Source organism: Mugil cephalus, chromosome 20 (genome assembly GCF_022458985.1).
Source record: "Mugil cephalus isolate CIBA_MC_2020 chromosome 20, CIBA_Mcephalus_1.1, whole genome shotgun sequence".
Lineage (NCBI taxonomy): Eukaryota > Metazoa > Chordata > Actinopteri > Mugiliformes > Mugilidae > Mugil > Mugil cephalus.
Window position 1 is genome coordinate 6,197,010 of NC_061789.1, and position 72,089 is coordinate 6,269,098.

At 42.4% G+C, this 72,089-nt stretch overlaps 1 protein-coding gene across 4 annotated transcripts; it reads right to left on the reverse strand.

The window, feature by feature from the left end:
* Positions 1-1,867: 1,867 nt before the first annotated feature.
* Positions 1,868-50,230, reverse strand: plppr2a (phospholipid phosphatase related 2a). 4 transcript variants are annotated; one of them, XM_047572422.1, is made up of 8 exons: positions 49,745-50,230; positions 43,929-44,056; positions 25,061-25,249; positions 11,033-11,153; positions 10,218-10,468; positions 9,013-9,189; positions 7,747-7,874; positions 1,868-5,677 (listed from the first exon to the last, which is right to left on the reverse strand). In XM_047572422.1, the coding sequence occupies exons 2-8, from the start codon at positions 43,995-43,997 to the stop codon at positions 5,569-5,571; spliced, it is 1,044 nt and encodes a 347-aa protein (XP_047428378.1). In that variant the 5' UTR covers positions 43,998-44,056; positions 49,745-50,230; the 3' UTR covers positions 1,868-5,568. The 4 variants fall into 4 exon arrangements, with proteins under 4 accessions (XP_047428378.1, XP_047428379.1, XP_047428381.1 ...); XM_047572423.1 differs by having other exon boundaries at positions 1,868-5,973; positions 7,731-7,874; positions 49,745-50,229; XM_047572425.1 differs by having other exon boundaries at positions 7,731-7,874; positions 49,745-50,226.
* Positions 50,231-72,089: the final 21,859 nt, after the last annotated feature.

Sequence of the window (72,089 nt, forward strand, 5' to 3'; positions counted from 1 at the left end):
TAGTTGGGGCTGGATTTGTGTCTCTCTGCTCCTCAACACATGCACACCGCCATCGTGTGGACCAAACCTGCAAATGCACGATCTCGCCAGCAACACCAGTCGAGTGTCACAGTGTTTGTTTGTGTAAGAAGACACAAAGTCACGTGTTTTATTTTTAATTTCATGCAAAAAAAAAAATAAAATAAATAATAATCCTTATCGACTCATCATTCAGCTATTTTTTTAAAAATCTGATGGAGGTGGCCCCATAATTATTTTTATCCTAAATTATTAAGTAAATAAATAAATCTATTTATTTTATTGCCTTATGGATCAAAGTCGAGATTCAGACCGGAGGAAAGTAAGCGGTGGCTAAGAACACTTTGCACCACACGGTGGCAGCACTGAGCTAATGAGTGCTGAGGCAGCAAATGAAGAGAGATGGAGGAGAGACTGAGCCCAGTTATGCCAACAACAAGTAAAAGAAAAGTGTTTTCAAAGTTTGAGCCCTAAAAGAAGGGGTAAAGTGAAAATATGTCACAAGTTTGATATATAAACCTACTTTCAAAGCTGCAAATGCGATACTGCAGATGCGATAAGACAGTGGAGTCGTGGACAGTAAGAAATTTACTTTTCTGGCAGAATTGTTTCTACTTTACTAACTGCAATTTGCTTTCACCACTACTTTCACCACTTCTTTGTTTTTTTTTTCAATTAGAAATGTGTAACGAAATAAGATTTATCAAATAATATGATGAGTTTATAGAGCACAATGTAACAGTTTTCTGTACTTTCTACCCGTAACATATAAGATTACAGCCAAAGTCTACAAATCAAAAGTAAGTTTTGTGAAGCAGAACATTGTTTTCTTTTTCTTTCTCTGTAATAATCTAGTTATGACCTCAACCAGCTACTATAAGAAAACAGTAGCGTGATAACAACATAACGATATACTGTGTAAAAATCACATCATGTGAAATGTCAGTCATAACTCATAATACTTTTTATATCGTTGACTTAAAGTACTTTTTCCTCCTGCAGGATTTTTGGCAGCATCTTTTGAGGTGATGATTCCCTACATATGTTGAAGCGCTTTCTCATTGTAATGCTGAAAACTGTAGTGTTTTTAATCAATACACCCAATTTGTCCTGTGTAAAAAGCATCGTTATCGGCGATACCAGACCTGTATTTATTCAGTATCGGATCGATACCAAAATTCCCCTACACTGTAGAGAACTAGTAGTGGACTATATAGTAAATGAGGCCACTACCTCAATATACTTACTTAAATAAATTACTCTGATGTCTTGTATTCTTTATGAAGCTATGATTTGAATTATACTCTTTTTTTAGGTTTATCAGACATATTAGAGTGTAGGTCTCTGTATCTGGTCGGTTTCGCTGATACCAGCCTGAATTTTATTCAGTATCGGATTGGAAAGAAAACCTGTGGTATCGTACACCACTAATTACTAGACCTTTAGCTGCAGTACACAGAAAAGGCTTCTGGGAAATACTGCATATTTTTCAATTAATGGTGGTGAGTTGCAGCTTGTTTTTATACAGGCTATACATACCTGCAGCACACAGTATGGAGCGCACGAGCTGTCTGTTCTCAGCGTATGTATTCAGGTCAAATATATACTGTAAGCTCAAGAAGACACAGATTAGTACAAAACTTTGATGCTAGACCTGAGAGCCGGATTAATCCACCTGTATTCTGATGTGACAGAAAAAAAAAGCGACTATAAGGTTTCCAGTTTAAAAGAACAAAAACAGAAACATACCACACACTGTCTACACCTGTGCACACACAGACACAAATCACACCAGCTCACTCTGTGATCACAGCAGGAGAAACAAACAGTGCAGACTGACACAGACGTCTTTTCTTATTGCAATATCCATTTATTGTTCGCATCACACAAATCTTTACAAAACAGAGGGTTTTCTGCAGCGGGATGAAAGGAAACGAGTTCCTCCCTCAGAGCTGCAGATCTGAAGGAGACCTTCAGTGCTTTTTATTCACATGTCAGTCAACCGCGCTGTGTTAGTTCTTTGATTTAAAACGCGAGTCTCTAAAGACTTGACAGGAAAGTAAAGCTGTGGAGTTGAACCAGAGGAGAATCTGCCTCTTCACGTAGGATTTTTTTAACCCCCTCCTTTTTCATTCGCTCGTATCTCATCCGCGAATTCCTCGCGAACACCGACTGAGTTAGTGAGATTTTTGCACAAATGAGAAGCCTGCACTCGCACTCAGATTCACAGGCTGCTTTAATTTATTACGTTAAGATTGCGTTAAGGCATTTCTGCTTCATCGGAAGGATGGTATGGACTGGAAAGAAATGAGGAAAAACAAGAAACAAAGAGGCGTCATGCAGCAAAGGTCAAAGGTTAGAACGTCACATCTGTGCCGGTGGTGCAGTTGGTATCTCTGGTTCTCTCAAAGCCACCAATACTTCACACTTTTTATGGTTTTCTTCTGCTCACACGGTGTAAACTAAAAAAATATTCAGTAAATCTGAGATGACAGCAAACGGATTAACATGTAAGGGTAATATTATTCCTCGTATTCATAAAGCACATGGCTTGATAGAAAGTGCACTGACTCATGCTGTGGATATTCACGGAGTCCCCAAAGATGATGAATGTTTTATGGTGTGGGTTTTTAGAATGAAAGGGAATAAAAATTTCTCCCGTCTCGTCGGCAAATTTACAGTTTTATGAGAGCTGACTCGGCCAAATTAAACTGTACTGGTCAATGGTAGAAGGAGGATATGAAAGGACCATTACGTGCTTTTTTTTCTCTTTAAGTGTGCCATGCAACTTGCATTTTGAGCGTAGCTTTAGAAGATTGTTAGGTAAACAGAAAATTAACTAATCTTGTGAGCTCAAGCATTATAAAGAATCTTTTCCAACAAACAGTTTTAGTTCCCAATATCTTAAAGTTGCACTAATTCAAATGTTTATATCAAGGAAACCAAGAGCTACCACTCGACTCTTTAGTCATTCCGGTGTTTTGGAGCCTTGTAACACGGTTTCTGTGATTGTTTTTGGTTTTTGATGCTACGTTAAAACATGAAATTTTTGCCAAAGTTTCAGTCAGTGCGTTTACATGCACATCTTAATCGAAATTTGACTTTCTGAATGCGGTCTTTGTCCCAGTTTACATGCAATGGAGAAAATTGAATAACTGACGGGAACTTGTTCTCCTCCTCCACACTAGGTGGCGATATGCGTCTTGTCAGCAGGTTAATGTGGCCCCCTTTCTGGTTGACCTAATATGTCATATGATGAACAGCCGGAGTCATTCGTGCGGCAGACCGACATTTCAAACAACAACAAGATAGATAATAATTCAGCTTTTTAATCTCAACGTAGTGTGTGCGCTACTTATGGTGCTGACAAGATGGCGCTATCCCTCAGGTGGTTCTTCTGCCCTGTCTGTTTACCTTCATTTTCTTTGACTGGCTTTCTTTCCAGTTAAAGTCTGATTGAGCCGTATACATGCCAGAGAAAATCAATTTCCAATCGCATTATCTGGGTGTCTTTATTGGATAAGGAGAATGTGTTTACATGCGTTTAAGTTGTCCAGTTAAAGTCAGATTAAGGTAATAAATTGTAGTAATTAGTTTTTTTTCACGTGCATGTAAACGTACTGACTGATTGCATTTGTGAATGTGGCAAGATGCTAACTTAGCCACTTTAGCAACTAGCTGGTGAACATGGTGGAATGTCTAGCAGCTGAAGCTAGCTAACAATAACAGTTATATTCACGTTATGGCTCGAGACTAACTCTAAATGGATCTATGAAGCAGGACAGCGACAAATGGAAACCTGATGATCTCTGTATTAGCATCCAGGTGGTTAGCTTGACGTATGCTAGCATTACCAATGTGTCAGTAAACCAAGAACAGAAGAGGAAAAAAAAACAGGAGGGAAATTGTACAACTTGCAATTCATGATAAGATGAGTAACTGAAACCCCCTCAAATTCATAAACCTTTTCCAGTCCAGTGGGCAGATACAGTAGTTTGATGCAAAGAATTTTTCCAGCGTCATTCAGCATCCTCATAATAAATACAAGATTTTGTCCCCCCCAGGTCTCTACAGTGAGTGTTGGTGACACTTGTGTAAAAATCACACTCTCAATACAAAATAATATGTACAATATCATACAGTTTCGGTGTTAGAAAGTGGCTCAGGGGAAGGAATGTAGAGTAACAAGAAGGTGACGGGATGTAAGAGTGACGGTGTGTGTGCTTCTGATATGTTTGACTATGTGCTTTGTAAAAATTTTACTCGTGTGTGTTCTGTGCGTGTGTGTGTGTTTGCGTCGTCCAGCAGAGGGAAACATTTCACAGCACAGTGTCGGTATTATAGCCAAGATACGACAGAGAACATCGCGAAATAAAAATTGTGCGATTGTGAAGGAGGAAAAGGGGAGAGGGATATAATAATAATAATAATAATAATAATGATAATAAAAAACGTGGATTGAAAGGCGTGTGCAAATCAAAATCAGCAAAACTGTCCTCACGGCAACCACGCCGTGTACATTTCAACGTATAAACCCGTTCATCTCAAATCTCAGAGAGGAATAATTACACCAGTTTGCAGCAAAAAAAAAAATACAAAAAAGATACTGAGCGAAACAGGACACAAAAAAGTCAATTGGCACCACATGGAGAGTTTTGTATGAAGGCTCCTCATCTCAAAAGATACAAAAAAAAAAAAACAAGCAACAAAAAACTAATATTTGCTCCCGAATGCGACGTCTCGCTGTTGTGCCACCTGCAACTGGGCTTTGTCTCATCCTGCGTTTCATTTCACGTTGGCAAACATTTTTGGCATCTGAGAGTAATTGAAAAAGCAAAAAAAAAAAAAAAAAAACATGAAGAAGAAGAAGAAGAAGAAGCTAGCCAACTGGAGATGTCTGCACTTTCATCCTGTTTGCTTTAGTTCTGCAGAGAGATATGAGACGGATCCTTTGATCTGAGCAAACATCATCCGGAGCCGACTAGGGCGCCGCTACTCAAGACTACAGTTTGTGACATTGTGCGTGCATGAGATGCGTTTAGGTGTGTATGGCTTGCTAAAAGGATGTGTTTCTTTCTTTCTTTCTCTCTTTCTTAAAGGTAAATCTCAGCTTGTTTCCTTCCGCGGGCTTCTTTGGTCCAACATGGCAACCTCCGGACATTTACGCAAGTTACGCGCCTCCTTCCTCATTGAGTTGCAGAAAAAATAAATAAAGAAAACAAAATCTGTGGACATTCTCAGTGGTCACAGTTTCTCCGTACGCAGCACACCACTGAAGTTCATACAAAAAAAAAAAAAAAATAGTTAATAGAAGTACCTGACTGTACTGTAGTGTTCAGAGTTTTGCTTTACTGGACGTCCAGCAAAGAGAAAGTCTTTAAAGCCTATCGGTTCCCCAGGGGTTGAGAGGGCAAAAGGGTTTTTTTTTGTGTGTGTGTGTGCTTAATATATTAAGTGAGGCCTAGACCTGCGTGGAATAGGAGCGGTGCAGCGTTGCGTACCGCCCGGCCGGATGGGCGGCGCAGTGCGGCGAGTGCTGCTCCGGCTGGTCTAGACTTCGCTGGAAATGGAGCGAGACGGTATGAGGACATCGGGGGTGGCGGGGAACCGATAGGGCTGATGGTCATGTGATGTCGGTGAACGGAGATCCGCGCGGAGTCTGCAGGGGGAAGAGAGGAGTGAGAAAAGAGAGGAGGAGGAGAAGAAGAAGAAGGAAGAGAAAGAGAGGACGGGGGGAAAAAAAGGGGAAGGGGGGGCGGAGCAGAGAGAAAAGTGAAGAAAAGAATAATCAAGAGCAATGCAAGGAATGAGGTGGGGGGAACGGAAAACAGAAATAGTTTACGGAGATAGGCGGGGGAAGTGGCGATGGCGGGAGGGGAGGGGGGGGGTCAGAGTCGGTTAGAATGGTTGGACGTAGGCGTTGTAAGGTGGGGAGGAGGAGGTGAGTGCAGGATGCTGGAGGAGGGTGAGGGACAAGGGAGCAGATTGAGAGGAGAGTTGGGGAGACAGAGGAAAAGAGGCAGTCAGGTGAGGGTTAGTGACAGGGACAGACCACACAGGACGCAAGACAACTTCCAAAATACGTCACCGCTGAGAGAATCTCTTTAGGACGAGCTGCACTTTAAGGGACAAAGGGACACCTCTACCTCTTTATTGTATTCCATTTGTATTCTTTCCTCCAGTTTTGCATTAAATCAGAATTGGACAATTGCAGGGGTTTTCAAAGTGTGGGATAGTGAGCCCCCCTCCCCTCAGTTATTATTACTATTATTACTGTTATTGTTGATGCTCTGTATGTGCCACGCGCACTTGGTCTTTAAACTTTGGTGCTTAGTCGTTAACTAGCACCTCTTTGCTAATAACACTCAGTACGTTTACATGCATGTGAAGAAAGCGAATTATTGCCTTAAACGACTTACTTACTCCAACTAATATCAGAGTTCTCCTTATCCAAGTAACACAGATAACGCAATTGGAAATCGATTTTCTCCGGCATGTATGCACCTTCATCGGACTAGACAACGCGTGTGCACATGCTCCACAGCCGGTCGCAGAAGAAGAAGAAGGTAAACAGAGCCGGTAGAGGAACCACCTGAGAGAAAGCGCCATCTTGTCTGCACCAGAAGTTGCGCGCACATTAAAAATCTGAACTATTATCCATCTGGTTGTTGTTAGAAATGCTGGTCTGCCTCATGTACGACTCTATGTTTATCATATGACGTGAAAGGTCAACCGGAACGGGGGCCGTATTAACTCACTGAAAAGACACATGTTGCCACCTAGTGTGGAGGAGGAGGACAACTTCCCATCAGTTATTTGATTCTCTCTGTTGCATGTTAACTGTCCCCATTTTACACGTGAAAAAAAGTAATTATTGCCTTAATACAACTTTAACTGGACAACTTCAGGGCATGTAAATGCGTTACTCTGGCTAATATCAGAGTTCTCCTTATCCAACTAAGACAAATAATGCAATTGGAAATTGATTTCTCCGGCATGTATACGCCTTAATCGGAGTTTAACTAGACAACGCGTGTGCACATGCTCCACAATCGCCATCCATTGTCAGGACCAATAAATAATCAGAGTCAAACTTCCTCCATTTTGTGCTCGCCCCAGACTGTGTCCTCTCTCACTTTCACTTGATTTACCATACTAAAAATCGATCCATTTTGCCCCTCGCATACACTGTAGTTAGCTAACCGTTTTATTTATTTATTTTTTTTTTTCAGGTTTATTTTTTCTCCTCTGGCGCCCCCCAGGGGAGGCGCGCCTCACACTTTGAAAACCGCTGGTATATTGCATCTCAGCAGTGTCAGTCTGACTCAGAGTCAAAGCTACAAGTGACACTCTACATCCCTGATAACAAGAGAATGTGTAACACTGCAGACTTCTGCAGAGAGGTAGAGCCTCTTTGGGAGGCAAACACTAGACTATTACTCATTTCACACCACTGCAACAAATCTCACCTGCGTTCTTATCAGGCTACAAGCAGGCTTTGGTGCCCAGAGATTTAAAGGATTCACTTGGGTGTGTTTGCTGGGACATGGGGTTCACGTGGGGCTCGGATCATGCACGTTTGGCGATTTTATTTCTTTTTTCGGGAAGGGGAGGAGGAGGAACAAGAGGAGGATTCAGTTAAGAGACAAGGGGTGTGTATCTCGGTCCTTTGGGGAGCACGGTCGTGCCTCACACCCACCCTCGCCCCTTACCTGAGGGCCACTTAACTTTTCGAGTGGACTCTCCACACAGGGCAGCGTCACCATCGGCATGCCCAGGACCGACTCGGGGCGCTGGGGTCGCGGTGGAGGAGGAGTGGGCTGCAGCTGCTGGAAGTTGTTTATCACACAAGCCACCTGGAGACAGACCGGGAGGAAAGAATAGAAGAAGATCAGGAGATTGGAACCTGCAGCTTTTTCTCTGAATCGTACTTTTAAAAAGAGCGGGCTGTAACTCAGAATTTGAAGGAAGTTGCAAGTCATGATAAAAAATATGTAAGTATCTGCTCTAATGTGAGCTGCAAACATTAGCATGCCTGGATTACTAGCTACCTATCTACCTACACCAGGTTCATTTATTACCTCTTAAATTACCTCATACCTTTTGTGTGATCGTCAAGAAGATGTTCCTCATACTGGGAATTTTGTAAATTCAGGGCTAGTATCGCCGATACTTTTTTTTTTTCCGATACGAAATGTCACGATCTTTGTGATTTAAACCATAACAAACTAATAATAAATATAAAAATTGCTCACAACAACTCTTGAGGAGTAATTCGTTGGATGTATAGAAAAGAAACTGTGACAAAAGTATCGGTTCCATCACGCTAGTATCGATCCGATACCGATACTGGCCTTGGTATTAAGATTGATACGCCCAGCTCCACTCCACATATGAGCTCTTAAAGGGCAGCTTTTCCTTCCCAACGTTGAGTTACATTCGAATGCTAAGGCTACGCTAACGCTAGTGGGAATAGAGCAACCTGCTTTAAAACATTTCCAATGAAAGCAGCTGATATGAAGCCCTGATGCGTTACTTAAGTTTTTAAAACCCAGCGATGTCATCGACAATATCAAGAAGCGCTTCAGCAGCATTTCATGACAACAAGGCGACGCCATAAGCGCGTCGTAGCTTTTGTCGCTCGGTCTGAACTCAGGGCGAGACTGACTAACTTTACAGATCAGGCCACGCTCCTTGCCGTCGTGCTTTCACAAGTTATGACTCATGTTACCACTTGAACGCCAAGCATCATTGTAAAAAGTGCCATGGGGGTAAATGAGCACTGCTCAGAAAATGGCCAATTACCAACTTTCTTTACTTATCGTTAAAAGAGAGAGGTTTGAAGAAGCGATCAAAAAAAATTAAGCATCGCTTAAATCATAGCATGAGTCAAGTATCCAGTTCTCACCAATACATTTCCTTCCATATGCAGATTATTTTCCAAGTGTGGACATGAAAAATAAATGTGATTTCCTTTCAGATTTCTCATCTCACCAAAAACACGGCGATGGCTCCCCCGGTGAAGAATCCAGCCAGGACGTCGGACCAGTGGTTGCGGTACTCGGCCACCCTGATCACGCCGACCAGCATGGCCAGGCAGAGCAAGGTGAGGCTGATGGTGGGCTTGGTGAGCCGCGTGCCTTTGGTCCTAAACACCAGTGTCACGTACATCTGCAGGAAGCCACAGCCAGTGCAACAAACAGAGGAAACCACAAAGAGCATGCAAGCAGTAAGCTGTCAGGGTCACAATGCATCTTTATTTTAAGATGGGTTCAGACTGAACATAGAATAGGCCATAAAGAGCAGGTGTCAAACACACGGTCCGTGGGCTAAAAGTGGTCCCCCAGAGCGGCTAATTTGGCTGCAGCATGAATTTGCAAAGTGAAAAAAATTACATAGAAAACTGCATTTTTTCAATTAAAAATAACTGCTATCTCCAATTTGTCCACTGACAAATGTGGCCAAAATGTTAATATTTTTCTTTAAAATATTCTTTTTTTAAAGGATAGTTTACTAAATGTAGACATTCTCCTAATTTATTTGGAGAAAACAAATGGAAAAAGCCTGGAGTTGTTGTTACTTATAGGCTATTTTTCTTTTACGTTACTGATCCGGCCCGGTTGAGATCAAATTGTGCCGCATGTGGCCCCCAAACTAAAATGAGTTTGACACTATTGCCATAAAGGAAACACCCCGGCCCTTCAGGTGGACATCGTGGGACTTGAATTCTGAAAAAATATAGTCAACGTCAGATCATATGTGCAGTTTATCAAGGTTAAAAAAACGCTGGTCAATTTTTCCTGAAATCTGGTCCCATGATGGATCCACCAGAACGGGTAGGACTTCCCTATTTTACAGTTGGTGAAAGTACAACACAGACAAAAGTGCATTTGATTTAGAGGCTTGTGCTTCAAAATTAGCCAATACTCCATGAGTCTAGTCAGATAGAAAAGGACAAGTTTACAGAAATGTGGGATGATTGGTTCTTAGATCAGTTTTGAGCCCTTGCCTTCAGTGCTCAGGGCAGGAAAGCTTTCTGGCAGAAAGGCTTTAGGAAGTCAGATGAGGTATCAGGATTTCTGTCAGAAAATCTTCTCTGGTGAGAACATGGTAAGAGTGAAGAGAAAAGTTCCCAACTGCTTGCAGAACGTGGTCAAAACTGAAAAAAGCTGTGTCACCTCCAGCATGCTGTGACCTACCACTGTGTACACCGCAGAGTAGACGCTGAGCGCTGCGTCCTTCGACGGGAAGGATTTGCGAGCGGACATGACGATCAGCGGGTTGCCCGTACAGGCGCGGCGCTCTGTGATGTACTGCATGGTGGACTGGCAGCCCAGCGCGGTGTAGTTGGGTCGACAGGCCGACAGGAAGTGAGGCGTCTGGTTTCCTGTCACCACCTGCCCGGCGTTGGCGAAAATGCTGGTGGTGAACAGGCCAAAGGCATAGACCCCTGGGGTAGGAGACAGGTTTGAGGAAGAGTTTTGACAGGGAAGCGGGAAAGTTGGTGGAAAACGTGATAAAGAAACGGCATACTTTTACAAACAGGCAGAAAAAAAAGAAAAGCATTAGATAGTTATCTGAGAGTGAGATCAAAACACTTTGAGATAAAACGTCTGATAATATGTTTTTCCTCCTTAAAATAGCCCCGGCACATTATTATCAGCTGAGGTGTGAAATTGCAACAGAATCCTTCACCTCAGCTGATTCAGCTCAAGATGCTGTTTAATATTCATGAGCGTCCTCCTGCTAGGATCGTGAACATTCTGCCTCAAAGATTTCACCACGTTTTATCATCCAATTAACAGTTACATGCACGAGCTCTGGTTGACAAACTGAGGTGTAGCAGGTCACGTTTCGACAATTGAACCTCTTCTCTCATCGGGTTTTGATCTTTTTTTGTTCTCGCCGCTTTGCCGCTCTTCACCGGCAAAGTCGCACATACCGGCTATAAAAGTGACATTTCACAGGCCTATAAAGAGCAGAGGGCCTGTGTAGTACAAAACGCCTGGCTTACCTAGGAAGCGTATTATGCGTCTCAGCAGGGGGTTGAAGTAGCAGCAGTCTGCAGTGACAATGGTTTTCTCTTGGGTTCCCTCTGCCTTGGTGAAGAAGGCACACAACTCTCCAACGAGAATCTGGGAAAACAGAGCGGTTGGTGGAAAATGGTCAGCGCAATATTGAGGGTCACTGTTGGTGAGACACAACAAATCAGCCAGTGAGGCAGCTTCACATTCTGTGTTTTAATCAAAGATGCTCAAATGAAAGCTGCGCTAATGTTATAAAAAACAAACATACTTCCTGTTTCCTAAGTGTTGTGAATACTGTGTGGATAAATGAAAGATAGAAGAACAGAACAGAATTTATTCGTATAGCCAAAAATTGTTAGGTCGGATATTTGTGGTTGTTAGCTGACATTAGCTAACTAGTAATGCTTTGCCATGCTAAGATAATGTGTGCGGGATTGAAATAATTTGAAATAAGTAGAAAATCAGAAGCACACATTCAGTAACATTTTAGCAGTGTTATTTCATTCATATTAGTTTTTTTCTTTTCTTTTTTTTTGTCAGCTCTTACGAGAACATGCCGCTGCTTGAAACTAATTTTCTCCTGTTTGAAAAAATTGTCACAATATTTTTGGAAGGTACATGAACTGTTCAAAATGGGTCAAGAATTTAATTCCAATGACTATAGGTCGAATTAATCTGGTGGTCAGGTGCAAGTCTCCTGTAGGTGTGAATGAACTAGCTAACAGCTAATCCATTCAAGCTAAAATGGAGGAAAAGTAATTTCTATTCATCTGGTAGTTTGGTTTAGGACCAAGCAAATGTTACCATGCTAAAATGCTAAACAAAGATGGTGACCATAGTATATATTACTTTCTAAATGTGCCATTAGGGTTAGGGAGCCTTGTTTTACAATATTCACAACCTCATGGTTTTGTCGGTATACATACAGCATATATATATGCAGCAATTTAATCCTATTTCCTTTGTGATTGTACAGTATGTCTGAGGAAAATGTCGATATTCCCAACAGCCTGACCAGTCTTTGCATTTCCTAGGCTAAGGTACGTCATGGACTGCTTGATAAACTGTTAGCCTTAAACTGTTAGTTACTTACAGTTAGTTACCACTTGCACGCCAAGAGTTTTGTGTACATGATTTCCCATTGCATAACCATAATCTTGTGAGTTCTATTTGAAGGCAGCATTTGACTCTTAGTCTAGTTTGCTAATGTCAGATATTTATGTACATGCCTCTAAATAGAGGATCATTTGGTCAGAACACACTGTGCAAAAAAACACCAAATGAACAACCTTCATTAATTGTCACAGATGCAAACACACTACAGCGTGAAAGCGTCTGTTATCAGAAATGGCAGTTGCAGAGCGCCCACAGTTTCACTGCTGGCTGCGTGATGAGCATCAGGCTCAGACTCTGGTCAGGTGACTGTGTTTCAATTTGTTCCCTGCGAGTCTGAACAGCGGTGCCTCTCCAGACTGATGATCCTTAATGGGCTGCAACTGTGAGACTCATCTGTATGAGAGCCTGCAGCACTCAAAAACACTAGCACACGCTAAAAGCTCCAGCGCCGTCTGTGAACAGCTATCCATGACAAAGATAAGATTCATCTTAAATAATCCTGACACACAGACACATCAACCACCCTTCTGTTTTCCACACTTGTGCCTCACAGCGGCAAAAGTCTGAAGCGCTGCTGACTAAACCGAAAGAACTAGCGATGCAGAGGGAGACAGAAAGGCGAGAGATGAGGAGAACGATCGGTTTCAGCCAAGTCCCGAGCTTACAAGCTTTTCCAAGAGTGTCCAGCCAAGTCAAAGGAGCTAATTGCATGCGGCAGTGCTGTGAAGTGCATGCCCAGCCGAGTGATTTCTTCCATTAGCGAGACCAAACCCTACTGGGTGTCCCATGGCAACCCTCAAAACGCTAATATGAGCATGAAATCAAACTGAAGGGGGTTAATCGGAAGCTTTAAATCAGGAATGTTGGGGGCAATTAAAAGGAAAACATAGTGGCTGTTTCCATGGGGACCGCATGTCTGCAGAGCCTACGTACAGCACGATACGCGAGATAAGAGTGGGCTGTCACTGGCAGACAAAGGGGGTTCAAGAGGGACAAGGGCTCTTGAACATTTTACCAAGGACAAAGCTGGAAAGGAGTGGGCGGCAAGCCTTTTTGGAAGCAGAGTTGTACCACTACCCCATTAAGCATTCGCAGAGAGGGCGTAATCTGTGTATCCATGATAGGACGCTTTACACAGTCAGTTATGCACACTGGACTCAGCAGTTTCAGGCTGATTTCACGATTTGTTCAACCAGCGAAATCGAGACGAGAGGAGGTCTGGGCTGACAATGCTTATATAGACGTAGCACTCTTGATCTCATTGTATTTTCTTGTACGATAGCAATATGTTTTTTTAATTAATAATTTCTCGTACCACTATCTCTTCTCGTGGTAAACTCTTCCGTTCTGGTGTGGACGACCCTGTAGCCCCTGGCTGCCCAATCTGAGGCCCAAGGACCAAACTTGGGTTGGAAAAGGATTATCTTTTTACCAAGGTTGATTCCACCGCAGTGTAAGCTTGCTTGCCAATTGATTAGGTACAGCTGCTTGTTAACCAGCTAATCAGCCAATCACATGGCTGCAGTTCTATGCATTTAGGCATGTAGACAACTTGCTGAAGTTCAAACAGAGCATCAGAACGTAGAAGAAAGGGGATTTAAGTGACTTTGAATGTGACAGAGTAAAGGAAAGGTTGTCATTGTTTTGAGGATAAGGAAAAATGAGGTTCAGATATACTGAAAGGAAAAAGTTAATGGGGTCACGGGAATGACGTCTCCACGTGTGGGTTGCGTCCGTGTGAATCGTGTGTTGCGTTATTTCAACCAACACTCCCGCATCGTGTCTGTGGAACGGGCCCCTGCTCCTTCAAGGAGTCACGGTTCACTATGACGAGGCCGTCAATGCAGTTTAGAGACAACAGGATTATAATGCCTTGAAATGAAACTGCCCATCGAATCTATACAACAAGCCAGCGAGTATTACATGCACACTCAGATGCATCATTCAGAAGCAGAACAAGAGGAGAGGAGTAAAGGGATGAAACATTAATGCAGACATGATTAAGTCTCTGAGCGTTCACGATTTTTTTTTTTTTTTTTGTCCGTGCAAGGCAGTCGGAGGATCCTGCTCTGTGTGTGTGTGTGTGTGTGTGTTTAAGTAATAAGATCTCGATTTGTGTCACTGGGTATTAGTCAAATGCGAGCGGGGCTTTTTATGAATACTATTAGGAAGTGATAAGCTGGGATGTTTTATTCTGAGATGAATGTAGAGGATTGTGGAGCAGGACGTGAGTAATGTTAGAGGAACATTTTTGGATAAATGTGGTTTATATTTACATTTCCAAAAGTAATTTTATAACTAAACCCGAATATGCACAATATTCAGAAAGCTGAGGAAATTTGCAGGATGTACGCACATTCACCACAAGCTGCTTTATAAGTTACGGTGAATGCGTAAGATTTAATTACCGTGTGTTTCCCTCACTTGGGGATTAGATTGAGGATGCAGGAGACAAACAGGCACGTCATGTGGAATGATGTCAATAAAGCTGCGAGGGAACAAATCGGGCATCTCGGAATCAGCCTGCGTCTAAGGATGCAGATTGCTTTCATTAATATTCTCGATTCCCGTCCGCAAATAGCATTAGACACTGTTCAGTCTGTGTTAGCGATAAAATGAGGTGGTAAAAAAAAAAAACATATGGAGAGGAAAGACAGTTGCAAATGTAATTTATTCTAGGCCTTGAGCAGGTAAATAAATAAAAAAAAACAACAATTTCTGCAAGAAGCACTGAGAGTTTTGATAAAGTTTTTATCGTCAATTCTAAGTTTATGTTTGACTTAATGTGGAAAGTCTTAGAGTGGAGCCCCTGAAAACACGATTTAAAAATTTGCATGAGCAAATATGCAGCAATCAAAGCTCAGTTTAGGGGGAAAACCTTACAGTTCATTTATGAGGAATTTAAAAACCAGAATATCCAGTGTGTAAATGCCTGGTGTGGTTTGATTAGATTTGACTGGCATCATTTGCAAAGCCCTCGCTAACACTAAAGGCTCGTCAGCGTGTGAGTTGATTCCAAATTACCAAACTGCTTGTAGTCGCTCTTTTTGCACAATAACCTTCTTGTGTGCTCCAAATGTTTCCAAGTGAAGCAAGTAGCACATAGAGATATTACTAAAGCACAGACAGAGCTGGCTATTTGGTGATAGGAACCAAAAGATGTGGACGGTTTTTTTCCTCCTCAGGAGAATTTGTGCTGGCATCCAGAGCCAGATCTGGTCATTTTGACGCCCTAGGATTCTGAAAGCACCACGAGGGCTTGGACAGCTTTTTCGTGATGACAGGATCTCGGCCGTTGCCTCAAAGTTTGCCTGTCACCGCTATAACTCGCTGAATCACATTGACAATCATGGTCTCTTGTCGCCAAATCCCTGCTACTCTCTTTCTTTGTCTACGCCCCTTACGAAAGAAATCAAGAAATAAGTTCTAAGGGTCTTTGACTACTCTCAAGAAAGTCACGAAAGCCTTCCCCAGCTGACGTCACCAGCATGCTTCCATCTTCTTTAAGCCAGCGTTTTGATGAAAGATTCACTTTAGTCTAGAAAATATTTGAACAGATCTGAGGCAGAAGATCTTTACTGTAACTTATTTTACTTATTCCCAGTGATTTCATCCTAGCCCTAGCCATTAGACTGCTGAACATTTGCTAGAGGTGCTAGACCTTAGATTTTATCTACACAGCTTCCCATGTGTATGTCACATTATCCGTAGCATTCGACATTTTCATAAAACCAGATGTAACAAAAAAATCTGAATGGGATTGTTTTTACTATTAAAACTGAATTTTAATTTGATGCAACAGAGAGGAGTGGTGCATTTGCTCGCCATTCAGCCAAAACTAGTTCATCGTGTGTCTGCCACTGTCAGAATTAGTGTGTAGATTTTTTTCCCTCTCATTCAGATGCTTTATATTTGACATGAACTATTTGTGTGCTCATCTTCAATGAGTACTGTTTTTGCTGAGACGTTGCCATGCAACAAGCGGGATAATTTAGGTACGCCTATAAATAAAGCAAACAACATGTAGTCTAATGTGTTAATTAGTGAGCTTTAGAGGTGATGGAAGTCGATTTTATTACTTATGAAGTGCTGCTTCTTCTCATGTTTGGTCTTTACACCGAGCTGACCTGTTGGTGACCCGTATTTGAGAGGTTTGGCTCAAGACCTTTAAGAGTTTTGTTGTTAAAAGTTTTAGATAATTCTTCCTGTAATAAAAGTCCGTAGCTTCTGCGTAAAGTTCTTCAACAATCGAGTGTGGATAAACTCCAAATGGCAAGAAATGCAATCAATCATTTGTAAATTATTAATCAAAAAACATTTTCAGTCTTTCTCTGAGTCTAATCTAACGAAGGCATGCAGCTCTTGTTCTGCACAGACCCATTGGAGATCCACTTCAGTGAAGCGCAACTCTGCAGCCATAAGAACTAATGCCTCTGACAAGATTGGGAAACGTACTCATGTGTGAAGTACGAAGAGATGCCTAGCTGTCACTGGCATCCCATTATCTCTCATCATCTAGGGCGAACTCAATCTCCGCGATGCATTGTATACATGAGGTTTGGGCTAATGGATGAGACGAAAGACACTGCACTTGTCTGAGTGCATCAGGATCAGCCCCACCTTTACTCGCATGTGGTTCTCAGCGGGGTTTTGACAATAAACAGCGAAAAAGAGTGGAGCCAGGACGTGTCCAATAAGACGCAGAAGTTTATTAAGGATATGACATGAAAGGGAAAGATGATTGAGGTGAAAAGGTGATCTTTTTTTCCCGGATGAATGGACTTAAACTTGATAATGAACAACACAATTGAATACACAGAGCAGCAGCTACAAAAAATTGCCCACCCACTCATGCACATCCACAGCGAAGCCCTTCAATCGAGCACATGTAGCCATTGTTAGTCTGCTGAGAATCTGCCCAGATATCCAAACATTTATTTGCGGCATCTCATCTCTTTATCACCATTTAGCAGCAACCCCCCCTCTTCCCATTCAGTCTTTCATGTTCCTCCTTTACCTTCGATTGTTTTCCACACTGGCAGGAAAAGTAGGTTATATATATATATCTATCTATATATATATATATATATATATATATATATATATATATATATTATATATTTTATATATTATATCTATCTATATATATATATATATATATATATATATATATATATATTCTTTGTCTTTTTCCTTATGTTTTTATCCAGTTCGATTTTACGCCAAAGCCCCCCTTCCCCGAGCTCTGTTACATCCTCTAAAAATAACCATCAATGGGATGTATAGCTGTTTATACTCTCTCTCTCTCTCTCTCTGAAGAATTGTACATTATTTATTTACAATGGACCATTGTGTGATGTTTGGGTCACAGAGTTGAGGTAAGATAGATGCCAGCTAACCACGCTTGAGCAGACGTTTCTTGGACTTTTTTATTTTATTTTATTTTATTTTATCCTGTATGGTTAGGGATAAACCAGGTAATACTGGAAATCTGATATACATCATAGATGAAACTTCATTACCATTCAGAAAGCCATTCAAGAAGTTAATGCTCTGTAATTACCTTTCCCCAAAGATCTCATTTGTAACATCAATCTGGGCATTAGTATTCCAATAATAATCCAAATCAGAATAACAAGTAACGTTTTATGTGTCCAACTTAATCAGAGCAGGCAGGTCTGATTTACAAAAAAGATTGAGAAGGGTGAAAGATCTGAAATCTCTCCACCAATGAGGCGGTGGACAGAGGAGCAACACAGTCATGTGCGTCATTTAAGTGCCGTGGAGTTGAATTTATTTACAACAAAACATCTCTGATTGGTTTTAGGACTATCCAAGAGTGTGTACAGGTATTATTTTCGGTTCAAATCAAATTCACAGACTCATATTTGGACAAGAGTTTAGTGTGTCTATGCCTGGTGAGCACGTTTTATCTGATCTTTCTGGTTGGAAAAAATCAATTCTTTCTGAGCACAGTTGCCCCAAATGGGATAAGATGAGTATCCGGGGGGAACAAAAACATGGAGATAGAAAAACAACCGGTTGTTGGACTCCTGGTGTAATCAGACATGCAATCTCCAAATCATTAAAAAAACATATTGAACAATGTATCCCTGTTGTAGAAAAAAACAAGCTCTTAGGCAACAACAACATAAACAAGATGATAAAATCGGTTAGGGTTAGTCCTAGGGTTAGGGTTAGGGTTAGACCTAGGGTTCGGCAAAATATGCTCTGAAACAACAATTTCATTTTTTATGATCAATCATCAGTAGGTTTGTGTTTAACTTTATATTTAATTCAGAAGAAACAGAAAAATGTTCTTGGAAACTAGGTACATACAGTATCCTCCAGGGGTAAACCCTTCAATCCAAGACAAGAGAGTTCAACCGAACAACCTTTACACCCATTTATTCATCTGTTTCATCACTTTGATTCCTTCCAGAGCTTCTGCCTCCTCCTGCTTTGCTGCCTTTCATCTTGGCCTGATCATTTTCTAGGCCGAAACACTCACAGTGTCACAGAAAGACGCCGATTTGGACCAGTGTCCCCGCGGTAAGAAGTAAGAATAGAGCTGGAGATGCACCCCTGTTGCGAATGCAGATTGGGGCTTTGGCGTTTGTCAGAGATCTCTGAGGTGCTGAGTGATGCATGGCAGTCCACCAGACTCCCAGGACCCCTGAGGTGTCTCTCCTCTGTGCATGAGTCAGAAGCGGATCAAAGCTAAGCAGCAGAAATGACAGCCGCTGCTCGGTCTAATCTCATTTCACAGGAATGGAGTGACTCCTGCCGAAACCACTAGTTAGGCAGGAGGACGGCATAAACTCTATCCCGGTCGCACCATTTGCTGCTTTGCCAATCAGGTTGATGCAATACCCAGGTGAGAGAGAGGAACTGGTTGAGGTAACAGAGAAAAGAGAAGGTGGCAGCAGGGACAGGGAGATTGGAGGTGATATGAGTGTCAAAATGGTTTGCAATCCTCTGCTGGCTTGGGTTGGGTGATTACCATCGTGAGCAGTTAGATGAACGCAGTTACTGTGTTCCAGGCAGAGTGGGAACTGTGCAGACTGTGGCAAATTATCCTTCTGTATGGATATCGGCACCATGCTTAGATAGAACAGATAGAGCCCCTTTAATGTGCAGCCAAGAAAACAACACAAACCTCTTCTTTCCATGAACAGAGATTTTTTTTTTGCACTGATTTTCTTTAACACACTCAATAACATCACCTCCTCTTGTATTATATTTTCTCATCATTGCCCTGCCCTGCCCTCGCCGTGGTAGGATCAGCAACAGAAGTCGAAGGGGCAGAAGCCAGAAAGCTTTCACCCGGACACATATGCTCCCAATGGCAGCCGGTGTCACAGCCACCACCTCTATAACGGAGCCCACCCTGCCATCTGCTGTCATTAACCAAGGTTAGCAACATACAGTCAACGACTGCGTTGTGGACATGAAATAAGGTAAAGACGGCCGGTTGGGAAGACCAAAGAACTAAAAGAAAACAGAGTGACTGATGAGAAACCATTGATCTGGTCTGTGCAACTGTGCGTGAATGTGAGAGTTTTCTTTTAGGGCTGGTGTGAGGTCATGGTTCGTGCGGGTGAGGCATAGAGTAGTTTAATGCCAGTCCACTGACATCACAGCTGAGGGGGAGAGGTCGTCGACAGGACACCTCTGAAAAACTGTCAGTATTCACAAGGCTGAGTGCACTTTGGCAATATGAGGCCAACTGGACGGGATTGTCTTGGTAAATTACTGACTACAAATACACTCTAAAAAATGAAATGTTGTACTTAATCTATTAATGGCAACCTGGTCCTCCCAAACCATGGTAGTTTAAATCTGAAATATAATATGCGATCAATCATAACAACATAATCCAAGTTTAAATCTAATCAAAGTGTGTTAAGCAAATGCTACACTATGTAGAATTACAATGAATTAACACAACATTTTGTAATTGAATTTGCTAATGACTAGTTGAACCAATTCCACATCACTACACCACTACACCACAGCTATTAAGTAACAGCAGTAATTTCACCAGTGGGTCGGGAGGAGTCCCACAGATACTTGATCAGTTTGGGATCTAGTGAATCTGGAGGTCAGGTCAACACCTTCATGTTTTTGTTCCTAAACAGTTTTTGTGGTTGCATCCTGCTGGCGATGGCTGCTGCCATCAAGGAGTGTCATTGCCATGAGGTAGGGGATTGATTGTGTGATTGGTCTGGTCTAGGTGGGTGCTACATGTCTAAGTAATATCACAACTAATGCCAGATCCAAACGTTTCCCAGCAGAACACTGATTGTCACAAGATGGTCGTTGTTATTCACTTTTCCTGTCAGTGGTTTTATTGATGTGGCTGATCGGTGTATGTAGCATCCACCTTGTTGGAAGGTATCAATTACTTTCAAGTAGAAAGGACCAAGTTCAAATGAAGTCAAAAGTCACTGTCAACTCCAACATGAATCTTTTTCAAAACATAGGTCCACACATCTAGTAGTGGCTGATTTATTAAAGATTTAGAAGATGTTTATTGCAACGTGCAAACCCTTTGTAACGGGTGTCCTGTTAGAATCACTTTATTTTTAGTCAAATGTATAAATAAGAAAAGGTGAGTGCAGGTACATGTTGGAATGCTGCAACGTAATAATAGATGGAGCATCTGTGGCCTGCCTAAGCTGAGCATCTTAAAAATAGAAACATGGATGTTGAACCTCACTTTGAATTCAAAAGGGATGAATCAGAACAGAAAAGAGCTGTAAGGTGGCGTTTTTTTTATTTTTTATTATTACTTATAAAGCTATATATGTTTCCTTTACCTCCATTTGACTTGGGTCGGAGAAACGAGGAATTCATTATTTCTTTCCTTTGGGATATATATCATTATCACTCCAGCCACAGATTGTTAAGTAAACAAGGTGACAAGACTCATCGGCTCAAAGGTGACAACTTGTTAATTGGCAGGTTAGAGAAAATAGGTGTGAGGAGGAACCAGAAAAGGGCAAGGAACTGTTACATACAACCTCGGAGAACCCAGGAAAGCGCGTTGAAAAGAGGAACTTTTCCGAATAAAGGAAAAGACGAAACAGAGACGTTTAAGTTACACAAGGAGGAGAGCGATGGTAATGAACGGAACATGAAGGCAAAAAAGGTCAATGTGGATGAGACGTAGTCGGATGAGAAATGGGCTCTGGGTTATGGAGAATGGAAAGGCAACAGAGCGAGAGAAAGAAAAAAAATAAAAGTGATCAAAGGAAGGATTTCGCAAAATGAACACACACTTGCACACTCACTGTCAGACCGAATCTTTGCTAGATAAGTTAATTCATCCTAGGCTTAACTGGATTACAAGCTCCATTAGGCAAACTTTCAAGATGCCCTTAAAATGAACCAATGAATTTTCAACGTTGTTGCAGATGCAGCAGTTGCCTTGGGATAAAATCTGGCAGCGAGCTACCAGAAATATCAAAAGTCGCTGGTTTGCTTCTCTAAATAAATGAATTATTATGTTGCATATATTTTGCCTGTTTTGACTGTCCTTCTTCTTCTTTAAAAAATACTCTTTGTTTGAAAACATTTTAAAGTCAGCCAGAGACTTTTTTTTTGATCAACTCATAGTGCTAATGTTAGCTTAATTAGCTAGCTAGCTAAAGTGCTACAAATCTTTATGCTTTATCTTTTCAGCTCTGAAAGCTTGGGTGTATGTTTCCAAGAATTAGGTCCATTTTTATCAGGAATGATTAGCAAACAGGCAACTCTCAGTATTCTGCTATAGTTTTCACATTAATTATATGTATCATTAGATAAAGATATATTGCATTTGCTGCGAATTTCAATGTTTGGTCTCTATACATAAAACTGACCAGACTTGACAAACTGAACCACCTCCATATGTGGGATTTTGGCGCCCATTAAACTACCTCATCTAGGGTATTTTGCAGGACTGTTGTACTGGGCGCCTTCAGCTACAAATAAATTTGTATCTGCTTGTATCTTTAACTTGTATTAAAATAAATGGTCGTAGCAATGAGTCATTGCTTATGGAAACTCAATGGTAAATGTGACTAGCACACTGAGATGGGATATGATGGGAAATAAGGTGGCCCATTCTCTATATGCTTCTCTTCTAAGTGGAGGGTTTGCTCTTTATGCTGAAACTTTCAGAAGGTGATTGATGATTTTAATTAAATGTAGGCACCCTACTGGGAGCTGACTGAGAGCTAGACTGCCCTCTGTTGGGCTCAAAGGACTCTGACGCCGATCCCGATACACCGGTGTGTGATTACCTTCGGTGACTCAGCCAGACAAGGTCTCGTTTATAATATCAGTCTGCAAGAGTAATTGTTCTTAAATAAAAATACAATACAAACACTCATGTCGCTTGGCACAAAATGTTAGGATAGACCCGAGCCTCTTACTGAACGAGGTTCTGAAAGGTCAAAATTCTGTCTTTCTTTCTTTCTTTTTTTAAAGATGGCTTGGCTTTTATGCTGTGCAGCCACTTTATCACAAAACACAAGGCACAGATTTGCTGCTGCAGTTCGCAAAAAGAAATAAATCTCCACTGGAACCACCAGCAAATGGCAAAGTGCATTTGCACCAGACAGGCTCTATCGCAGGGAATTACTGCTGTGATTTACTTTGCTGCTTGTTACACATACCAAGACCTCTGTCAGCACAGGTTAGGGCAGACTAGCTGGTGTAAGTAATGCGCTCTGACCCAGTTCGACATCCAAAGTAATTTAACGTCTGTTAGGGCAAATTTAAAGGTCTGCTTGTTTGGGATTAGTGAGTGGAGCTTGGTGCTATCAGATTAGACTGCAATGTATCAGTAACAAAGTGAAGAAATTGCTCCTGAATGACTTCTTCCTCAAAGATAGAGATGCAAAAATAACCAACGAGCCCATCAAATACACAACAGTTTCCTCCAAGAAAAAAATATAAATCACTGCTAATTTCTGGGTGACAATACTATGGTTATAGCTTGGTTATAGTTTGGTTAGGTTAGATTAGGAATAATACAATATGGGTAAAATTGGTGAATCTTTAATATGAGGGCTTTGTTGTTGTGTTTACCACTTATTTAGCTCAGATCCAAATTCACAACAACTGCTGATAATAGTCAAATGAAAGGTGGTTTTCTGTGTTAGATTCTAGTGTTTTGTTGAACCATCTAACGGCCCCAACCTCCTGACTAACTGGCTGATATAGACACACTATTTGGGTGCCTCACTGTGACAACAAAGGGTTAAACTCTGAGGCTGTACAAAAATATGAACGCTGAAGTGACCAGTCACCAGACAAGCTAGCAACCTGGTCTGGTGACTGGTCACTTTAGCGTTCATATTTTTGGATTTAGACTGCGTAACCTACGCACGTAACCAACGGCAGTGCCAGGTGTTTATACTTGTGCGCTCAAACTTCCGCCAGAATTTAGTTGAAATTTAAGTCGCACAAATTCAAGTAACTCCAAACCTCCTCAGTCAATCTTTCTTCGGTGCATCCTATTTTAATTGATCCAAAACAATCAAATTGAAAATTACTCAAATGGTGAAGCATGGAGGGGTTACATTTCTGGGGAGGTGCACGTCAGACTATGGCTGTCACCATAGCTACAGCGTCAAATTAATGCAAAAGAATTAAACCGTTGATTAATTAGACAATACTAGGTCAAAGAGACTCTGAACAGTAAGTTTTTTCTTCACAGTTAGTAGGAGTCAGACAGTACAAAGATGGCAACTGCCACTAACTGCCGCTTCAAAACTGCTTTTCAAGAAGCCTCTTTTGTTCCCGTCATAATCACTAGTGCCACTAGAGGGCGGTCAAAAAAAACCAAAAACAAAACTACACTCCATCCCATAAAGAGGGAAATAGGAAAACTTTAATTTTCTAAAACCCTCTCCCATCACTATTAATTTTCCAGAACCAATTATGCAGAATGAGATATATCAACTTAAGCTAATTAGCCCTTTGTGCATCTATTAAATTGCTTGTACATATTGTTTGGTCTGGTGTGGATTTTTTTTTTTTTTTTTTTGTGGCAAACTGCACACAGTGGCGCCATCAACTGCTGTTGTGCGTGCGTGCCCAGGTTGTAGCGTATTCTTGTCTTTGCGTTAACTGCGGCTTTGTGCGTGCTTGTAATCCACTGGGGTAATGTGAGTGCTTTTGTATTGTGGATGCTGGCTGGTATTCGTGGTGTCCTCTCTTTTGTTTTTTTTGTTTTTTTTTTTTCTCTCGAGGGGTATGCCGGGGATGTAAGCTGCTCAGGTCTGTGCTCAGCGCCAGGTGTTTCAGGCTCACTGCCCTCCATCTCATTTGAGGCTCAACAGCTCACTTCACGAACACGTGAGCTCATATCCATCCAAAAAACACAAACACAACTACCTCCACACAAAAAAAAACAAAAAAACAAATCACCGTCCTCTGCTTTCATTTGGTCTTTTTTCTCACCTATCATCTCGGGTTTCTCTAATCAGATGGCATCTGTTTCCTGCCATTTTTGATCCGCCCTCGACTCCCAACTTTCGTTCTCTTTGCTTCGTCTCGCTGTTTCTGCCTCTTTCTTCCTCTAATGACCTGTCTGCCTGTTCCCATTACATCTTCGCGTCGTCCGCGCTGATTCATCTCCCGGTTTCCCCTCTCGCTTCATGCACGCACATGCACCTGCCTGTCATGGATGGATGGAGGGGGGTTACTTCCATGCAGCTTGCTCAATCTGCTCTCTCAGATCTCAGCGGTGCGGCAAACACACACACACACACACCAGAGATGATTCATCGCAAGACTCCACAAACACTTTCGTAACACGTGAAAGCAAATAAAGAGGACAAATCCGACACGCCACCGCAACTTTGACAACTTCTTGCCCGTGTGCAGAAGCGCTTTTCTCTTACCGTGAGCGTGGGGACGGCCGTGACGAGCGAGTAGATGAGCACCGGGGGGATCTTGCTGGCTTCGTCGGGACCCGGGTAGGGCTTGGAGAAGGTCTTGTCGTAGCAGAAGAAGCCCTGGATGTGCACGGGGAAGGTGTCCGTGTATTCAAAGTAGTAAGCCAGCAGCACCGTCCCAGCCATGATCACCAGCTGGAAATAGAACATTATCCCTCGGTTAGGATGCGAAAGGAGCACGAGAGGTGAAGCAGAGGAGGTAGAGGCGGAGGAGGAGGAGGAGGAGCAGGAGAGGAAGAGTCCCTGTTCCTCTCACTCGTGGAAAGATGCATAGGAGATACAGACCCAGAGAGAAAGAAAGAGAGAGACGGGGTGAGATGTTCAGTGTTTAGACCCGAGACAGAGGGTGAGGGAGAAGACAAGAAATAGAATAATAAGAAATCTGCATGGAGGAGGCTTCTCCCGTCAAGAGATGAAAACAAAAAACTGAATAAAAGAGGGCTGCGCAGCTCCACAAGCAGCAAAAACAAAGAAGAGAGAGAGAGAGAGAGAGAGAGAGGGAGAGAGAGAGAGAGGATGGGAGGGAGGGAGGCGGGAGTGACGGAGAGAAAGGGGGGAGCATCCTTTCTGCTGCCGGCACTCATGAAATCTACTACAGTCGAGCTGTGGGTGTATTTGTAGATAGTGTGGGCTTGTCATACATGAACATGCATTAGGCCAGAACAGGGGAGTCAAGTGTGTTTCTGCAGCCATCACTTCTAATAAAAAAAAAACTTTTTATATTCCTTTCATACATGCTGACATCATTATTTTATGTTTTTCATGGAGTCAGAGGCATGTAATTAAGATTTTACTGTGTTAATTTTGCATCATGGATGACTACAAGAAAAGAATAAATCAAAATCTACCTAAAATGTGTTGCTAATTCCGTCTTTGACTTACAAATGAATAAATAATTTTCAAAGCATAGCTTCTGTGTCTCCAATTCATTTTAATGATCTGATTGGTGGTTGTGATGTGAACTCACAGCTTGTTTATGCTGCCCACCAGTGGCCAAAAAAATGAAAACAGACTCCTCATATAGACCCCTTCACAGTTTGTAAACAGTGTGACGTTTTTTGGGGGTGGGACTCCGCCCCAAAAAAACACTGTAGCATGTAAAACACTGTAGCATGTAAACGGCAGTTAGCATATTTCAATGGACTGTTTTGGTAAGAATGGACGAGGAAAACATATTTTAGAGAATATACTTATTCACTCACTCCCCGAGACGTGAGTGTTATTTTAAAAAGTTGAGTCTGACTGATGGGATTATATTCACTGACTGAAGATATTACAAGAAGTAAGTAAGTAATGCAATTCATGCTTGGACACCCCTGAAACATACAACTACCGTTGTGTTAGCTCGCAGTTAGAATTAGCACGTATCAAATACATGATCCAAATAATGATTAACTATTTCAGTCATAATTTAGTCTAACCTATAAGGTTATCCAGGCTGAAAATTATTTATTATGTATTAGATATTAACCTTACCTGATATCAAATGTGCACTGCAAACAGAGAGTTGTTGATGATTGTCTCACTCAAATCTTTTCTTTAAATCACGTTCAACCAAAGTTGTCTACAACTGGCAGTGGCTGGTATGCCATAAAATCTCAAGTTAGTGTTTCTGCTTTTGACACCACAAAATGCAGCAAGACAACATTTTCACGGTTGACAGTGACAGTGTTTGCCTCAAGCTTCCCTCTGTTTTGCCTCCAGCTAACACCATGAGATCACTGAAGGAGTATAGCAAACACATGTAGACAGATTTGACTAAAACCATTCAAACTACAGATTCTTAGTTTTTGGCAGTAAAAAGAAGGTTTATGGTGTTTTATCTTTCTGTGAGCAACACAGAAAGCTACAAATATTATCACTTTATAAAGCTGTATATAGCTGTACATGCATGCTAACATTAGCATCCATTTGAAATAAGGTTCCTAGCCACTTTCCTTTTAGCTCTCTTTTGGTATCCACCATCTCTCGAGGTTACTTCCACAGTAACACATTTAGTTTCAATCTCCATGTTGGGTTTATATAGAACGGCGCTGGACACAGGATCTTTCCCAAAAGTGTTGAACAATATTTGGCCTCCAGCACAACATAGACTACAAGTTCTTGTTCACTGGTCGTCGAGGTTGTCAAGTTTTTGTCTGTAAAAGCGTTATGAGACAGAGGCGTGATGAAAGTAGGCGCCCATAGCGGTAAATATGACCCAACCAATGCTAACGTAGTCAAACGAAAACGGGGTCATCAGTGTTTCAGATTATATTAAGGGTCTGAAAACACAGTTTCTAAAAGTAGAAAGACATCAGAATGAAAAATGTACTAGTGTGGATGTACCCAGAGGAAAACATCTGGGTCTTTAGCAGCTAATTATGCGTCTGTCTTTATGAGCTAGCTGTTAGCTCTCTAGGCTGCTATTTGTTGCTGGGCAGGTGGTGTAAAGTAGGTTTATGTGACATTTTGTTTGATATTAGAAAGATTCAACTAAAATTGCGAGTTGTTTAAATTATATAAAAAATCCAGATAATTGTATACAAAATACAAAAAAGGCGGAAATATTGCAGCTTTAGTGTTCAGGTCTAATATGATTAATAAGGAAAGATATGCGCTCGCTCATAAAACCATTTGATACAACACCCTCAGCCAAGACAAACCAATTTCACCTTGGAAAAAGGGATGAAATCAAGCTACCCACTCGTGTGGCATCAACGCGCACACACATACAAATGCATTAAAACATATAAATGTCTAACATTTGTATGTGCGAGTGAACGCCCACCGAGGCAAACATATATAAACGCTTCTTCTACTTTTTTCTTCCCTCTGTTTCTTTATTTGTATCAAATCATCTCTCATCTGTGCCTCCCTTGAGGGAGAAGTGCTTCGCTGTCTGTGGTTGTCATGGTGAGGGAATTACTGAGGAACTAGCTTTGTAATATTCATTATTTTTGGAACTTATGTTTTGAAAATATGTTTGTGCGGATTTCTGTAGAGCTAGGGCTGAGTTTTATTGCCCCAAAAAGTATAATTTGTGATATTTTGTGTATGTATGCCGTTGGAGGTTGTGGGCTGCACATGATGGAAGGACTTTGATGGGTTTGCTTTGGGCGAGAGGAGGTGTTTTAACCGCGTGACTCATAAAACCTTCTCTTGTATGCCTGTTTGATTGCGTCGAGCCGTTCCCATGCATTTCCAGAGCTTATTGTGACTGGCTCTGACTCACACTTGTGACTGCTAAACTAGAGGGAACGCCGCTAATTCTCAAATGCCGCCTTAAAGTCACACTCATTCCTTAATTACACAGCATTTCAAGAATGGGTGGAAGATTTGCCCTGAGGAAGTCCGTTGGACTGTGAGCACAAAATCGGCACGTCCAGCCGCTGTGAGACAAGACCCTTCTCTGGCTCGGTCTAATTTTAGGTCAAACCAGAACAAAAAGCAGCAGGAAATCAAGGGTAACTGTGCCAAAAGAATCTGCAGCTTTTAAAAGGATGGAAAATGGGGACTGAGGTGGCGGCGATTGTCCAGATTATCCAGTTGTACGCATGTTGCGTTTTTATCACCTCTGATGTGTGTGTGACAGCATCTTATTCACGCCCGGCCCTCCCTCCAGCACGCCTTCACACTCTTCCTCCATGCTCCTCTTCCCATTGTTCTTTCCCGACCCCATCACAAAAAAAAAAAAAAAACAGCAACAGAGAAAAGGGAAGGTCTAGAGAGGTTAGAACCCCGCTCTGGCCTATTTGAGCGCAGAGATGGAAGAGGAGATCAATACGGAAGGAAGAAAAAAAAGAGCCGAGGCTTGACAAGATGAAAGGTCACATTAAGACAGTTCAAGTTCGGAGCTGTCACTAGGAGACGTGGGGTTGCTTGTTAGCAGTATGAAAAGCGAAGACTGAGGAGTGTCGTCTTTTATTCTCCAGCTCCTGAGAGCATCATCGCCTTCCCCTGCCGCTTTGAAAATATACTTTCTGCTCGTCACATCATCAAGGCATTAGCACGACTCATTACGCACCGACATTATAAAGTAACTCAATTATTTCAGGTACCGGGAAGCTTATGCGTCTGTTCTTGAACAAGTCGTACAGAAAATTGGGTTTTCATTGACTTCAGTATGGCACTATGAAAAACTCTCTTCATTGATTAGACTAATCATGTCTGATCTACTTGAAATGAAAACACAGTGGGGATATACTACATTCACACATTTAAAGATGAGGTACCTTTATGTGTATGACTCTTAAATGCTCAGTAAATACGTTTATTTCACTTTGTTTACTGCTCTCTGGCTAAGTGAAAGTGAATTTGCATTGGTTGCGTGTGTCCTGAATTGCCCTACATCATAATTAAACAGTTTTGTTCCAACAGATGTGCACATTTTCATTTTCAAACAGCAGAGCTGTCAATTAATTTGACACGAGAACATTGTGCTGTCATGGTAATAGCTACCAAGCCCATAGGATGTTTTTTTTCCCTCACTCACAAATTCAGTCATTACAATTTGTGAGAGGATAGTTGGTAAAATATCAATAATGGAAAGTCACAGATTTAGAAACTGCTAATTGGATTCTAAAATCTGATCTAGCCCAGATAAGATTAGATGGTGGCACGTTGTGAAAGATCAGCTAAATGCAACGCCACAGTAGTTCTTTGTCATACAGATGCTAAATCCTGTGCAAGAGAAATACTCAGATACGCATACAATTTTGTGCAAATCAAATGAATCTATGTTGAGAGATTTTCCTGGAAAAAACATTTTTAGTAGTTAATGGTGTACTATCAAAGCTCTGTCTACTGGATAAGGGATCTTCTCATTCAGTCTGGACAGACAGACTAGCCAGCACTGTCCTCTATATGCATGGAGGACAACTGAGCAATTCAAGGGTACACAAATTTCACAGTTCAGGATGTATCATGTAAGCAGGGCCACTGCAAGCAGACATTCAGCCTGGGGCTCCGGGCTGGAAGGGGTTCTCCATATTGATATTGGTTCATATCAGTGACAATGATGGAACCCCTATAGACGCTGCTTTCTAGCGGCTTTCTAGGGACTCCCGGGGACTGCTGACATTTGGTCGGTAATCAGCGACACAACTTGAAACCCCCTTAGACACTGCAACAACGACACATTGGGAGTCTTCCTAATGGGGCTCCCGAGGTGCCTCTTGCCTGGGGCCCCCAGACTGTCTTGAAACAGCCCTGCATGTAAGACGTTTCATGTAAGATGGTTAGGCTGGGGGCGACGGACTGGAGTCTGCAGTCCTTGCCAAAATGTCCCAAATATTTATGCAGTTAGATAACATAAAATCCAATTTCACCTTCAGAATTGTACAATTCTCTGCTTGTCAACACAAATTTAGTTTGAATAAATGTAAAATAACATGTTACAAATAAGTCGGTCAAATGGCTTAAACTTAAAGGTCCACTGAGTAGGATTTAGGACATCTAGTGGTGATGTGGGGAATTGTACCCAACAAAAATACGTTGTACTTATCCTTCCCTTTCTGAGTGTGTGGTGCCCATTACATACTCCACAAGAAGCAAGAAATTTGTTTTTTGCTCACCTCGACAACAAGAACTAAGTTAGTTCATGCAAAGGAAGACCTCGTAGTCCCCTCCCACTGCAGCATATGTCACATGTGCTAAACACTGTGGGGGATACGGGAGATGGACGATGAGACATGCATTTCTTATTATTTTCGGATGTCGGATGTTCACAAATAACTACGAATACTAGCTGCTAGCATTTCCCGTTTTCTGCATTAAGCACACCCACTCCACGAGACCCCCACGACCCCCCACGAGAGTAAGTTCTGCCTGTTTTATGTGTTCACGACAAGCTGCAAGAACAAAATGACGTGAATTTGCAGTGGACGAGTCACAAAAACAAATTTCTTGCCTCTCGCGGAGTTTGTAACAGCCGTTAAGGATACCTATGGTGGCTCTAAAACTACAATCAGTGACTGGTTTGTCTATTCTAAATGTGGATACAACATGGCGAGCAACGTAGGAGATTATGTTACACACAAGATATGCAAGTCTCAAGAGCTCAGGCCAAGCAAGTCAAGAAAATTAACATCAAGCTACACTTTGTCTTGCTCCGAAAGGGCAACTGTATTCAGCAGGTACTCACCCTCTGAGAGGGGTCACATTCCCAACAGCACTACGGGATGAGATCTTGCCCTTTTCTCAAATGACTACCCTGTTGTACCTGTGTTATTTTCTTTTAACCAAACTGATAGATGCCTTTAAATAATAATATAAAAAAAGAGTATGCCCCAGAACCTAATGTATTAAAAACATTTTGGGAACCAGTCAAGGAAAACAGCAGCAAGTGAACTTAGAACTTGCTGCTGAACTAGAGATCTTAGAATAAGATCACTACCCCTGCTTCCTACCCCTGAATACAAAGCACGCTCACACGCATCTAGACCCTAATAGGAATAGGCAGCTTTACATGGTCAGTCATAGTTAATTAAGTATATTAATAGTTTATCAATGTGAGGTGACGTTTCTGTCATGATGGACTTGTATCTAATTATAGGTTTGCGATCTCTCTCGAGGCAAAGAGGACGTAGGTTTGTCCATTCGTAGCAAAGACAATACAGCACTTTGCCTTTTTTACCACTTTTACAATGCAAACAAACGCTATTACATTAGGAGCCTTGCAACGCCAGGAGCACAGCACAGTCCTTATTAGCAGTTTCATTTTGATTAGCCACAAGGGTGTGCTTTATACCCTGTTGCACAAATGCAGAGCAAACACAGCATGACAAGGAACCAAGCTGTGTAGCTCACAAGATGCATAAAGAGAAAGTGTTCCGACATGGTGCTACAAACTTGCTCGGTGGCTGTGGGCTTTGTCCTCTAGACAAGAAAGCAAAAGCATGCCGGCTAATGTACTAGTTTTATAGCCATTCACTTTGCCATGATTATGTGTTTGCAGGGAGGCTCCAGTAACCAAGGAGAGCGCACACCAGCGTACAGTAATTATTATTATAGTGTGCTAACTCTAGCTTGTGCGGCTATAATTTACCATGCTAGCGTTAGCTGGTAATCCTACTAGAACCCAGTACAAGCAAAGACTGGACATGAAAGATGAATATAGCCATCGACTAACAGTAAAGCCAATGCGGAAGTGGAGTGTTGGGGTGCAATACCAACTATCACCACTAGGTGCTGGCAACTAGAAAATCTCTCACAAAATACGGAAGTTCTTTTCGCATACATACGCCGATTCACTCTATTCCTTTAACTTCGCAGCCGACAGTCAGTTTCTGGATGTTCACTAGCTCTGGTTGGCTAGGTAACCCTCTTGCACATTGCCTCAAATGTTTCTAAGTCAAACTTTGTTTGGTGGACAGAGCTAGCTGTTCTTAACGTCATGGGTTTGCATTTGAAAATAACATTAGTTTCAATCACAGGCTTTAATAGTAAAATTAATTTTAAAAAATGTGGAGAGCTGTTGTGCGACAACAAATTTGTGTGAACCAACAAATTTAAAAAGCAGTCAGAGATATATTTTTATAGATATATTAAAAAAAGAAAACTGGAATCCAGGCATCGAAACCTTGGGTTGTGACTATTTCAGTTCCAACAATAAATAACAATAAAACAATAAAAGGAGTATTTGTGATCACTCCTCGTCATCCTTCTAACGTCCGGTCTGATGCTACAGTATTGTATGGCACATTACTTCTCAGTAAAGCTCTTAGCATTAGCATCTTTTATTTAGCTCCATTTACCATAACTGAAATGAACTAATACTAACTGAAACTGAAGCTAAGCCACTTAGCTTAGATCCAGACTAGTTTGTGTAGATCATTGTCGAGTCCAGTTGTCCTTAATTTAATCTGACAATCCACATTTTTCTCAGTCTCGCTGTATTTACTGTGATATATATATATATGTGATTTTAAATCCATTCGTTTGGGGGACTTGTGTGAGAGATATTAAAAAGAAAAACATCTCAAATTATGAGTCAACCACCAATTAAACTGGGTCTAAATATCTTATGCAAAAGAAGAGTTGCATTACAAGAATGTAAGTGTCTTTTCTACAAATTTAAAGGACCAAGTAGGCGATTAAAGGTGCACTTCCCCTTTGATAGACAGTTATATTTTGCAGGAAAGCATACTACCCTCTTCCTGTGCTGTAAATCAAACACACTCATAGAAGCCAAGCGGAAAAACATCCAGCGCCGTACCTGCCGATCTTCTATTCCTTTACTCTTAGTTCTTTACATTTAAAACAGTAAAGATTTATTTATTTTAATGTTACAATTTGCAGCGCTACAACCTCCAGTAGTCGTTACTCTTGGTAGTGACTAACGGGGATCCAGATAAATAAATAAATGGGATGAGCAGCAGCGACGAGGCTCTAACCAGGGTCATGGTTCCCGCCCGTCTTTCTGTGTTGTTCTGGTTCTCGGGCGGTCCTCTCGTGTCCCTGGATGCCGTTAAAGCCGTGTTGCCTGAAAGAGCAGTTTTGTGTTTTACCGACGGAGGATTTAGAGCAGAAGGGCGGACGAGGCACAGGGGTCCGCCGTTAGACACATGCTGTCCATTAAGAGGCCTACCATAAACGCACGGTACACTGCACCTGGCCGGTATGTCAGGAGTCCTGGAGGAGGAGGGGGAAAAAAAACAAAAAAAAAAAACAATAGAAAAATGAAGGATGCTGAAAAGAAGACAAAGGAGGGAAAATTGAGGTAAAATAGAAAGGGAAGGAGAATGTGATGGGTAATTATGTGGTGTAGACAGAGAGGGTGGGTGCTGGGGAACAGGTGCAACATTTGAGGTGTAGTCGGGTAATGTTACCACAGCTCTATTCGTAAATGTTATTTCTTCTCAGACTCATAGAAATCTCGTTTCCATTACAGTTTTTTTGATTAATAAAAGCGATATTTCTGAAATTTCGATAAAGTACAATTGTGATTTGTGTTTTGCGGACGAGCTGCGACTCACATAAAGTCTTGCCGATACCTCACAACTGGGAAATGCGAAAAAAGAGTTTCTATTGCACTTTTGTGTTAAACTTTTATGGTCGATGCGTATGAAAAACCACCTCATGAGAGCGTAAAAATGTTTTAGCTTTAGATATTTGAGAGGTTTTTTGAAATGTAGGCGTTTCCATTACCATTTTTTTATTGCGATATTTAGGTTTTCCGCATTTCAAGCAATGACTGTATATACTATGGACAAACCCATCATGATGTCACCCATTCTGAACCTCAAAAATGGACATGGACGTTGAGACCCGCCCACCCTGTTAGCTCAGGCCTGTCAGTCAAAGCAGGAACTCTCTTAATTATGCAGAATTTTAAACCTTAATAAAAAAAAAAATAAACGAATGAGTTAGAAATAAATTGAAATAGTGAAATAAACCATCGAGACCAAAACCAGGCTGTAAACCTGTTTAATAATGCTGTAAATTTGGGCTTTTTAACATGGAGGTCTATGGCCATTTGCTCCCTTTTGGAGCCTCAAGTGGTGACTTGATGAACTGCAGTTTTTTCCACTTGCACCTTTTTTTTAGGTTTTAGGTTTTATTGCTCAGACCTGGAGGTTGACACTTGATTTCCAGGGGTAATGGAAATGCAGCAAATACAATAAATATATATTTAAAAATATATATAAAAATGTCTAATCAACCAAAGACGCCACTGTAGTAGCTTCGTGGACACCCCAGGGGTCACTGACACTCTGTTGAAGACCCATGAACTAGTCTGTACAACCCCTTATAGATAAAAATCCACATGCTGTCAATGTAAAATGCAGTCACATTATAGAAGCTATGAATTGCTATATGCAAATGGAGTCATAGTTACTGCAGTACACATGACAAAACAGCCCTCAGCAGTTTTCAAGCTCTTCAATGTTAAAGCAGAGACAGAACAAAAACACAATAGGTGGTGTATCTGATTTCCTCTGCTTCACTTTCCAGAAAGGAACATGTTTGATATTGGAAGACGGTGACCCTGTGTTGTTTTGACAGTGTGTTGGAGTCTCTTTCTCTGACTAGGTTTAAAGCCAAAAAAAATAATAAAATAAAATAAAATAAAATAAAAAAAAACTCCCACCATCCAATACCAGCGCCAGTGCAACCACCAACACCACCCACGCACCCACTGCGCTCCCACTCCTGTTTCTTCCTTTCACCTCTCCACATTTCGTTTAACAAAAGAAATGCCACGACCCCGTTCCACACACAGGAAGAGTCCCATCGTCCTAATGTGGGCTATCTCGTTTGAACTGGAAACCAACAGGCGGACGGCGCTAACTAGAGCTTCGCAGCAGGAGCCGAAATAGCTCAGTGGTCTGTGCTGATCTCTAATCTGTCACTCTAAATGCATGAGAGGCTTCCCGCTGAGGCCGGGACTGATGGGACTTGGAGACGGAAAAAGAAAACCCCTCCAAATGCTGAAATCTTGAAACAGACACAGACGCAGCAATCCAGCTCCTCAAAAGCTGACCACACAAAGTGTCGTCCAGGCCCGTAAGAGTGTTTTATGATGCTTAAAGTCTCCATTAAATTAGAATGAGCGTGAGAATGGTTTTGATATGATACGCATCCTCCACAACAGCATCTGGCCCATCAATGACAAAAAAAAAGTTGTTTAGTAGATGTTTAAAAAGTATTTTTTTTCTGGAAAGCGATTGAGCAAATGTTGATGACTCATCCTGCACTTTAGGGCGTAAACTAATTGTACGTCCGATGAAATACTTTCTCAAAATGGCGTAATTTCGTTCTCGCAGCTTGTTCTCAACACATCAACCGGGTAAAACTTTTTTCTCGAGTGGTGTCTGAGAACTCCTCAGTGATTGGTTGGAAATCTAAAGTGGGCGTGGTCAATGCCGAAAAGAGGAAATGCTAGCAGCCACTCTGTGAGCTCCCAGATGCTAATATTCGTAGTATACACGGATACGATCATCAAAATGACTGGCCCACATCTGAAAATAATGATAAACGTGGGTTTCGTCGTCCACCTCCCGCATAGTAATTTCTAATAATTGTGCAGGTTATTTGTGATTTTATTGGCCGTGTTGAAAGTACAAATTGCACCGCAAATTGCCAACCACATGTGATAAAACTGCAAATCTGCATCTTTATGATTTGGGGCAGTGTTTATATTTTTTTTTCTGAATTTTGTTTGATTGGAGACTTTTTTGACTGTGTTAATAATCAAAGTTTAGACAGATGTTAGGATCCAGATGTTGCCTACTAATGATGTGCGGGTCGATACTGAAATATCGATACCACGTCTTTATGCTCTAACATCAATTCTCAAATCACTTATCGATCCTACGCCTGAAAAATGTTGAAGACCCCTGCTATAAAGCATTGATGACTCCTCCTGCACTAGGGGGCGTACGCTAACTTTTACATCCCATGAAGCTTTGAGAAGCTAATGAATCAGCAGCTTGTGCTGATCTGAATACACTCCTTCTTATTATCACTGATTCAGCATGAAACCCCAGAAGTCTCAGAGTCTACATTTAATCTGGATTAATGTCGGCGTAGATCAGCCAAATGCGTTCGCCGCCTGCCTCTTAACGGTCCATTCTCCCTGCGCCGTCGCTCCTTCCATCGATATCTTGCTTAAATGATGACAAACAGCGATATTAAAACAATGATGTTTCAAAGCTGGCTCGTGAACCCAGTCCACACAAACACCCCAGACGGAGGAGAACCTGATAAATAGGCTTCCGCCGGCAGAATAAATGGCTTTTGTGTGAAAATGACCCTGGAACGCTTGTCAGTCGTTTGCAAATGAATGAAAACGAGGGCTGGGAAACGGCGAGGTGGAGTGCTTGGGAGTGAAAAATGTGGCGCGGTGGGAGTTGGAAAGAGGACGTGCCTGAGCCAATGGCGCATTGAGATAGATGCTGGAGTCCCAGAAGGGAAAGACACAAAAAAAAGAGGTGTTCGGGGAATGAAAGAGGGTGAGAGGATGATGGGATAGGGCTGAGTTGGAGAGTTTCAGCCAACGTTTCTTTTGTGTGTGTTTGTTTATGAGTTGGGGAGAACAAGAGATTTATTTTCTATTGTATTTAACTTGAAAAACATGGCTGAAGAGAAATAAATCCAATGGGACGGGAAAAAAAAGAGATGACGGGAGCATTCGCTTTAATCGCCCTTCTATTCCCCATTAAAAAAAAATCATTCTCATCGCACAAAGTGCTTTACTAAACAGATAACACAACAATGAAGTGTGTTCTCCGGTGCAGGCGGATACTCACCTCTGCAGTGCACACTTCACCACGGGAGGGGAACTCTGCGTGTGCACATTACAGAGATTACACTGCAGCAAAAACAGCCATTACCGGGCAAAGCCCCCCCCCCCCCCCCCCCCCCCCCCGAGCTCCACCATGCTCCGAGTCTGCCGAGTCATTCAGTAATCAGCGATCGGCGTGTTATTCACTCCTCATGAATAAGCAATGTCAGAGACGGAGTCAGAGCGCAAAGCAGTAATTAGAAAGGGTACGGTGTGGTTGATGGTGAACTGTTCGTCATGGGTGACTACATCGGCGCGGGATGAATCAGATTTTAATTTTAAAGTGTTATCTGGTCAAAACACCATAGTTTGACTTGAGCTCCAGATAGCTGCGTGTCTGTGGGGAAATGTCTGGCTCTTTAGGCGCCAACTGTTTCACTATGTTCAGCAGGCCGGTTGGAAACTAAAAAAAGAAAAAACAAAATTATTTGTAGTAGTAGTCGTTTTTTCTTAAGGCTACTGAAACGACCTGCGTTTATGCAGCGTTTATGCAAATCTCCTGCTCGGAGTTAGGATCATTAGCATATTGCCTGATTAATCTGACCCCATGAAAGAGTCTTTTAACTGAAACCACAGCTTTTTCCCCCTAAATCCACTGAAGTAATTTAGCTGAAAGTGCATAAAGAGAGTCACTGTCCCACCTCAGCTCCACCCACGCTGCATCTTTTTATCCCGTTTTTAATTTGCCAAGATGGCCGACGACCACAGCCACCACACTGAGCTTCAACACCTCTCTTCAGGAAACATCACCAGTGGCAACACAGTGTTGTCAGTGGGGGGTCTTTGGTCCCATGGCTTGAGGGGAGGGGCCTCTGTGGATTATCATTTTTGGGTGGGTGGTACAAGTAACATCTACACAAACACCAGGTCCCAGCAGAACACTGAGTTGTAACAAGATGGTCAAAGTTACTTAGTTCTCCTGGTCATAATGTTGTGGCTGATCTAACTAACCAAACTAATTAAAAACCAAACCGAACTGAAAACGAAAACTGATATAAAAATAAAAACTAATGAAAAGTACTAAACTCTAATGGCTGTATGGTTAGGAGACTAATGAAAAAAAAATTAGCGAAATGAGAGACTCATATTCTATTATCATTTAATTGAGGGCAGATTTAATAGTTTTCAAGGGTTTTTTGTATCACAACATCACGAAGTACGAAAAAAAAGCTGCTCTCGTTGACTGTAATGTAATTTGCGTAATGACACCTCAGATGCTCTGGATGATCACGTCTTTGTTCGAGCGGATGCGCTACCTCCGCAAGTTCCAGGCTGTATGTGAGCGTTTGATTGTGTGAGGAAGGGTCGGCGTTGGATCAACTGAGGAGGAGACTCCCCTTCCCCTTCATCACCAAACACATCGGACTATTTTTAGAGGCGGAGGAGTCAGCCCAAGACGCTGAAGTGCTCTAGGTCTAATCTCCGCGTGTCACTCAGGTGTTAATGAGGCCCGTGAGTCTGATGTGCACGTGCGATGACGCTCTCCAGGAGGATTATTTTGTGTGTGTCAAAGTGAATTAAGCGAGAAAACGGCGCACTGGTGATGGGTGCGTCGAAACTCCCGTTGATAGATCGGGGTCAAAACTACGGAAAAAACACCGAAGAGCTCAAAACAAAACTTATTGGAGAAAACTTGAGGGAGAGCCTCAGCTGTGTTACAGCAGTGCCCCCTGGTGGAGGAATTAACGTCAAGCAAAGAATGTGCAGCATGAATGTAAACAGATGCAGAATATTTGTATAGAGCTTATTAACCTAGTAGATTCAGCACAGATAGATAGATAGATAGATAGATAGATAGATAGATAGATAGATAGATAGATAGATAGATAGATAGATAGATAGATAGAATATACCAAATGATATAAAAAATGTGCAGTAAATCTGGATATAAATATATGTAAATATTGTGTACAATTAATAATTTAAGTTAAAGACAGTATATGAGTTAATTATATATATTAAAAGTATAATGTAAACATATATTTCCAATGGATACATACAAATTGCCAGCCAGACTCAATTCTGAGAGAATATCAGTCTGGTAAGATGCAGTTTGGATTTCATTTTCGAGCGTGTTTCAACCAATACAGAGAAGAAAATAATAATAATTTGCACCCAATTGTATCGTCCTCCAACCAATCAGAATCATTTTGCTGTAAACAACTCAACTCTGTCTCTGATTAACTCGACAGAGCGAACACACAAACTTTCCGTTGCAAAATCTTTGTTTCAGGTTGACAAATTGCTCTGGGAGAACGGACGGAGTTTCAAGGACTGTTATTTATTTCCCAGATACAATCGACATCATATTTTAGCCTTTCACATATACTATGAAGGCTAAAATACAAATTACACCTACTGCAGTGTGACCAAATTTCAGCCAATATTAAAAAGTCTCAAACAGCCTCTGTACAGACCGATGAGAAGAGCCATAAAAAGTGTAGTGAGTGGTAGATCGTAGCTTTAATGTTCACTGCTTCACTGGTCTGGATAAGAAAGGAAATAGAAACTGCATTCTCCATTACACGTCTTCATTCGAGTGTGCAGCAGATTAACTTCAAACACACATTCTGCCCTCGTCTGCGGATGACTAACAAATAATAGACTGAAAAAAAAAAAATTAGAGAACTGGATTAGAAGAGGAGCCGAGATGATACGCGGTGAAACGGGATTAAAGATAAACTAATGAAAGGCGGCGACGATATCCGGAGTGGCCGGCAGAAATGTCGCCAATAGCTGAGACCAAGGAGAGGTCTCGCACTGTAAAACGGGAAATGATGGAGCAAAATGGAGGGAATTGGCGAGCCACGCGGAGCAAGATGGCTGAGTGGCTAGCTGCGACAGAAAAGGTTGTGACTCGTGATTAGGGCCGGGAGGATGAAAGGAGTCGGGAGAAAGAGAGGGGAGACGGAGAGGGAGTGAGTCTGGCTGATTGGTTTCCATGGTAACTGCTGATGAGGTGATGTGTGCGGCGGGGGTAAATAAAGGAGCGGGTCCTTCTGGCTCGGTATGGATCGCCGTCACCTCACAACCACACGCAAACACATAAAAGGAGGTGGAGGGCGAAGGAGTCTGGGGGGCCGTGGTGGGTTTGATAGGCAGTTTTTTCATTTCATGGTTTGTGTAAAAACTGATCAGCCACAACATTAAGACCACGGACAGGAAAAGTAAACAACATTGACCATCTTGTGACAATTCAGTGCTCTGCTGCATAGGCATGTCCATACTATTTTTAGTGGTGCTCAAGCATCTTTTAACTTTGACAGCATCCCTAAAAATAAGAATCGGAAAAAAAAAGGTCTGTCTATGTTAAGACGACTCTTAGGCAGGGTTGCCTATCTTTATTGACCTCTAAAGCTCTGACCCTAGAATCGCCCCTGTTCTGCTGGGACACTTTTTGTTACTTAGACACGTAGCACCCACCTAGACCAGACCGGACACCCCAACCTCATAGCAATGACACTCCTTGATGGCAGCAGCCATCCCCAGCACACACAAAAACGGCTTAGGAACAACTCACAAAACATGAAAAACAGCACAAGGTGTTGACCTGGCCTCCAAATTCATTAGATCCCAAACTGATCAACCCATAGGACCCACTAACAACATCCTATTGCCAAACTACACAGCACCCCCCCAGAAGTTCCCATGCCCATTCTCTGATGAATCAAAACTGTTTTGGAGGCACAAGGGAGACCTACAGTACACAATATCAGGAGGGTGGTCATAATGTTATGCCTGATCGGTGTATGTATCCATAAGAAATTAATGCAGATAACCACAACCGCAGAGTATGCAAACAGGAGTATAAATCAAACCTGAATGCCTCTTGCTGTTGTGCTGACAGTAATCACTGTAGCAGCTCACAGTCAATACTGTAATCTCGTTTAAGGCAGTAGAGTGGCTCAGTGGTCAACACTGTTGATTCACAGCGAGAAGCTCCAGGGTGCCAAACCTTAGCAGCTCAGGTAGCACTGAGCCTGTGATCTGAATTCCTCTGAATCGCTAATGGGAGTGTGAGTGGATCTCTGCAGAAACGTGCGACACGAAACGAGTTGTTAAGTAGAAGCGGAAAGATACAGATTTCAAAGGACAGATGCATAAAAACAGTAGTGGTAAATGAAATCCTTTCTTCGGCTGAATAGATTTCTTCCATCGTTTTCAATCCAGAACTTTACAATTTTCACCTCTTAAGTTTCTGATTATATCATCATCACCGTGTGACAGATATAAAACCTGTCTAAAACCTAAAATGCATAAAAGCCTACCTACTCGTTCAGCTGTCCAGCTAAATAATTTCCCCCCTTTCATCACTGCACTTGACTGCATGTAAGGCAAAGGCAATATGTTCTAGATGTAAGAGTTAGAAAGCTATTGTTCTGCAAAAAAAAACTTTGATGCCAGAATGGAAATTAGACCTTCAAAAAGAAAAGAGAGCGTGAGGGAAAGCTCTGTGATGTTGTCTGCTCGACGTCAGCAGTAAGAGAAGACTTTCAAACTATTCATATTATCAGCGGCTCAGTGCTCTGACTGCATCAGATCAGATTAGCACATTATGGGTGTGTTTGACCCATCCAAAATTAAATAACCCCGATTGTATGGGTTAGGTTCAGAAAATTTCAGCTGCTTTGACGACAGTGAACATCAGCGTCATCACATTTTAAAGAAACCATAGAAAAAAACACATCGTACAGGACAAAGGAAGTCAAAAAAGTATCTGCTAAACATCCCCAAAACAGCAACAACAATTGTGTGGGAGACATATAGTGAAGGGACCTCATGCACAGGTCTTCAATAGGGGGGCTGCGACCCTTAGGGGGTCCATGGGGATACTGCAGGGGAAGTCGCAAAATCTTTGGAGGAAGATGTTATCTTTCAGTCAGCACTTCACTCATTCAACAATACAGGAGCCGTCTGAACACACTAGTCGGTGTCAATCTAAGCCTCCTGCACACAGTAGTCCCCGCCCCTATCGCTGCTGAGCCAATCATGAGGCTGCATATTACACTCTGACTCTGACAGGTTCCCCGCAATTGGCCGAGAACCAGGTGAAATCCCAGAAGCATGCTGCCAAATTAGCAGAAGAGAAGCTAGCCGTGTAGCTAGTTCCCATCAGCATCCATTCATCCAAGGTAAATAGCACTAGGCTGAGTTTAATATTGAACACATATAGTAGGCAGGGGGGTCCCTACTGCAGATTTTACTGTGTATTATAACCAGAGGGACGAGTGTTTCACAGTCATGCTATCCTGGTTCCTCCTCAAGAGCCAGGAAGACACAAAGTGTCGTGTGGACAAGACTCAATGAAGTTTCCAGGTAAATCGTGGCTAACTATATAAAAAGAAAACTTGCAAGAGCTGCTGAATTATGAAGAACAACGCCTTGAATGCTTTAAGTACTCCATCTGAAAACATGACGGTTTAGTGTCTGGACTGCCTGGTTTATCTAATCAGATTACAGACCACCGATTACCTCACCAGTTCATGCTTTTCTCCACCTCAGTTACAGTTTGGTGGCGGCTCTCGGACTTCCACCGCCCTGTGAGTCATTTGTCCGACCGCCCTCATGAACAATGCAGAGCGCGCCTCCCACAAGGGATGAGGCGGTACGTGCGCGAAGTGCATTAGTGTGTCTGTCTGAGTGTTCGCGGCCTCCCGTGGACAGCGACCTTTTTTTTTGCGCGATCTGTACGACACGACTCCAAATCCCACGGCGCGACAGCCTTAAAGCCCACTCTGTCTCTGCCGCGACATCCGCAAGCACCTCGATGAATCATGCAGGTCACAAATACGCCGAAAAAACTCTCGACACGCCAACAGAACAACTGTAGCCACTTTACAGAGCCTCAACAGCCCCCGGTGCTGGAACAGGGCAGGGTGTATGACACAGTGAGAATGTCAGTGTGTTTGCAGAGCTGTCCCAGACTCTAACGTTCAGCCTGAAATATTTAGGCGCACAGGTACGAGGAAAGTGCATCGAGCTGGGAGGTTAGATCGAGCTAAACCTTCCCAATAGAGGGTATCTATTGACGTCACTGCCACGTGGGGCCACGCCCCCCTGAGTGGCAAAACATGGTGAAATGTAGCAGTAAATAGACCGGGAAAAATGTGGATTATCAGATCAAATTAAGGACAATTGGACTCAACAAGGATCCATACGAACTAGTATGGATTTAGAAAAGTTTCAGTTAGTTTAAGTTAGTTTTAGTTCGTTTCAGTTATGATCAATGTAGATAAATAAAAGATGCTAGTGCTCAGAGCTTTACTGAGAAGTAACATTAATATTACCTGACACTAAATGTGCCTGAATTCCAGTTGTTTCTTCATAATCCAGAGATTTATAGCGATTTAGAGCTATTAAAGCCTATGACTCATACTAATGCAGCTTATCTCCCTGCTCAACTGTCACTTTTTGAAACTCGGTGGCCGTAACCATGGAGCTTGCTGTGATGTCATGTGCAGACCCTCTATCGGAAATAGGAAATTACGTGATGCAGCATCGGAAGGAAACCTGTCGGTGATAACTTGGCACGTTCAAGCTGCTTACCTCCACAAACAGGAAGCAGGGAACGATGGAGCTGCTGCTCTTCACGCCCGACTTCTCCTCCGCTGCCATCCTTCTCCCAGTTGCCTTTAACGTCCCGTGGAACCGGCCCGACTCTCTATCTCCTTATCCTGAGGAAAAGAGGTCAGAGAGCAAGATTAAGTGTAATCCATTTACGACAAATGAGATTCAGGGGCTTTCCTTTATGTGCCGTTCCCTCTCTCTTTACAGTTTACCCAGCATATTGTTTCAGTGTCACCTCTTCATTGTATATTTATAGTTGTATTAGTGAATATTTTACACGTGCACTAAAAGTGAACTCATTTCTTGGCACTTTGGGATATTTGCATTTTACAGCCGAGTTCACCGAAGCAGCATTTCTTTTGTTAAAAATTTTAAGCGTTGTGCAGCAACAACGGAAGAAGAACAAACAGTGAATAAATAAACTCTGAAAACAGGTGAAAGAGTGTGAAACAGCCCATGATACAGTAGTGCAGTTTGTACAAGTACACAACAGTCAGTTTACATCTTATGTGCACTGTGTGTGGACCTATATATCCAGTGTAGCAGCGAGGCAGATTAGCGCTGACCTAATGTGCTAGCAAACTGCAAACATTCACTGTGAAGGATGCATGTTACAACACAGGCTTTCACAGAAACAAATGAATGAATTTTAATAGCTAAATACTTCTGTTGTAAGAACCCGAGGATGAGTGCACACATGCATCCTTGGGAAACTAAAATCAACATTATCAAACACACAAATATTAAATGACTTGCACAAACAACAGGATGCACATGGAAGCTGGTTTGAGAACCATCCAAGAAATCACAGAACAAGAACTTGTTGTAACTTTGTGATATTCATGATAATCTTCAGTCAGGAGGTGAGTATTGTAAGTTTGACTGGTTTACAATAGAAGGCGGGCTAAATGTTTACCATGAGACAAGGTAATCATCCAGATGTTAGATCCTAAATGTCACATATGTTTGCTAATCGAGTGGCTGTACACACGGTTCAGTAAACCCTCGATTGCAAGTGAGGTCTGGGCCAGCCTTCTACATCGACTGAATTTAGGACAAAAATCTGCTTGAAACGACTGTATTTACACCCATTTATTCTGAGTCCTGCTTTACTCTCACATTGTCTTCCAGTCCATGCAGCGTTTGTTCTCCTGGACCAAAAATGAAATCCCAGAGATACTTCATCAGTTTGGGCACCAGTGAATCTAGGCCAGGCTAACGACTTGTGCTGTGAGGCTGTATCCTGCTGTGGTGGGGGTACAAACTTCTTTTCAACTAATTATTATATATTAGACACTTCTTTGCAGAATCCATGGGCACTAGACCACGTTTATATGAACTTATGTGATATAGGAACATTGAAGATGGGTCAAATTTGACCTGGGGAACAATGAAAAGCTTAAGTAACTTGACAGATGGCGTCCAACCAGCTCATCAAAGCTAGCTGACTTAGCAAGGTGCTGTTAGCTAGAAAGTAGACAGATTTATAGCAATACTTCTTTAACAAGCGCCTGATTTGTTATGTTTTGTCAAGTAAGTCATGGCATATAGAATATATACAGGGTACACTGCTCGGATGGTTTAGCTTTATTATCATTATTAAACTTAAAGAACTTGCTGTTGGCTAGGCTAGTTAGCTGGTGTCTTCTTGTTGGTTGCTAGTTGGTGGCTGACTGTTCATTTATTTTTCTTTTTTCTCTTGGTTGAACTGGGTTTCTAAATGTGTTTTGCCTCATGTTTCGCAGAGGGGAGAAGTGTTGGTTGACATGTAGTCGCACATCCCATCACTTCTTATCTACTGCTGTCGGCTAGGCTAGTTAGCTGGTGTCTTCTTGTTGATTGCTAGCTGGTAGCTGACTGCTAGCCTGCTGGTCGGTTTTTCAGGTGGACTGGGCTTCTAAATGTGTTTGGCCTCAGATCTTTGCTCAATGGACTGTAACATCTCATCCTGTGTAATGATGAATGTATATTTGCACCGAATGAAGAAATTGGTACAGATTGTACAGATCCAGACAACCTATCTCCTCCCATTTCCAAAACTTTGCTAAGCTAAGCTTGTAAGCTTGTTTCCCAAAATGTCAAAGTATTCCTTAAAGCTGCAACACGTCTGCTTTGATCAGAGACGTCTCTATTCCCATTTCAACCCCCAAGACAAACAAGCAGAGGAGAGAAACTCAGCGCAAGTACTTCGGCGTTGTACTACAGCGAGCCTGCCTGCAGCAGCTACGTGTGATCACACTTTGCAAACAGCGTCAAATTTGCGTAGGAGTGCTCGCCAAAGGTTTGGTGTTGTCTTCCAGGTTTTTATCCATGACACCGCTGAACCTAAATCTTCCACAGCCGTGGTACGGACCCTGATTCACCTGTTGGATGGATTTTTATTAAAAAACATGAAATATCTAAAGGGCAGAGGAGAGGGAATGAGACGACTCTTTGTTTCCCAGAAGTTTTCGGGTTGACCTCTATTCTGCTGCTGAGTGTTGTGTTATGTGCTGGAGAGCTTTCGTCCTCCTAATTCTTTGTAGTCTCGTAGAAAGAATAGGCCTCGGGGATGAATAAGGCATGACGCCAAGCTCTTAGCAGCCCTCGGAACAATGCAACGTGCCAAGCGAGACTGCTTTTAGAGAGGGGCTGGTTGGGACTTTTGAGTGTGTGTGTGTTTTGTGTATGATGTGATACTTGTCCAAAAAAAAAAGAAGTAGCTGTCGGGGTGAACAAGCAGAAGCCAGAGGTAATGGAAACCAGCAGTGAGGAGAAGAGGAAGAGACAGAGGGAGGACTCATTCCTGTTTCTTCTCCTCGAGAGGCGGACGGGAAGTGTTACTTCACTGTTTCATTTCCTCGGGTGGGAGGCAGCTCAAAGAGACACTCTCCCACAGTTTGGGCCACCGGCTGAGAAAGTACTCGCATGAGTTGTGAGTCACATTCGCTGAAGATGTAACCGCGCTCTGGGAGAAGCTACTCAGGTGGCCGGAGACACCGAGCTGCAGATGATTTAACTGAAACAATGGGGATAATTAACCTTAATTCATGTCCCCTATGAGGGTGTGGAGTCTTCTGAGATGTCCCATTTGGAATAAGTGATGTCTCCAAGTGCTGGTTAGGGGGACTTCACTGGCGTGGGAAAATCTGTCCACTGGTCAATAAGCAGAAGGTAGTGATGAAGCTAGAAGGTGATGGAGATCATCTTAATCCCACTGTCCTTGTAGGCAGTCATGATAATCAGCGGCATAAAAGTTACTTGAAATATCAGCTACATACATTCACATATTTTCCAAAGCGAAAGTAAAAAACGTGATGAAGCTACAGAGTTTTATTGTGAGTTAGACCTAAACACCGACTATATCTGGTTAGCACAGACTAGAAAACTTAACCAAGAGCATAATGCTAATCTTTTAAAGTAGCAGCCAAAGAGCCGGACATTTCCCTTCAGAGTTGGTAGAGGCCAAAAACAGAGGTAAAAGAAGTTATCCAAAAAAGCGTTGAATAAGGTCAGCTGGACTTGTAGAATTTCTTGAAGACGTTTCGCCACTCATCCGAGTAGCTTCTTCAGTTCTGATGAACTAGTGGGAAATTGAGGTTTAAATAGGAAAAACTCTGTGGGTAGCACCCGCCAGAAACTTGCTTGACCAGAAACTGGAGTCACTAATTACCATAATGGCTGACTCCATTAGTGACTCCAGTTTCTGGTCAAGCAAGTTTCTGGTGGGTGCTACCCACAGAGTTTTTCCTATTTAAACCTCAATTTCCCACTAGTTCATCAGAACTGAAGAAGCTACTCGGATGAGTGGCGAAACGTCTTCAAGAAATTCTACAAGTCCAGCTGACCTTATTCAACGCTTTTTTGGATTACCATGATCTGGATGACTGAGAACCTTCACAGACGAGGTAAAAGAAGGTCCATCTAAAACATGACACTCCAGTTCTAAAGTGAACAGAGGTAAAGTAACTTTACCGCACCTTCAATCCCAACTTCATTAAACTAATATGCCCAGACTTTAAATAAACATAGGTGAACCTTCTGTGCAACAAACCCACAGAATTTGCACAGCAACCGATCCATTAATTATGAATGACTTTAAGTTTAATTATAACATAAACAGGTGAGATGTACAGAAATACACCCTTTAACCAACTCTAATTATTCCCTTTGTTTAGTGCAAAGAAGAACAAATATATTATGAAAATGTTCATCCTTTTACAAGACTTTTTATGGACAACCTCAAATTTCAGGTTTGGTGCTCTGGGTGCTGTGTTGTCGACTTATCTTACTAAAACAGTGGTAAAAATTAGGAATAGCATTTACTTCTGCTGAGAAATTTCAGCTAAAGTCTTTGCAAATTTATGGCATGGACCAAATTAGACTTTCTTTGGAGGAAAGGAAGAACAAACCAATTCAATTCTGTTTGAACCTTATTTTGGAGGAACAAAGGCTGATTCCTAAATTATCAAAGTAATAAATGTATAATGATGTTAAAAACTACTTTAGACTGATGAGGGTAACGTGTAACCAAATGCTGGTTGGACTTCACTGATTAGCGAGTGACGGCGCGGGAGGAAGAAAGAGTTCAGCTGGATTTGATCTGATAAGAGACAGAGGCCTAATCTGATAGTCCATCTATCAATCAGAGCGAATCAAACCAACGTGACAGCAGAGACACTGATGGAGTGGAACAAATAAAAAGAGCCGAGCTCACTCCTATCACACACACACACACACACACACACTGGCAAATATGTCTAAACTAAAAAAAAAAAATTTTTAAAATGGTGGAGAGGCCAGAGAAGCAAAGCGAGCTGGGAAAGTTGAATTAACGCCGTTACGCTCACACCAAGTCACACACATCAGGGAGGGCAGGACATCCGAATCCCCCCGCTGCTCTCAGGACTCCAGTCAAACGGTAGAGACCCAGGCAGCCATATGTCCTCTCTGCTGCCTCTGCAGTCCAGCACCCTGCCCCAGGACATACAGTACACAGCCCCGTGCACGTGAACACACACACACACACGGACAAGGGCTAATTGGGCAGCCTGGATCGTGCTTGCCACATAATGCTCCTGGAGATCCAGCATCCTTCTACGCACACGTCCACATGAGTGTGGCGGTAACACACTAAAGGAAGGTGCAGCAGTAATGCAGCGTTAAAACCCCCAACTGTCACTCACAGCCAGTGCTCCGTTTCTACCTATGCCTCAGATAAAGATCCGAGGCTCTGCCACATTGTGACCACGATTTTTTCTTTTAAATAATTTACCTGAAGTCAAGACACATTTATTTATTTATTTTTTTTCAAATGTTTCTGCAGCGTGGCCATTTTTTTTTACCCTGCAACTGTCAAACCAATCTCTCTTCAAGCCAGATCCTGGCACACTCAGCGTATACAGCAAGCCATGCACTTATGTGTGCACACATATGAGCGGCACACCTGAGTCGAAACAAACAGCAGAGCCCCCCCCCACCCTCACACCGCCTCCTCCTCCCAGAACGTGGCAATCCCTCCCTACTATTTTAAGAACATGTTAAAGGATGAGAGTAAAACCGTAATAGGATTTACCCAGCGGTGGGTAATTAGGGCTTCTGTTTGGGGAATACCAGCAGATAATACAGAATACCTCTGAGAGACCCCCGCCCCCCCCCTCCCTGCATCACCTCCATCACTGCCACTACTACCACAACACATACACTCTGAGGGGGATAAAAAAATGTAGAAAACATGCAAAACACAAAACAGAGACTTCTGTTACCAGAGGAGGAAAACCTGCCCTCCATCCATCCCTCATTCCTTGCATCCTCACCTTGGATACCTCGTCTCCAAGCTGACGGTTGCCGTGGCACCAGATTCCTACGCGATGGCCATGTCAGAACAAATGACACCAAAATCTCCTTCCACCCAGATGTGCGTCCCTTCTTCTTCTTCTTCCTCCTCCTCCACCTCTTCTTCTTCTTCCTCTCTTCCCTCTCCTCTCCCCTCGCGCTGCCTCCTGGTCCACAGCGAAGCGTGAGACGAAGAGAGACGTCTCCGCTCTGTCTCCAGACCTCTTGCACACATGCACAGGAAACACTTGCCCTCCTTTTTTTTTTATTTCTTCTTTTTTTCTTTTCAAATCAGCTCATTCCAGCGACGCCTAATAAATCAAGTGGCCGGAGTGGAAATCTCCTCCCGTGCAACGGCGAGCCGGCCGAGGAGACACGGAGGAGGAGGAGATGGAGAGGGTGCGCGAACATGTGAGGGAGTGAGAGTGTGTGTGTGTGTGTGTGAGATGGAGGGAGAGAGAGAGAGAGGGAGGGAGAGGAGAGAGGGGAGGGAAGGAGGGTGTGTGTTATGTGTGTCAGCTCATTTGTATTCAAAGCTTGTTTAGCCTCCCCTTTCTCTTTCCTTCCCTTCTATCCCCTTCTCTCTGCGGGCATGGACGTGAACCTGACCTAAGAGGAAACAGGGATGAAGGAATTCTGCAGATTCAGGAGACAATGTGAATGAGTGTGCGTGTGTGTGTATGTGTGTGTGTGTGTGCTGCATGCCTCCGTCACAGCCCACTCTGGATGTGGGTTAACGATACACTGCTATTGATCTACTCTTCTGGGAACACGTGCAACATCTCAGGTCCGAGCTGGTACCAGACCGGATGGAAAAGTACGTGTGTGCGTCACCGTTAAAGACCGAAGGATGAAGGTTCGCAATTATGCGCTGACAAATATCTCGGGCGAACAGGTCGCGATCAGATCCACATCGGCCAGAACGGCTTATTAAAACAATGCATCACCTTGAACCGTGAAACAGCTGAGGGCACTTCCTGCCGCGAAAAAAAAACTATGCCACTCCTGATGAGCCGCGTCTCTGCACAGGGCCGGGACAATGCCACGCTGACAGCTGCAGAGAGGAGACGGATGTTTATAGCAGCAATGTCAGAAAATGAGTAACGTCCCTGTGAATATGCACCGCTCAGGGTCAGGCAGCAATATCTGCTACAGGGATTGCTGCGAGATGTCGTACAGACATTTGTCATCCTCAGCAAATGAACCCTAGAAACTTTGGTGGCCGGCAGTTTTGGCTAATGATACTCCTTCATTGCTAGCATTAGTTGTACTGTCTGGAATCTTTCCCCCATTTATTGTAGTCAATGAGAATATTAACGCAATGTAATTTTAAATTGGATAAGTGACACTGGCATTGCCGTTGACCACTGGACGGAACCGTGTTAGCTGTTCCATACCTTTTCCCACGTTAATGCTAAGCTAACTGGCCATCAGCTTCATGTTTACCGTTTATATATCCTTTCAGTTTTGTTCATTCAATTTGGTGGAAACAGGCTAAGCATGGCATCCCAGAAGTCCCTCTCCCTGGTTACTCCCAAGAGATCCAAGGTTCACATCTTACCAGCAAAGTTTGGGTCTACACCGAAGGTCTTCTCCCAACATCTCCAAAGAGAGGTGCCCAAGAAAAGTCTTTAACAGATGCCCGAACCGCCCCCCCACTGCACCCTTTTGATGCTAAACAGAACTGGTTCTACTCTGAACGCCCAAGCTTGGGTAGGACTTTTCTTACTGGTAAACTGAAAGCTTTACCTCCATATTTCATATTTACTGTACCATCATGGAGGTGGTGGCATTTCTAAACCAAGGCTAAGACCAGGTAACTTGATTTGTTTGACATTTCCTGATCCATGTCTTGGCAAGTAAGCACAATTTGACCAAGAGTTCCCAAAATATTTCAGAGAATTCCTTAAAAGTCCTAGCCTTGTTTCACCAGGGATGCACCAGAACTTTCACAGTTGACATCAAATACACTTTTGTTCCAAAAGGATGACAGTGATGTGTCCTACCAACGTTCAGAGTTTGGACTTGGAGTTGAACACAACCAAGGAAATAGGTTGTAAGAGAAACATCCTTTGACTTGTCACAGTAGAGAAAAGCACCGGCTAATTCCACTTAACGGAGGTTTCTTATGTGTACGATGGTTTACCTCGAAGACTGATTTTCAGTCATTGGTGGAGTTGAAAAAATTGAAAAATAATAACGTCAAAGCTTCAGTTACTGGATCTTATCCCGTTTTGCAAGGAGCTTTGATCAGAAACTAGTTATTTGATCTGCCCTGTCTGTCCCACCCTCTGGATGATGACATTAATGTTAAATGAACCAAGAGGTTGATCTTGAGTGTTTTAGTTAGCTGGGGCTGCTAGTGGCTTCTGCACAGCCCACTCTTCATTAATATAGCATCACCTCAGAGGCATTAATATCTACCAGCATTATTTCATGCACACAGCCCCTGACCTATTTCAGAAATGATAATATATCAGGAAAGAGACGAAAATAAAACCCCTCGTGATTTATGTCCCCGAGCTGGTGAAATGGTTGAAATAGCAAGAAATACGGAAGAAAAACACCACAAAAGGAAACCGACAAATCCAATAAGGACTGGAGGAATGAAGGAATCAGATCTAACCTTTCCACATATATGTGTAAATGAAACTCACTCCTTCCGAATTATCACCTCACAAGGTTCCACTTCCCCTCCTCCAAGTGCTGAGTGTGCTGGCCTGGCTCGCATGGGTCTCAGTGGGATTGTCATAGTGGCGGATGAGATATGGCCCGAGCGTCGTGGAAATGAGAAATCTGCCCGTTATGGGGTCGTTATGGTTTACGACACATTGGATGTTCGTCCCATGGGTGTGCTCTCCTCCAGGCCATGTATACCCTGCTCCACGTCCCCGTCCATCCCCCACTCTGGCTGCTCGCATCGTCCTGCAATGTAACCCACCCTCATTCAAACTCTCAAAAAAGAGACGCAGAACTCGAGGAGATTTTGCTGAGCTGTGCTCGCGGGGTGCATTTGTTGTTTCCACGGAAACCTCGTATTTGCACACAGTACCATGCACAGAAAGAATAAAAAAAAAACAGATTTAGTCAGTGGGAAGTAACTTTTATGTTGCCTAGTGTATGCATTAACACATTTACTCATTCACGCACTCTGCACAACCAGAACATAGTGATGCCTATATGCTGCATATCTGCGTCGCATGCACGCATGAATGCAAGCGTCCAAAAGCACCTGGACATCTGGATGTGTTCCTTTACCTTTACTGCACGCTGGCACTCAATACAGCGCGTGGCTTGTTTAAATTATTCACCAGTTTATCAATTCAGGGTCATTTAAACACCTCTGCAAGAAGTTCAAGCAATGAGTCGAGTCAACAACAGCTAGAGGCAAAAATGTGTCAAGAATAAAGTACTTCAAAGTAGCTGAACAGAACTCCTCCGTGAACCGCGCCATCAGTTGTGTTCATATTCGGTTTAAGTGATTTTACACTGGACGTTATTCAAAAATTCTATAAATTAATAATGTTTTCATGCGGCTAAGCAAACATTAGTGTTTACTATCACGGTTAGCACATTTAGAACATTTCAACTGTTAAATACTTTTAGCTTTGACTGTTTCAACCTGTTTTCAGATTGATTAAGCTAATTAAATGTCTTATCTGTAAATGTATGTGTCTTAATTGACCATTCAGGTTGCCTTTTCCAACGTTTCCATCTATAGAGGATTTTCACAGTGGATCATCAGCTCTTCATAAATTTGGATGTCGCCATGTTGGAGGCACTCGGCAATGTAAACAAAGTGCATGGACTGCAGCGGATTGCAGAAAATGGTGAATTATTGTTTTTGGCTGTACCAGTCGGGCAGACTGCGAAAAACATGGCTGTCCACCACAAAGCCAGGTACATACAAAGCTACAGTGACCACACGATACAAACTGGAATGTGATATTTAACTCTAAGCGCATCTTCTTAACACACCTTGCACATATGAAAACATGACCACCCCCAACCCCATTACAACACAAATCCTCCCCCCTGCCCAGCTCCCCAAACACCAGCTCACCACGCCAACACACACACACACACACATATATACAGCCGGGATCATTATGCCAAGGGCTCCAGCTGTGATCTGCAGGGGCAATTCATTAATCAGCCCCACAACAAAGGACCACATTCCTCCACTATTCTCAGCCTTTGTCTGCACAGAATCTGCACTTAAACTGACTTGAAAATTAAAAAAAACAAACAAAAAAAAAAAAAAAAACAGGAAATAGTGAGCCCAAGCAAATTATACAGTGGCAGCAGGAGGGTGTAATTGATCATTTGATTAAACAGAACTGTCACAAAAACATGTTTCGCATCTGTTAGGTCATTTATATCCACTAGCAGACAAAGGAATTAAACACTAGCAGTCAAGAAAAATTTGTATTAACTTATTTAATTTGTGCCGCTTGTCTCTTTGGTTCATAACAGTCTCCTATTTCATGTATTCCTACAATGTGCTGCTTCATACTACTTGGAAGGGGGGGTCCTATTCTCTGGTAAAATGCCATTACTGACAGACTATCATCATAACAGCATGTGGGCGAGGCTCTACAAATATCAAGGACGGCCTACAGCAGGTGTTCCCCTCTTTCACGGTGATTGGAAAATAAATTCCATCTCATGTAATTTGGCTACCATCAACCCCCGCCCTTTTACGCAGAATCCACTGGAGTGCTCCCTCGTTCATATCGGCTCACGTTAAACCCCTCAGGCACAGAGGGAAATGATGCATGTTATTGTGAACACACCAGATGGGGCCCCCCGAAGCCGGGAACCTGGAGGTAGAGCGGCAATCTTCCGGTAATGAGATGTAAATGGAGGCGAAGCCGAGATGGAGATGGCGACCGGCTCATTTTAATGGGTGACAGTGCAAAGTAATGTAAGTGACAGGTAGCAAACCTGCATGGAAATAGATCCCATTTGTCAAATTTGGTTTTGTACACTGCTCCTCTTTGACCGGGACCTATTGTTGAAACCAACGAGCCAATGCTGAAGCATATAAAATCAATGTTTGTACAATAACACTGGTTAAAATGTAATATGAAGGATGTACTCCAACTGATGAATCCATTAACTATTATCAGAAGCTCTTAAACCCATTGTGGGCTTCCTGTCTGTTACTAGAACACCAGAAAGGACTTAAATAACCTTTCAAGGTAAATATAATGTAATTTTATAATTAAATTCTATTATATTTCAGTGGGAAACATTGCACTGACACCAGTATGTCCGGTATTGTGCACATGTACTCACAGTCATACAACAACACCCAATACCACTTAATGTTGCACTTCAGGATACAACCAAAAACATGGTTAAAGCCATCAGTGATGGTAGACTCTCCAGCCCGTCGTGTGTCGCACACACACCCTCCAGCCAGTTATTAATGAAGACCATTCGGCACGGAAAAGCGTATCTGATGCAGCGGCAGTCGGACGGAAAATAGTTATTCAGGTGCAGCTCAACCAGCAAATGAAGAGACTCCAACCCACTGGAATAGAACATGTTCTAGCGTAGAAGAGGAACCCAGGAATCTCACCGCTCACCAGTGAGCATGTTCTGAAAAGGCTCAGTTTGATGAATTAACTCGAAAAGCAAGCTCCGTTGATGCACTGACATCTGAGGCTTGTGACGAAAGATCGCAATGCCATGTTTAATGAAAACATATGTCGATTTAGGGCTACACCGATGACACACACCATTATGACCATCTTCTGTGTATTGTGTAGGTCTCCGTTGTTGCCTGCAAAACAGTTGTCAGTGACTCCTCAGAGAGTAGCCATGGGCCTTCTGAGGGTGTCCCTGAAGGGGCACATAATGTTGTTAGTGGGTGGGCTTTGGGTCCTATGAGTTGAGGGGAGAGGCCTCTGTGGATCATCCCACAGATGCTTGACCAGTTTGGGATCTCATGAATTTGGAGATTTTGGAGGCCAGGTTGTCACCTTGTGCTGTTTTTCATGTTTTTTGAGTTGTTCCTAACCCGTTTTTGTGTGTATGTCCTGGTCAGGCTCCATCCTGCTGGTCTTTGGTATGGGGCGGGATTACCTGCCGGTCTAGGTGGGTTGCATATGTCTAAGTATCATCCACATGAATGAATACCAGGTCCAAAAGTTTCCTAGCAGAACGCTGAATTATCACAAGTTGGCTGGTGTTATTTACTTCTCTTGTCAGTGGTTTTAATGTTATGGCTGATCGGTGTGTAATCATAGAATAAACAATATCCCATGAAACTCGAGTACATTTTCAAAGTCAGTTCAAAGAGTGTAACAACATTATTATACAGTAGGTCTATTTCTAGTGATACAACTTATTTCCAGACCAAGTACTTCCGTTTTAGTACTTGCTGCTACAGAGTACCGATATGTGTGCTGATGCATTTGGCTGAAAGCGTTTACATATTTCTGCATCGAGAGAGAGAGAGAGAAGCTGATGCGCAAGGTCCGACGGTGGTACAAGGATCCAGATTGGGGCCCAAGGCTGCCGAGACTTCGCTACAAGACGCCCACATGCTGAAGCCGAGCGCCTCATTAGGTAGTTCACGCAACGGTGGAGGCGGAGGACCGGGAGAGGACGGGGCGGGGAAATGAGACAGATGAAGGGAACAGTACTTCACGCTCCATCTGGATGGAATCTTTATTCCCGTGGTGTCGGCTCTTTGCACCGGCAATTCAGACGCAGAGAACGGATGGAGGTCCGTAGGACACCATGAAATGATCTGAAGTTGCATCTTATTGATAATGAAGATGGTTCGAACTGTCAGACTCGAAGTGCCCGCAGCTTCATGTTATAGGCGTGATGGTGATTAGTCACAGCTGGCCTGAACTTACTGAGGAGGGGTCTTAAGGCTACAATGTCCAGTATAGTGTGTGTTTAGGAGGCCATGGCAGTGGTTTAGCCTAATGTTTGAATAAATCTCTTCATCACAGACAACTCCACCATCATGTCTTGTGCATAAATATTACAGCTACTCTGCAGAAGCTTCTCTGCAAAATCTCTTTGTCTAAGACGAAACTGGAAGAATCACATGTGAGTAAACAAAAAAATCATGGGAAACCGTTAGAAAAGCTGCATTGAAAAGAAACATTTTCAGTAAAAACTAGACTCAGAGAAGAAGACATGACTAGCAGTCGACAAGACATTTTCACAGGACGCCTATAATGTGAAGCAACAAACTATCACGAGTCACTGCGTGATGGACGCGACGTGGTGCAAATCAAAGTGCCCCAATTATGCTGTGATGCATCGGTCAATTCAAATGGAACGTCAACAAGCGACATTTCAACCATTTACATGGTCAAACGTTGTGGTAAATCCGTCCAATAGATGTCGAGAAATTTCCCCAGTTAAAAAACAGAAACAGTTGGTAATATAGGAACACAGGACTGAACAGTAAAGAACTATTTCCAAGTGACATAACAATGTATTGCTAACTCAGAGTCACGAGAGGTCCGCCACTGATTGTCAGCCCTGGGGCCACATTGCTAAGTTGTCTTTGCTTGTGTGCTTGTTAGAACCAATTAAGTCAGAGGGAACTTCTGATTGCGTTGTCTTCCTTCCTCTGTGCTCTTCTTCTTTCCTCTTTTTGCAGCGCCACGCTCAGCTCAGTTCTCTTAAATTGACGTTTGCTCTAAAAACACGTTTCTGAACGACCTTTAAAATTTAATCGTGGGGTTGGGATTGTGCATTTGATGAGATACTCAGGCATTCACATCACTTATCTACTCTCTCCTCTCCATGCAGCTTGGCTCTGATGTGACTGATGAATCATTCCGCTTTGCATCAAGCCCTCACCTTAAACCCCCCCGCCCTCCCACCTATCTGCGTTCTGTCCGAGCTTAAACTCAAACACTGTTGATGTCCATCATGTGGCTTAGGACGGTTTATGGAGATTCAAGCTGACAAGCTGAAAAAACAAAACAGAGGCCCTGTATGGTAGGGGCCTGCAGCTCACAATGAACTGTCAGTTCCAGACCGTGAATCAGCTTTGTGAACATGATGGATAGGCACCACAGAGACACAAAACCTCTGCCCTCATTTTGTTCTTTGGTTTAGTCACAGATAACCAAGTCATCTCCTTTAGGTTCAGCGTGGACCAACAGAAAATTTGGTCTCACATTGTCTCACATTCTTAATCTTATTCTCATCTGTCAGATTCAACCTCTGTCTTTGTCTTTTTCCTCCATCTTCCTTTGCATAATTTATGAGAAGCTGCGTCCCTCAGACCCATTACTCTCTCATCAGGTGACCCATTTACGAGGGGGAAGCCGGCACTGCAGATATGGTCGCTGTGAGGCTCATAAATCAACATTTATTGAAGAATTGTCCACTCATTCAGATGCTGAATGTGCGATCAGAGCCCACTCTAGCTCAGTGATAAAGCTTGTGTAGTTCTGGAGTACAGCCACACTCTGTATATTATTAATAGCTATAGTAAGATTAATTGACTGTACCAGACTACACCGTAGGATTCATCATAAAGACACAATAAATCAACGCAACTAAGTTCTTCTGAGACCAGATGCTTTTTTTCCTTGGATATATTAGCACCACTTAAAAGACTTTCATTTTTGTCCTTGCTGAACTGCAAGACTTTGAAGGACGTCCTATTATTCATTATACTGTCTGTGCAAGTGTTTTCTAGTGGTATGGTAGGCAGGGTAAAGAGAAATGGAGATTAAAGAACATAACCTTTACATAACTTTGTTTCTACGGTGAAAACTACAGTAAAGAGCAATGGACCCAGTATTGACCCTTGTGGGACTCCACATGTGATTGTAAAGAATGTCATCTTTCACTCGTGTATAAACTTGTGTTCTCAAATACAACCAGTTTGGTTTTGAAGGTCTTCACTAACACTGTGTATTAATACTGTGGGGTTTAAAGAGCAGAACATAGTGGGCATTCAGATTTCATTTTCATGTAGAATATACACAGCTGTAATGGCCATTTAGATAATTTGCACTCAAAAAAATGATTTTCATTGTTTGTGCTTCCTTCCTACATTTAATTAATCCTGTTAAACGTTTAGCTGGAGGACCTCTCATCATCCATTGCTTTTTTAGATCTTTTTTTTTTTTGTCTGTATCTCTCACAGCTGCACTGTAGCTATTTGTATGATTTATCGAGCTCCCGGCAAAGTGGTGACATTATGTAAATTTTGGATTTTAAAAAGGGAGCAAAGCAGAGGTTTAAATGAAGTGGAAATGTGAAGTGATCTGAGAAACACAGACAGAGAGGGGCTATTTAAAGAAAGCCCATCAGCAGAGGGCAGAAATATCTTTGCTACAGCCAAAAATAGGTTTCAGACTTTTCCATTTGTAAACCCTTTTTTTGACAACTAATGCTAGATAGATATGAATTTCTCGCAATCCAAAGATGGAAAGAAAATAGTGTGGAACGGTGAAGTGGAGAGGTAGTCATAATCATCTTGTAAAGTGCTGCTTCTGTGGCGTGAGGGCAGAATTTTCAGTCCAATATGTCCTCGAAATGTACTCCACATGATCACTGTCCTTGTCTGTCATAGCTGTAGAAATGTTGGATTTAAAACCTTGGTTTTGGTCCAGGGTAGACACTTTATTATTCCAGGCAGACAGCAGACCCCTGCAGGGTCACAACAAATATCAAACTGCATCAGAGAGCAATGTATGGAGGGCTGCTATGCTCACACTGCTGCGCAACTCGATAGAGACGCACAGCAACTCGGACGTACTGTGCAAACAGCTCGACCTCAAATCAGTAGGCCGCTTTATGCATCGCCCGATTATCTCCGTGAATAAGGCTTCAACTAATTATTAATGCCACAGTGAAGGTTATCATTCGTGGTGTGTACCCTTTTTAATGTGCTACCACTTTCATGTTAGGAGGTAAATGCTTTTCAATTCGCTTTAATCTATACTTAGCACCATGCATTGACCTTCAGGAAATGGTAATCCTTCATCACGCATTGGGAATCCATTCATTCATCCATAACACTGATGATCCCTGACTCCCTTCCCTTCCCATCCTCCCAGGGGAGGCCAGAGATACTGTAAATAGGGCAGATGGATAGAGGAAGAGCATGGACATGAAATAAATATGAAACAAGGGAATGTTTTGAAATAATGTAGGATCTCTGTTGGTCTCTCTCTCTACTGTAGTTGTACATGGACAAAGGTCAGAGATGGTCAGCAGGATCAGTGTGGTGCAACGAATGACACGGTCCTTTACGGATCAGATTGTCTTTTGTGTCTCCAGCGCTGAGAGTAAATAAGAATCAAGCAATACTACAAGACACCGTAAGACAAAGCTCAATCTGCAGTTAGAGTGGGAGGACAGAGACACTACGCTGTATAATTGCTCCTTATCTGTGTCATGTCTGTAAACTTCAGTGCGTGCTGCTTGTTGTAGCTCCAAGCTGGTTAAAGCGCCAGCATGCCGTATCCTTCTGGCTACGTTGTGGGAGGATCAATGTGTGCACACTTGGTGGAATCATATGTTTCCTTCGGAGGACGTGGGTGATTCCCTGTATGCGATCGCAACGTGTAGGCTGCAGCCGCTCTTTGATTTCCTTCAACAGGAGGGAAATATCCCACGGAGAGTTACTTTAGGCTTATAGCATCTTAGCACAAAGATTAGCTTTATTCTGTAACAAGCAAATGGAAGATGAGGGGATTAGAGGCCAGATGAGTTTGAATGCTCTAGTGGTATCCGTGTAAAGACATCTTGACATATGAAGACTAGGTTTTATAAATATCCCTCTTACAGGGGTGCATGTAATCATTTGGGGGGCAAACACAGATGTGAGGCCTCTTTAGGTGGCCAAAGATATAAATTGACTTTTCGCGCTGAAAAGTTAGCGATGAAAAAACATATTATTAACACCCAAACCCACCAAGTGTTCAACAGCCTGTAGGTGTCATTTAAAAGGGGAAACCTGTAGGGCTAGGATGTGGATATAATAATTGTCGTACTGAGCTGATCTCTTCTGAATCATGCTGATCACAAATCATCTAACAGGGGTCTCATTCGAGCCAACGATATGACACGTACTGTAAAAAAACAACGCAGCAAATGCGCATGAAGCCCCAACTCAGATTGAGAGCCACATTTAAAAAACACTGATGCACTGCGCTTACTATCTTTAGCTAGCTAACCCAGCAGGGCGTGAGGAGATGAGCATAAAACCCGACAAACGCGTGACTTACCTGCCCTAAAGCATAGCCTCAGTCAGACTATGAGGAGGTGGGATATCAGTTCCAAGGACAAAATTTTAGACATGCTAATCAACAGAGCATTATTTAATGTGCTAAGATGGCGACCATGGTTAAAATGATACATGCTTAACTCCTGCATATTATCAACATGATTATGTAAGCCTGCTTACATTAGCACTTAGCTCAATATAACTGTGTGCCTAAAGGCTAATTTAAGGTACTGTGGGACATGATGCCATAGCATACGCAAGTAGCTGACGCCATTTACACTTGTGCGTTCATCAGTCTGGCTCGCTCTGTAAAAACCACCAAAACGCTAGTCGACGTTGTGCCTTTTTTATGCCAGTCGGGTTAATTTTTGTTTCTAATTCCTGCTTCACTGAAACTTTTGCCAAACTTTTCTCAGAAATTTCGTCAAAGACGAGTCATACAAATGTTTGTACAGTATCTCCGAAAGTTAACCTTTTCTCGAGGTGTTCCATCTTTATTGAGCAGCGGTCTGCATTGTGTTGGTGCGCAGCTACATTTCTGGGATGGTGCACATCAGGCGACGGCGTTAGTGTCTACGTACGGTCGTTTTAGCTATGGCGTGAAACAGATACAGAAGGATAAACCGTGAATCAGAACTGGAACACAACATTTTACGTTTTGGACCAAATGTAGTTTGAGCGTTGCATAATGGAAACATGTGCCACAGCTTTGCCTGTGTTAGCAAACGACACGTTTAAACAGAAAGGTCAGAGTTCAGTGCAGATGTCAGCACAGGGACAGAAGAGAATGACCAAGGTCTACTCTGAGTGACGGAGCATTTGTCACACACATGCTGCTCAAACATGCAGCAGATGCTCCTGATTTCTTTTAATCAGATTGTGTTGCTTTTGTGTGTTATTTTGTTGAGTGGATTTAAGTCTGGAAAACAGCTGTTGATGAAACGAGAGGATGTGGTGGAAGACATTCAGTATACGTCTCTGCTCAGACAAGACACATTGCATTTCCCTGCAATGCTGTTTTGCCCTTGAATAGAAATATATGGTTGTTTTTACTTGCCAACCTTTTCGAACAAGCTTGTCATTTTAGCTCAGTAGAAGATGCCGTGGTTTTAATCTTGCTGATCTAACGTTAACACATTCACAGCAATTTTATATAAATAATGAGCTCTTTTTCTGCAGCACCGCGTATTAACTGCCAAATGTGAGATCAAACCAAATTAACAGACTGTTTTGTGATTTATTAAGTGACGGCGACGTCTGCCAGCTGTAGCTGCACCTCTGGAGAGTTCAGCTGAATCCAAAAAGGAAAAAAAAAAAAAAAAGGAAGGAGCAATGTGGCCAAAAAGATTAGGAGGCTTGCGAGTATTTGGCCAGAAGATGAGATTTATCCAGTGCTGCAGAGGTCGGCTTCTTCTCAACAGCGGTTATTTTAGGAGTCTAAGAAGAAGAAAGAGTGTGCAGCCACATCTCGAAAGCTCAGAAACAAATGCTAGAGAAGCAATCCTGACATTCAAACTATTGCTCTTTGCTGCGTAGTATTTTGCTTGACGGTACTGTGCTGTAAACACGGGGCCTTTTGCATTGAAGTGTTACACCAGAGTAAGGACATGCACCATCATTAGGGCGGCCGACTTAATGGACTAAGCTTAGCTTGTTGCACAACAACAGCAACATTTAAATATGGTCCTGTCTGAGGAGACACCCAGCGAGTGGCCGCGGCGCCTTATGCTCCCGTTACGACAACACCAGTTGACTCACAGCCACAGCTACATGAAATGTGAAAGCAGTCACGGTGCATGCGCATGCGCACGCGCGAACCAGCTAAACCCGACGTAGCTTAAATAGAAACATCAGCGAACATCAAGAATTTGACAAACACTTGTCTGGAAACGTCCAAGTCACCACGTGTTTTCATCTTTACTTTCATCCTTCCACAAATAGACGTGAGCGTTGGTCCTGTGAGCGTCGTTAGGAAAAGAAAATGAACTTTAATGTCAGATGTCCTCACACGTACCCATACACACAGCGGTGGCTGTTTGCAGCACTGGTTTTATTGGAGAAATTTTAAGAAATACGCAGATTTACTAGATGAAAGCATTCGTACCATATCTAACAGAAGGCAAATAGCTCAAAAATAGGACTATAAACTATCATATGATGACCAACAACTCATCAGAAAGGTGTAGATATTCACTGCTATGTTTTTAAGATGGAGAGGCACTGTTGCGGGGTCTGTCCTGGTAATCTGGCTTTCTGTCCAAAGTCACGCTCATTAATTGGTGATTCTAAACTGGCCGCAGGTGTGAGTGTGATTGGAATGCGCCCGGTGACAGCTGGGATTGGCTCCATGTGTCATATGTTATCATTACACATCACGCTGTGTTATTCTGGAAAAAAGCACCACCTAACTCTCTCCATGCAGCCCCACAACCAACCATCTCACAGGTCATTTAAGGCTTGGGTTAAATGGCCTGAGGTGACACACTCAGTTTGAAGTCATAGTGACATTTGGCCTTTGACGATTAAGGACTCAAGGCTCATTCACACCAGTGATTCTCAGCCGGGGGTCCGTGGCCCCCTAGTGGTCCGGGTGTAATTGTAAGCGGCCCGTGAAAATAAAAAAATATCCTTTAAAAATATCATTTATAGAAATACTATTATTTTACTCAAATGTGACTGAGACCTTTATCCACCTAAACTATAGAGGACATTTTTTTTTCCTCTAGTTACATCCGTATCACAATTTTTTAACCATTTCTTAAACATTTCTTAATCGCGCTCTTATTGTGAAACATCTGCAGGAAGGTGCTGAGGAAATAACCACTGATTATCTTTCCGATCCGATACTGAGTGAACATTGTGTAAATGTGTCTGGTAAACCTATTTCAAATTGTAGCTTCACAAAGAATGCAACACATCAGAGTAATTTATTATTTATTTTAAACTCTGAGCATAAAGACCTGGTATCGGAAGTATCGATATTTCAGTATCGATGTGCACATCACTATTGGGGATCAAGACTGTGTTGCAGATGGCTGGTAAGTGTTTATTGCAGTTTCTCATAGATTATAGATGTACCAATGCACCTGCATATGGGGAGACAACCCAGGAATTATGGGTAATATACACCTCTCTGTGGTCTGCTAAAATATAGCCAGTGACATATGTCAATAAGTGACAGGACTTTGCGTTTTTACCAATCCCCGAGCAGCTCCACAGCTCAGTGAGGGCTGCATTTCATTTGAGACGATTCCAGACAGCCCATCATATTTCTTTCCATCCAGAAAGGAAGTGCATCCGAGCATGGACGCACGTACACCGAGGGGCGGCTCGAGAAAGCCTGCGCGGGGGAGCAAGCGAAAGCGGAGAGAGAGCGAAATGTACTCAGCACATAGTGTGCAACAGTGAGCAACATCATATTCCACTGATCTGTTATTCAGGGAGGAGGGAGGGGTTAAACACTGACGGCTGTGCCAGGCTGCATTCTGCCTGCTGGGGAGCGCGGGGCTCTCTTCCTCCTAATTAACAAGTACTTGACAGAGCCGCTCAGACAAACAAGGCATCGGAGCACACAGCAGCCATCTGCAACAGCCTCGTCTGCCGGGGCTTTGATGCTGATTTGAGCCAATGATGAAGTTAGTCACACTGACATCAGGCTGCACGGAGGCCTTTGAAGGGAGCGGGCACGCTCCACGTCTCGCAATCTGTGCCGCAAGATGACACCTCCGCCGAGATAAGCCCATCTGACAGCGGAGGAGGACCCCGAAGTTTGAAACGAACGTGTTCGCGTGAAACTTGACGGTAAGTGCTAGTACCTGAAGGAGGACGTCGTGAGACGTTACGTGACGGGAATGTGCAGATGAACTTGCTCGCATCTGCACAGAGACGTTAAAGAACCAACAAACACGCTGCGCGATGAGAAGAGGCTTTCAGTTAGGCCAGACTTAATGAACGGCATCTATAAATATGGGCGTGATGTCCACCGCAGGCAAGGCTCCAACACAAAGCTTATTGATCTGAGTCAGCCCCTCGCCCCCCAGGACTCTCAGCAGCATCAGCTAAGAGGAAGCTGTCAGATCTGGCTCTGTGTCTGCAAATCTACATCCACTGTGGACTTGATAATTAAACTCTGCCATTAGACACTGAGTCATTACTCTCAGCACAAAAACTACTGTGTTGATGCCAGAACAGCTGGGTTCCCTTTTCTTTTCTGACTTAATCTTTGAGGGCTCATTGACATTCTCTACGTGAGGATCCTCTGGAAATGACGGGCCCTTGAAAGACATTTCATTTAGATGTATTTTAAGCGTCTGGATTAATTGCTAAACCAACACAACACTTTAAGTAGTTTAGAACATCAAAGTCAAGAAGGATGTGCAAAAAACTGCAGTTCCACAACTGGCCACTAGGCGATGGCTTGAAAATACCCAACTTCACGGCATAAATAACAGCTTGTTACAAAAGAGGGTACGGATGTGACGTCACTGCCGCCTTTGTGGCAAAAACGTAGTGAAATGTATCAGTAAATACGGCGAGACTGGAAAAAAATGTGGATTATCAGACCAAATTAAGGAGAGTTGGACTCGACAATGATCCATATGAACTAGTATGGATTTGGAAAAGTGGATTCGGCTCAGATTCAGTTAGTTTTAGGTAATTTCAGTTGTGATAAATGTAGCTAAATAAAAGATGCTAACGCTAAGAGCTTTACCGAGAAGTGACATTAGCTGTACAGTACTGTAGCATGGGATGACGAGGAGTGAAACACTGGAGTTGTGGTTCACATTTAGTGTCAGGTAATATTACTTCATGCTGTATTTTGAAGTTACTTCTTAAGTTGCGTTCTTGGAGGGCTGCCAGATAAGTTTGTAGATGTTGTTGTTTTGGTGTAGTTACAGCCGACGGTGACTATTTCAGTTCCAACAATAAATAACAATTAAACAATTAACTGAATATTTGTGATCACTCCTCGTCATCCTACAGTATCATACGGTTAATGTTACTTTTCAGTAAAGCTCTTAGCTTTAGCATCTTTTACTTAGCTACATTTATCATAACTGAAATGAACTAAAACTAACTTAAACTAACTGAAACTGAGGCTAATACACTTCTGGAGCTGTGTTTTATAAAGTACCAAAAGCTGATACTTTAGTATAAGTAGAATATTTCCCGATGTTGAAATCAGGTCCATATAAATATCAGGAGAACTGATCTTCTGCTAAACTTTATGGGTGAATGGACGACGAGAGACACTTTCCCTGTTATTCTTGGATGTCAGTCCGTCATTTTGACAAACCTGTTCCACTTTTCCACATTAACTACGTCTACTTGCCGTGCCTGTGTATTGCCTGGTTTGGTTTAGGTGGATGCTACACGTCAAAGTAACATCCACATCAATGACCGGTCGAAAAGTTTCCCAGAAGAACATTGAATTGTCACAATATGGTCAATGTTATTTACTTTTTCTGTGACTGGTCATAATTTTGTGGCTGATCAGTGTACATACACCTGTTTGCTAACCTGTTTCTTTGTGTTTTGCCTGGTTCCGATAAAACTGACAAGGTATTTCTGGCACAGTTTCACTCAGAAAAGCAGAAGCAGACAGCGCCTCATCTCCAGTGTACCGCAGATGCACAAACTGTTCACACCCACTCGTTCACAGCACAGTCTCGCTGTCACTTCTCACCAGACCTGAACAGTGAGCTGCGTTAAAGGAAAGTGACAGCAGTAAAAGGCCATTTTGAACCCCCAAGGAGAAGATAAGGCAGGGGAAGATAAGATGCCTCCCTCCAGTAATTGATACAGCCTTTGAAATCCCTGTGTCTGCCTTTTCTTCTTTCTCTCTAAGTCCCTGCTTAAAAATACCTCCTGTACGCAGCTACAGAAAAGTCTAATTGAGTCGTGACCGGGCAGAACAAATATCCAGAGACGCACTTTAAATTTAAAAAATATTCACAATTTATTTGACCTCCTTTACAATTTAGCATAACCTCCAAACATACAAGAAGAAATAATTTGAAAACCAGTGAAAATATAAAGAGTAGACGAATGTGTTTGCAGTGAACCATGCTAGCAAGTGTTGGGCCATATGTGAGCAGCTAGTTTTAGCGGGGTGTTGTGAACCATTGGCGAACCTCTGTCGACTGCATTTTCACAAAATTGACGATGTCGAATTGGTGGCAAACCATAACGAGTGATTCAAACTACTGCCACCTGTTGGTATGGAGGGATATTTCATCTCAAACAGGCGCCTAAGTTATTTGATTGTCCTGGGCTAAAAATGTGTACAATGGTATTTTTTTAGTAGATTGACTAAGGAAGGACTATTTTACTGTGTTGATGAGTAAATATTAGTACAATAATCCCACACTAGTAGTAAAACCTGCTGTTGATGAATGTTATCAAGACAATTACAACAGGGACAATTATGGTTTCACTTATTTCGACATATTTATTCATATTTAAACATATTTAAGCTGCTATGACCGTAATATCAACAGCACCACAACTGACTACCGTAATAACTGTAGTGTGTGTGCAACATTTTTTTTCTCATTCATAAAAAGTTAAAATTGGGGATATTTTTAGGGACAGCTTTAGTAAGGGGGCAGGTCATCCAAAATAGGTACTGTCCCCAGAAATCAGAGACGTCTGGTCACCCTAAAAAAACCCACACAACTGACACAGCACCTTTTTTTTGTTCTACTTCTTCATTTTTTAGATCTTTCCATATTCACCACGACTCGCACCATGCGTGTTCTTTGCCCTCCGATCTGATCCCAATAATTTCGAGTATCTTGAGTCCCGATTTGATGTTAAATAAACAAAATTTCTTGTCTTAGAGATTCTCACTCATATCGTCCTCGATCACATGTCCAATAAATAGGGCTGCCAAAGTTAACATAGCAAGGAGAGGGCAGCATGTACCTGGTCTTCAGAAAACCTGTGTTCTCATCCAATGTCATAAACTCCATAACCCTCTCTTTTGCATCTGTTAAACACAGCATTCAGTGTTGGTAGCCCGAACGGACTCAACCTATTCAATTATTGTATTTGGTGGCCAATTACAGTTTTTCCAGTTCAAAGATTTATTTTTTATTTTTTTATACTTCTTAGGTCCTGCTAATCCAAAATACCTAGAGATCTTAATCTTATCTTAAAGAAATTAAGATGCATTCCAAAGAAATGCTTGGAGGTTAAGAGCACAGTGGACACATTTTGTTTAGTTGTTTTTCGCTTGGCTGAAGTCCGATGTGGTGAGAACATCTAAGAAAATTCCTGGAAACCCATCTCTGAAACACCAACAAGGACATCCCTGCTATGAGCGAAGAGCAATGCTTTCCACTGTTAATCTCCAGGTAGTTAATGTCCTTGAACCTCTTTCACTTTGCCTGTAGCTTTTTTGTTTTATGGGTAGAATTAAAAGCCACAGAAACATTACCGGTCAAGTTCACCGTTAAACAAACTTAATAATATTTCCTCACAAATCCATTCCATTGTCTTTTTCCCAAACTGCTCACGAAGTGATATTATTATATTACTTAGGAAATACTGTGTCAGCCCACTGAACGACCTCAGCTCTAAATGCGAGTCATGTGCATGATTCAATGAGACTTTCTGTTCCATTCTTTTAACCGAGGGGATTTCTCCGGGGGCCATAAACCTCCATGGAATTCAGTCCACATCTGTTTGCCTTTCTACATGTTATACGCTCACAACCTCTTCATCCTTGCACCATAAATCTGCACCCTTTCTGTGATTAGGCCGTTCGGCTATATCGGGTCGTCTCGGGCTGTGTCCAGAGGAAGTGATAAGCACAGTCTCAGATGATTAACATCCATCACGGACGCCGAGGCCCATTTCCACGGGGCTACCATGAGAATAATGGTGTTTGCGAACCACTGCCAGCAAAGCATCAACCACCCCTTGTCGCCCATTCCTCGTCTCATTAACCTCCAGACGTCCCACGTAAGGTATCGTATTCATATTCGCTCGCTGTGTTCTCGCCTTGTTTCTGGCTGAGGCTGCTGTCACGAGGAGATAGCAGTTCCCTCCGGGGGCTTCGTCAGTGACCTTGCGCTTCTCTCTCTCGTATTCAAAGCGAGCGGCGTCTCCCAGCAGAGCTTTTTTCACGAAGGGGGGCGCTGCTCCTCATTACTTCACATGTCAAAAGAGACGCAGTCCCACCTGTGGCCCGTACGGATGTCATTGCACGTCACGCATCTAATTTGATCTAACGCGATCTTTGCGTTTCCTCTGATCCTGAAGGCGCTTTGTTCTTGGTGTCAAATGACTTCAGTGACAAAGTTCTGTCGCGGGTAACGCAACAGTACAACAGTCACTGCTACTTCTGTGACTCCGGCTCATATCATCTCCTACCTTTTATTTTCCGTCTATTATTCATGAGGACATTTGAACATAACTCCCTTACGCATGCACTGAACATTTCTTTCTAGAGCAGCAGGCGTTAATCTTCTGATTTAACCGCCTGCATTACTCTGGTTTCCCATCGATTTCTCAACCTGGTTGCAGGGATTTGTTGACTTTATTGTTTACAGAATTTATTTTGCAGATTGCAGTATTGAAAAAAAAAAAATTGACAAGCCATGGTATATCAAAAAACGCTAAAAAAAAAGGCCTTATACAGTTTCTTTCATCAAAGTAGTTACTACAGGTTCTGGTGGGCACCCATACATCTGAGGGCATTCTTAGAAGGCTTGGATGACAACAACGTCCACATTTTATCCATTGAAGACAGATGGTTTGAAAGAAGAGCAAAGTAAGACCCATTTATCAGACTGGAAAATCCTTCAGGTGAGGTGGGCTGTGATATAATCTTACCATCAATCTACAATATAGCCTGAACATTTGTCTCCAAGATGTTTCAACTACATTCACACCTTGAGACTGGAACCTCTTAGTACCATTATTTGAGACAGAGGACAGGGTCGAACAGTCCCAGTCTTCCTCTGATTGTGAACCTTTTAACTTCAAAAACCTTTCATGTTTCAGGCTGCTTCGTAAGTTAGATTTTATTCACCCCGACCGCCAGAGACGGCAAATTTATAGAACCATAGTCACAGTTGTAACTCTGGTTTCTATGCAATACTCCCGGATGGTTAATGTAAAATTGTACCTGTGTGGTTGAAAATTTTATTGTGATTTACAGTTATTGGCTTAATTAGCATTGTTTGAGCTAGTTTGGCCAAGGCGTCAATGTCATTGACGTTTATTAATTTAACGGTGCTGCACTGTTATTTTAAAACAGTACAACTTCTAGATTTTCGTTAACTTCTTGACTACGTTTAACAGCTGCAAACCGCTTTGACGGACTTTTAATGTATAAAAGCCATAACTTGCGTAACTAGCTAAGCTGGCATCAACGGGCATCACAACAAAAAGCCTCATCAACGTTGCGTAAAATCAAATGCTGGACTCGATTATTGCAAGTAAAAGATAATCGATGATTAATAGGATAACAACAATGAAAATAATAAAAAAAAAACATCTACTACAAGTAAAGCATTGCATTATGTTGCCCTGCAAACTACAGATATTCCTAACTACTGATAAGAGTCACAGAGGTCACAGCCGCATCTAATTCACATTATCCCCTCCTCATGCCTGAAGTCATCACGTGGGTTCAAATGAAGCGAAGAGCACACAGGGAAAACTCAACACAACGTCTCATTTTCAGGCACGGAGGAGCTGAAGTTATTGGGCAGTGCATAGACTCATCATAGACCCCCCCCCCACCTCTCTCTCTCTGTGGCCTGAAGCAGATATTCCCTTATCTCTGGTGAGCTATAACAAAACAGTCATTAACGGTGAACTACGATACATCCCAAAGGATTTTTAATCTCTGTGACTTCAAAGAGAAGAGTCCTTGAAGTGACGAGCTTTGATGAAAAAACGTGAGTGAGAGAAAATCAGCGACATCAATATGAAGTCGCAAAATATAAAATAAGTCAAACCAAATAGATAAAATCCTGATGTCTTACTCGTTCATTAAAACTGTCTGTATTTCGGTGCTCTCGTCACGAAAAATTACTTTTTTTGTCTCTTAAAGGTTGAGCTGTAGAAATAGTGTTTTCAACAGGTGGAGCTGCCGTGCACTTTACTGCCCCCGGCTGTTTTAAGAAAGTTCAGAGTGCAAGTGCGAATGTGAGAGGAATGCCAGCTATATTTATCCAGAGCTTCGCAGCGTAGCTCGTCCTCCCACTCTGCCCGTCTCAGCTGAGACTCTGTGTGAGCCCGGTCTTGGATCCGGGAGTCGGGTTAATCAATATCTAGGTAGTACAGCGTAGTCTGTTTATCACTTCTAGTCTCTGTCTCTGAGATAAGGAACGCTGGCAGAGTTGCAGCTGCAGCAGGGTTAGGGTTACACTTTTGATACTTTGCACCAGTAATGTGTGTACATTGCTTTGTAGTCCAGCAAGAAACATCCAGTGACCATAAATTATTATTATCATTAAGGAAGCAACGTGCAGCAATGTCACCAAGTTAAACAAACTTTGAGGCAAAATGATTGAGGTGATGACCAACTGGAGCAACTGACGTGGTTGATTGACGTGAGTGACATCAACTGCAAGGAATTACCGTCCGCAATTTTGGTTTCTGCCACCAACTTCATAGTAGACTTAGTAAATTCAAATTTCAAATACATTTCATAAACAGAGGAGCAAGCCCCATCCACAAGCTAGCGAAGAGATGGTGTACGCGTGATGTCACAGCGAGTGGATGTCCCTGTGGACGGTTGAGCATGGAGATTAGCAGCATTAGTTTGAATCATAGACTTTAATCCAAGTATAAATTGTAAAATTAATTGCCGATTGACTGTACCAACAAGTTTGAAAAGCAGTTATAGATATTATTTTTACAGATATTTTCGGCTACCGAAGAAAAGAGAAGTAAATGGATCGTTGCATTAGATGAAACAACTGGAATCCAGGCACAGAAACATTTAGTGTCAGGTAACATTCATTTATGCTGTATTTGCTGATGAAGTCAGTTACTTCTTAAGTTACGTTCTGGAGGGTTGTCAGAAAAGTTTTGGTTAGACGCTACAGGCTAATGTTACTTCTTAGCATTAGCAT

Coding starts and splice junctions, on each gene's coding strand:
- plppr2a (XM_047572422.1), bottom strand. CDS start 43,997: ATGGCAGCGGAGGAGAAGTCGGGCGTGAAGAGCAGCAGCTCCATCGTT. Junction 25,250..43,928: donor CCTGCTTCCTGTTTGTGGAG/GTAAGCAGCTTG, acceptor TTCTATTTCCAG/CTGGTGATCATGGCTGGGAC. Junction 9,190..10,217: donor ACTCTGCGGTGTACACAGTG/GTAGGTCACAGC, acceptor GGCTTCCTGCAG/ATGTACGTGACACTGGTGTT.